The 71,163-nt window shown below is 32.0% G+C and overlaps 2 protein-coding genes and 2 long non-coding RNA genes across 4 annotated transcripts; 2 read left to right on the forward strand and 2 right to left on the reverse strand.

The window, feature by feature from the left end:
• Positions 1 to 23,154: 23,154 nt before the first annotated feature.
• On the reverse strand, positions 23,155 to 35,437 carry LOC103489773 (putative polyol transporter 2). Its single transcript, XM_051086178.1, has 3 exons — positions 35,250 to 35,437; positions 34,830 to 35,182; positions 23,155 to 26,425 (listed from the first exon to the last, which is right to left on the reverse strand). Exons 1-3 carry the CDS (start codon positions 35,413 to 35,415, stop codon positions 25,379 to 25,381), a joined length of 1,566 nt encoding a protein of 521 aa, XP_050942135.1. The 5' UTR covers positions 35,416 to 35,437; the 3' UTR covers positions 23,155 to 25,378.
• Positions 35,438 to 36,799: 1,362 nt separating this feature from the next.
• On the forward strand, positions 36,800 to 39,579 carry LOC127149870 (uncharacterized). Its single transcript, XR_007821692.1, has 3 exons — positions 36,800 to 37,056; positions 38,836 to 38,886; positions 39,353 to 39,579. It is a non-coding gene; the product is annotated as an uncharacterized LOC127149870 (long non-coding RNA).
• Positions 39,580 to 48,527: 8,948 nt separating this feature from the next.
• On the forward strand, positions 48,528 to 50,652 carry LOC127148140 (uncharacterized). The gene is made up of 2 exons (XR_007818864.1): positions 48,528 to 48,962; positions 50,440 to 50,652. It is a non-coding gene; the product is annotated as an uncharacterized LOC127148140 (long non-coding RNA).
• A 5,553-nt stretch (positions 50,653 to 56,205) lies between these two features.
• Positions 56,206 to 59,963, reverse strand: LOC103489606 (polyol transporter 5). Its single transcript, XM_008448827.3, has 3 exons — positions 59,684 to 59,963; positions 59,231 to 59,577; positions 56,206 to 57,435 (listed from the first exon to the last, which is right to left on the reverse strand). The coding sequence occupies exons 1-3, from the start codon at positions 59,799 to 59,801 to the stop codon at positions 56,350 to 56,352; spliced, it is 1,551 nt and encodes a 516-aa protein (XP_008447049.1). The 5' UTR covers positions 59,802 to 59,963; the 3' UTR covers positions 56,206 to 56,349.
• Positions 59,964 to 71,163: the final 11,200 nt, after the last annotated feature.

Below are 71,163 nucleotides of genomic sequence, written 5' to 3' on the forward strand. Positions count from 1 at the left end.
GGTTATTAGCTCATTATTTATTTCTTTATTGTTTTAATCTACACATTTAACATAATCTGCATTTTTTTTGTTGGGAAATTCATAAATTAGTTAAAATCATTCCAGCAATGCTCATAATCTAGACTTTTTTGTTTTTTCATTACTGTTTAATTATTCATTATTGTATTAATATGCAATTCATAAAAGGTTAACATACCAATACCATTTTAGTCGTTCCAGATCTTTTCTTTTTTATTATTTAAGTCCCTACACTACTTTTGTTTTTTAAAATTTATTGTTAGTTTGATTTTCTTTTTGTTAGTATAGTTTTTTCTTTAATCAAACTTCCTAAAACAATATCAAGAATTTTCATTGAAGAAGACGCACTGTGTGTTTGTTCTAAATAATTTTTAGAGGGCAAACTAAAAGTTCAAACATGTGTGGTGGTAGTTTGATCCCAACCTTTGCTCATTTTGATCCAACATAGAGGATTACAAATTGAGTTATACCGAGGTCGATCACAAGTCTTAGTTTTTCAAAGTGATCTTTAAGAGATTCTTGAGTTTTAGAAGACATGTCTTAATGTATAAATTTAACATAATATGCAACTCATAAAAACGTTTGTTTTCTCATACTTTTTCTTAGCTGTTTAAATCATTCCCATAATAGTATCTCATTGGTTGAAATAAGATCTCCTTTAGTTTTTCTAAGATATAGAAGAATACATTTAATATTATGAAATGATCATATATATCTTAATATTTGTTATGTTTTCTTTTTGGTTCTTTAATCAACTCATAGTATTTTTTTTCTTTGCCAGTTTCTGCATTGTTAGCAATTGGGTACTTTTCTCGACATACACTACATGAATTTTTTTTCTTTGTCAGTTTCTACATTGTAGTTGATTCACCATGTACACTACAATTATACACTAGAACCCACAAATGGATTTGCAGGCAATGGATAGGTGTCACAAAATAGGTCAATTGAAATCTGTACATGTTTGCAAACTTGCAACAGCTGATCAATCTATAGAGGTAGCTTGCTGATGGTCTTAATCTTTTGTGGGTATATTCATGATGGTATTTTTCCTTCGTTTGTGCCTTTTCTTTTTGTTGTTCTTGTTTATCTTTATAAAGTCCCAAGTTTTTTTGCTTGTTGGTTTAATCTATCTTGAACACTAACTTAAGCTAAAAAAGTATGATATTGCGTTATTCTTCTCTTCTTGCAAGTTTAGAATATGAATTAGTTTTAGCTTATTGGAGGCATTATTTGATTTAGACTTAAAGTTCTTAGTTTTAATGCTATTCTCATTTTGTTTGTAGATTTCAAGGAGTTAAGAATAACGATTAGTGAGACTTTAAGCTTGGAGTTATCTAATAGTGTTGTCGTGCTTGGAGGAGGGTGATGTCTCTGTTTCTTATTATTACATATACTTTGTTTTATGATTAAGAACGATGATCATAGCTCGTTTTTTAATATGAATGATGTTTCTTCTTGTTATATATACTTTGTGTTATATGCAATTTGTTAAAATATATTTAGTTAGTTGATTGAAAGTTTGGGTTGATTTCAATTTTTCAATTGATGTGTATTTGAATATTGTTGGACATCAAAACAGGTGAATGATAAAATATATGGATATTTTAAAATATATAATTTTTTATTTGAACAAACCTTATATACTTGATACCTATAAACTGTCAAGTATAATTTCACTTGACGTGTAAAACCTGTCAAAAATAAAACCTCCTTATTCTTAACACTAGATTAGTCGACGCATAAAAACTGTCAAGTATAATTATATACTTTACGCTTTTTCAATGTCAAGTATAATTATACTTGACACTTAGAAACTGTCAAGTAAACCTTTCTTATTCTTGACACTGGATTAGTTGACACATTGAAAAGCGTCAAGTAAACCAATACTTGACAGTTAAAAAGTGTCAAGTAAACACAGTTTTGTAGTAGTGATTGCCTCTTTGATTAAGATTAAGAAATTGAAGGGAGAAGAAAGATAAAAAAAAAAGATTAAGAAATTATACCAACTTACAAACACTGAAAATCCAATAATACCAACTTATAAACACTGAAAATCCAGTAAGCAAGATTAAGGAAAACCCTCAATGAAGTAAACGGCCTACCCAAATATGAGATCAATCCACTTATGCAGATGTGTTGATACATACGCTCGCTCTCAATAGCCATATGATGTTTATGAATAAAGTTAATTGGATTTTTAGCTTACTGAGGGAGTTTGACGAAATCTGGAATGTTAAATAACATCTAAATGAGAAACTTACTGGCATACGAATAATCAATAGTAAGTATATTCCTTAAGGATTACCAAGGTTTTGCCCTAATTGGGTGGTGCCAAAATCAATTGAGTTTTCATTCGTTAAGATCTCAAAAAGGTAAAAAAGCTCTAAAACCTACAAGAAATAAAGGGTATCATTTTATTAGATAACAACATCATTACTTAATCAAGTCGTCCTTGTAAATGATGAAAGTAGGTGAGTTCTTAAAACAAATTAATAACAACATAATATAAATAAAATAAAACGCTCAAAATCAACGAACTCACTAATTTCTTCAAATCACTCATATATCTTCTAAAACCCGATTCAAAGTACCAGAAATATTCAAAAACATCCAATCAGCATGATCAAATTTACCACATTGCAACTGAATTGAGAAAGTTGTGAATGGTTCAACTATAAAAAGATAATACAACACCCGAAGAAGTAATAAGAAAATTTCAGATATATATAGTATAATCCAATTGAATTGATAGAGATGTACAAATTTCAAGGTCAAGAAGGACAAAGTGATTGGCTTTGAAGTATAGCAAAAATTGAGGGGAAAAGACTTTGTACATTACCATACAAATTAACAAAATAAGAACAGAGCAGAATACCATATAATAGATTGAGTTCCCAACATAAACAAGGTTAGACATAAAATATAAATTACCACTACAAAAGGAATGAAAAGATAAAGTTATAATTGAATTACATGTTTAGAATTTCCAGAGGCAATTTTTTCTAGATCCCCCACAACTCCAACTAAATCTAAGAAACTAGGTGAAGTGATTTAATTAGATATTGAAAGTGCTTTCGAAACTACTGATTGGGACTTACACTAGTAGTAGAAACTAGATCAAAGAAAATTTCAATAAAGAAAGAAATAAAATAAAGAAAATTTCCAATTACCCAAAGTGTAGAAACTGAAAGATTCAATAATAAAAAAATGAAAACAGAAAACACTTACACCAGTAGATAACTAAGAAGAGAAAGTTGAATTCCTTGAACACATGTGGAATGTGACACACCACAAGCTACGAGTAAAAACCTTAGAAAAATTTAGGCGGAAATCATATTAAGAACAAAGAAATTAAAGAAAAATTACAAACTAATCGATTGAAACCTGGAGAAATGAAAGCCCCAAGGAGAAGAACAAGAACGTAAAAAAATGTAGAATAAACTGATCATGAAAGGACGACGGATTATCCTATCCATGGCCGTTATGCTTCCTCTCCGAGATATTGAAACCTTCCCCTCTAGGTCGAGGGGATCCATATCGGCTGCTTCCTTCAATTCCGTGAGAGGAAGACGAGGGAGATGGAGACAGAGCGATGGGGAGAGAGTCGAAGACGGCGGCAGACATATAATCGGAGGGAGTGGTGGCAGGGAGAGAGTTGGAGGGACAATAGGAATGTGAAGAATCTGGTACGCGTTTTTGGAGAGGTGAAACACAATGGTGAATGGGGACAGATGAACAATGAACACAGTAAAAGTGAGGGATCTGGTGGAACTTGTAATTTCGAAAGGGGTAAAGACACATCTAGGACTTTGAAGAAATTAACCTAATATTTTCTTTTATATATTTAATAGCACTTGGCGTTTTTAAAACATTAAGGAAAATGATCTTTCTTGACATTTAAAAAAACGTTAAAAAATTCGGAAATTGACTCCCCTCCGCCTTTTTATAAAAATTCTTAATGTTTTAAAACGTCAAGAATTTTTAAGATATTGTAACGACCCAACTCTTTATACTAAGCTGAGGTCATTACTAAAAAGAAACAATGACAAGAGACTCTTTTTGAAACGAGGGAAGAATAAATTTTCATTAAAAACGGAATATTAAAACACTGAAACATAAACGCGGAAGCAAAACTGAGTCCCCATATGGCATGTCACGGATCCTTCTCTGTTGCTCGCCAGCTTTCCTCTACCTTTACCTTCGCCTGAAATGTTAAACATAGAAAGAGTGAGTATAAACATATACTCAGTAAGGGACCTATTACTAGTCCCGCTAGGTATCTGTTAACTTCCCATTAGAGTCCTGAAAAGTGGTACCCAAGAACTGGCACGTTCCCGAACACGTGCAACATGCGCTCCCGTAGGAACGAAATCTGGTCTTCGGCGTCCCGAGGGAGCACCTAGGACATACTGGTCTGTAACGAACCCGGAGGAAACACTAAGACAATCGGGCTGCAAGGATCCCGTCGAATCACTCGAATCATATTTATATCCATGCTAGACTGGCGGTCCCGTCGGACTACGCAGTCTTAAATAGGTGGTGATCCTGAAGGACACCCATGCAGGTACGACTATAATAGACAAAGTTAACAGAACACCCTATCCATAGCATGTAGCACAACATAACATCATAACATGACATGAATATTAATCTTAATGTCCTTGATCATGTGATTAATATATCATGCATTAACAATCATCAACATCAACATCAACCAGTCATTAACATAACATCAGTCATCATCATTAATCATCCATAAAATGACAGACATTATCAATAGCATCAAGTTATGCATTTTAGCTACCATCAATGCATAATCATAAATACATGCAGTCTCTTAACTTCAGTTCGAAGGTCTAGTAGGAGAATCTCTTACCTGGAGATTTTAGCCAAACAAGGTACTCCCTTACTCCCTAGTTGACAGTAAAAATTCTCCAATTAACTTGATCCTAATCATAAAAGGAAAACTTAGTATCTTAATTAATGAAATTAGCAATTGGCTAACATCCAAAAATTCTCCCAAATTAATTAACTTCTCAAACAAAAAGGGGTTGAAACCAATTCAACCTTGATTGGGAAAAATCCAAGATTTAGATCTTAAAAAGTTTAGCCAATTGAACCTTTAAAGAAACCCAAAAAGATCCAAAATTAAATTAATAAAATATTAATTTAATTTCATTAGCTTACCAAGGTTACTCAAATGGAGGTTGGAAAATCCTCTTATACTTGATGAAAAATTCATCACTTTAAATCCTCAAGCTTCCAAAGAGACCAATCTTAATTTCAAGTGATGAGGCGGCGACTACAATAGAGGGTTATCTTAGAGAAGAAGATGAAGAACCTTTTTCTTTTTCCTTTACTTTCTAACTTAAGCATTCCAATGCTATTTATAGACCCAAATAATAACAATAATAATAATAATTATTATTATTTCCTTTTCCTTTTCTCCTTTTCCTTTTAGGATATATATATAATACCAAAAAAATATACATATATCTTTATTCCCATTATCTTTCCTAAATAAATGCCTTAATCTTAGGCATTTATAACCATTAGTAATAATAATAATACTTCTTTATTATTATTATTTTTCTCTCACCAAAATCTACAATAAATATATATTTATTTAAACCATTATTCTCTCTTATAAATAAATATATATCTTTTTCGTCCAATCAAATCAACCATCTCTCTCCTTATGGATTATTTTCTTTTCCAAACAAATATAATTACATTCCAACATATAATTAATTTCACTTTTCCAAATTAATAATTAAATATATATCCATATATATATACTCAATTAAATCCAATTCCACCAAAACCAACTTTTCCCTCCAAAATCTCAAATTAACTTAAATCCTCAATTCTTTTAATCAATCAAATCTTTTCCAATAAATCACTTATAACTTCCAACATGAATTATCTTAACCCAACCATAACAACTTCACTCTAGAATCAATATTTATCTTTCTGCAGAATAATTAATTATCATCCACAATAATTAATTATTATTTACATTTCTTCCAAAAAAAAAATAATTAATTATCTTCTACAATAATTAATTATTATTTATCTTTCTCTAAAATAATTAATTATCTTCCACAATAATTAATTATTATTTATCTTTCTCCAAAGTAATTAATTATCTTCCACAATAATTAACTATTATTTATCTTTCTCCAAAATAATTAATTATCTTCCACAATAATTAATTATTGTTTATCTTTCTCCAAAGTAATTATCCTTTTACAAATAATTGTATTTTTCCAAAATATAATTATTTTACTTTTTCTCCTTTAATAAATATTCTTTCTCCAAAATACAATTATCTTTTCCTTTAATAATTATACTTCAACAAATATAATTATCTTTTCCTTTAACATAATAATTATATATATATATTTCCACATATACATATAATTATTAAATCTCCAACAAACTTTTCATCCCACAATTTAATTAAATAACGTCCATAATTATTTAATTAAATTCAACTTCAACAACACTAAAAATCAACAACTTTACTTAATTCTCTTAACTTACCATCTAATCAAAATCTCAACAAACAACACATGCCAAAACCTCTAATTAATTAAATATTCATCCAACAAATATTTAATTAATTTCAATTCCCACATAAATCAAATAATTCTCATTAAATGGATTCAAAATAACGCCCAATAAATTATCTTAATTTTTGGGGCGTTACAGATATTCCTTGATGTTTTTAAAGTACATATTACTTGATGTTTAAAAGACGTCAAGAATGTTGAATTTATAAACATTCTTGACATTTTTAAAACGTCAAGAAAAAATACATATTACTTGACGTTTAAAAAACGTCAAGAAAGCTGAAAATTGACCTTCCATAAAAAAGTTTTATGGTTTCTCCTTCCAATCACCACTTTCTTGACGGTTTTTTCAAAAAAAACGTCAAGAAATAAAAACTACAATCGTCAAGAAAGGTTTTTTTTTCTAATATTGTGTGTAGTAGCTTCATCTATCACTTACCTTACTACATTGTAATTGATTCCACACAAGTGCAAGGTTAAAAGACGGACTTATCATTATCTCGCTTCAATAATTCTCAACGTTCAGTTCTATCACTCCCAAGATATACAATTGAAAAAGGAAAGAATGAAAGAGAAACTAGTACAAACCTCTTTGGTGAACGGTGTTTTTGATTTCAAGGTTTAGAGAAATTTAAAGAGATTAAGCAGAAGGACATGAAGAAATTATAGTAGTTCAGCTTATACAAGCCTACGTCCATTTCGAAGTGCCATGGAGCATTTCACTGATTTTCTTCAAGAATCAAGTATAGAGAGTTCATTTGTTTTCCTTCTATCTTTTTCTCGTACAGACTTCTCATCTAAGGTTCACTTTTTTAACATCTTTGCAGAGAAGTTACAAAGAGGTAAAGAAAACAACTTCTAACTAACTAACCGATTTTCTGTTTAATTTCTGTTGCAGGACCAAAAGCTAAAGACTCAGAAATCAGGGACACCAAGAGCATCGGGTACTATGTCGAGAATCAACTTTCTTTATTTGTTGAAGAATCAGAGCACCAATTTCTGTCCAGAACATTGAGAACATTGAGGTTTAACTAGAGATTTACCGAGAATCACCATTAACATTTGTTGATGAGTAATAAAATTTACTTTGTTTTAACAGTTATGCTAGAAATAATTGTGTATATCGATTTCTATTTCATGAATCAGATATTTCGGATATACATGTTAATACAATCATGATATCAAGGAATGCAACATTTTTTTAAAATGTTTTTCCACACAAAATATCTTGTGAAGCAAGGTTACGAAAATGTTCTCTTGATGGTATAACGAGTGAATCTCACAATAGATTGAATGTTGAGTTAAACAAGGACGAGGAACTTAGACAAAGTAAAAGGATGATGATCTCAAAATCATTTGGATCTGATTTTTTGACATATTTGTTAGAAAACGAAGCTCAAACATTTAAGAGGTCATGTCTTCTTCAGAAGTTCCATATTGGAAACAAGCTGTGAATAATGAAATTGAGTCCATTATACATAAACGTACTTGAAAACTAGTTGATCTTCCATTAGGGAATAAACCATTTGGTTGTAAATAGATTTTTAAACAAAAAATGAAGACCAATGGGTCAATAGATAAATATAAGGCAAGACTTGTCACAAAAGGTTACAAGCAACAAGGACATGACTATTTTGATACTTACTCACCAGTTACTTCCATTTGCATGCTCATATAGCAATATAAGCTTTGCATGGATTTTACATATATCAAATGGATGTCAAAACAACCTTTTTAAATTGTGAGTTAGATGAAGAGATCTACATGCAACAACCTGGAGGGTTTGTTTTCCCCGGTCAAGAAAAAAGTTTGCAAATTAATAGTCTCTCTATGGACTAAAACAAGCACCAAAATAATGGCATAAAAAATTCGACAGTGTAACGTTGGCAAATGGGTTTAAAGTTAATGAATGTGACAAATGTATATATCTCAAAAGTAATGAGAATAATCATGTCATTGTGTGCTTGTATGTTGATGATATGCTAGTTATAGGTAGCAACATCAACATTATTACCGCTACTAAACAAATGTTGGCCAATAAATTTGAGATGATAGACCTGAGTGTCGTAGATGTTATTCTAGGTATTAAAATTTCTAGAATCCTACAAAGATTAATGTTGTCTTAATCACAATAAGTTGATAAAATGCTTGAGAAATACAAAAAATATGACATTGTGATATCAAGGACCCCAATTGATGCAAGTGTCTATTTAGGTTAAAATAATGAAGATAGTATAACACAACTAGAATATTCTTGCATCATTGGTAGTTTAATATACATCATGAGTTGTACATGTACGTCCTGATATAGCATATGTTGCAATCAAGTTATGTCGCTATACAAGTAATTCAGGTCAAGATCATTGGAAAGCTATCTTGAGAATTTTGGGATACTTAAAGTATACTAAAAATTATGGTTTACATTATCCTCGATGTCCTATTATGTACTTGAAGGTTATAGCAATGTCAACTGGATATCAAGCACTAAAGACTCCAAATCTACAAATGGTTACATTTTTACTCTTGGAGGTGGGGCTATATCTTGGAAATTTTCTAAACAAACTTGTAAAGCACAATCCACGATGGAATTTGAATTTATAGCTTTAGATAAGGCTACAGAACAGAAGTAGAATGACTTTGAAATTTTTTGAAAGATATTTCCAATTGGTCTAAACTGGTGTCTGCAATATATAGGCATAATGATAGCCAAGCAGCTATTGGAAGGGCACAAAATATTATGTATAATGGTAAGTCTCGACATAGACGACAAAGACATAATACAATCAGACAACTACTCTAGTAGAACTATCACAATCGACTTTTATGAGGTCAAAAATAATATTGCGAATCAACTTACGAAAGGCCTAACTAAGAGGTTGGTTTAAAGTTCGTCAAAAGGAATGGGGTTAAAGCCTGTAATATGAAGTTAATCAGAAAGGTAACCCAACCTAGTTGACTGAAGATCTCAAGATCTAGGTTCAAAGGGCAAACTGATCTCTGGATAATGTCATGAGCACTGGATTGAAATTTGACTGTTTACCCATTGAAAAGATGATGAGGAAGTGCTAGTATGATTTTAGGGTAAGCATTATGCTTTTAATGATTTTTATAAGTGGTAATTATTAATGAAAAGAGCATATACATTGCTCTTTATAGGAATCATCTATGTGAGAATTTTTAGGGAAAATTCTTTAAAATACTCATGAGACCAGGAGGTATTCAAGGCCAAAACAGACACAATTATGAGTACAAACTTTGTTATAATAAGAAACTATGTGATATCTATTGATTAACCAAGTAAACTCGATTGATGCGCACTAGGGAAAGTTCAAAGTTTTTAACTATATATCTTGATGCAGGTTCTTCACTTGAAAAAACCGAATGTTTTCTTCTATCTTCCATCTTATATCTTACTTTGTCAACATACCATTTAGAGGGGGGAATTGTTGGAACAAATGGTGCCATTCATGAATGGTTGCTTCACTTCATGAGAATAACCAAATTAGAGAAACTGCACGACTATTTGAATGGTCACGAATAACTCTTTAAATGAAGTGCTCTCTTCCCATTTGATAGTAGAATTTTCTTTAGGTGTTTTATAATCCTTTTCCTTGTCCAAAAACTATATTTCTCTCTATTTTCAAAATTGTTGAGCTTCGGTACATCCACAAAGTTTTGTTCATTGATCTTTTGCAAGTGATGTTACTTCTAAAAGAAAGGTGATCAATTATATCCCAGGAGACAATTACTTTCGTGACTCTACCACTAGGGTGAGTAAATTTTCTTAAGGAGACGACGTGAATTCGTTGAACTCATATCTATAATATATGTGTGATATATATGTTTCCTGCGTTGACATGGTTGTGATTTATATAACATATTTACTTTATCCATCAAATTACAATTTTCAAATCACCTTCATTGGTGGATCATTTGTGTTTACAGGCCGACTATTAGACGACATAGGAAAGATTTTTGGTGTGAACTATCTCTTGTTCAAGCTTCTCTAAATAAAAATTGTGGCTTATAGGTGGTGACTTCAATGTTTATTGATGGGATTATGAGACGATGTCCACTCATCCATCTAAATTGTGTTTGAGAAAATTCAATAGAATCATAAATAATGCAAGTTTATATGAATCAATATAGATTAATGGTAATTATTCATGAACCAATCTCAGAAGCAGACCTGTCAGGTCCAAGCTTCATTGCTTTCTTTGTACACCAAAATGGAAAAATCTTTTTCAATCACCCAAGATTAATCACTTGGTTAGATCTACTTCCGATCATTTTCCCTTACTTATGGATTCCAAAACATTGAAGTGGGGACTTGCCTCTTTAAATTTGATAATCCCTGGATTTTGAATAAAGATTTTGCTCGATTCATTCAGCATAATCGGAATTCCATTACAAAAGATGGGCACCCTGGTTATGCCTTTATGAAAGCTCTCAAAGAATTGGTTGCACATTGTCCAACCTGTGATATATCCAAAATTTTAAAAAAGAGCCGAACAAAATGAAGGAGATCATTAAGGCAAAGTGATGCTATTGATAGTAAGGATGAGCAAGGAAACCTTTCCGATGCTGAGATCTCCCTTAGAATTTCTCTTAAAGCAGATCTTTAAAACATTCTTCTGATGGAAGTTAGAAACGAAAATGGAGTCAGGTTTGCAAATAAATTGGTTACTTTCATAAATTATGCTTGGCCCGAAGGAGATACAATCTCATTTCTAAATCCAAAACACTCATGGAATTACACAACATTCTGATTCTAACATTGAAACTGCCTTTGTTGATTTGTTTCAGGGAAATTTATAGAGATAACTATAGGAATAGAAGATTTGGAGATTGCATCTAGAAATATATAGCAAAAACCAGTTGGAATAAAAATTTTAGCAAAATGGGGGACGCGCACGTTTATAGAATTCTGTTAATCCTGAGTCTACCCTGATTTTAGGTTAATTCATAGCAAAGTACACTGTATTTTAATGGATTCATCATGGTGCAAGCTCGCACGAATTTGGAAATTACCGTATATTTTATAAACCATGTTTCAACAATATTAAATCCTAATTAAATATGAGATTTTGTTGTTGGACAAGATTGCAACAATTTCTATCTATAATAATGATATATATCTTTCAGATACTTAGTTATATCATTATATCATAAATCATTTATGAACAATTTCGGTAGTATTTAGTTAAATAATACATATATATATATTTTTAATAAGGGTTTGAAATTATATAAGTAAGTAATACATAATACGGATATTTTCATAAATATAACAAACTACTAAAATATTTACGATTCATGTAACAAAACCCATAAAGTTAGCTATTTTTTTAATATTTCAGGTTTGCCCTTCCATATTTCTTCTCTTCTTCGCTATAATTCTTTTCTATCTCTTTCCTCATTTCCTCTTTCTTTTTTTAGTTTCGTTTCTTTCCATTCGTCTTTCTTCTTTTCTTCTTTTTTTTTTTACGTCGTTTAGATTTGGGTTACCCAAATCTGATTTCTTTCTATAGTCTTTTTCTTTTTTTTCTTCTTTTTTTTTCGTTGTGATTTCTTTCCATCGTCTTTCTTCTTTTCCTTCTATTTATTTACGTCGTTTAGATTAGGGTAACCAAATCTAAAAGACCATGTATAAAGAATCTTGAAAGAAAATCATTTTGATTGGAGTAGTCAAATCTAAACGATTGTCTAAAAAAAAATGATCATGTACCAAAAAAATTAAAGAAATCCTTTAGCTACTAAACGATCGTATACCAAAGAATCTTGAAAAAATAAACGATCATGTAAATAAATCTAAATGATCGTGTACCAAAAGAATCTTGAAAAAAATTCATTTAGCCAAATCTAAACGATTGTGTACCAAATTTTGAAAAAAAAAATCATTTAGATTTGGGGTAGCAAATCTAAACAACGAAATCTAAACGATACAACGAAATCTAAACGATTATGTAACCAAATCTAACTAATCATGTAACCAAATTAAACGATAGAATAGAAAAAATAAATCATTTAGATTTGGCTATCCAAATCTAAACGACCAAATCTAAACGATCGTATACCAAACAATAGCTAAATCTAAACGATCATATACCAAATATATTACATGCATTGTTGATGACGTGGTTGATGGGGCATTTTTGGTATTTTCAATCGTAGACCTGTGGACTTTTTTCGTTTTCGAAATTGTTCTATACAATGTAAATATTTTACCACTTTTTTATATTTTTTAAAAGACCCCTATATAATATCTATTTTAATTAGATTCCGAATACAAGACAAAATTGATATGCAAAAGATACGTAGTTCTAATAAGTGTTCAAAATACATTTATTTATATTTTTTCTTTTTATTATTTTAAACTGTATTTTTATATGATTATTTTCTACATGTCCATAATCTATATTTAATATATTCTATTAATATAGGGAAAAGTTGAAACATTCTTATATGTTTAGATTCTGAAAATACAAGGCATTTCTTGAATTTTTTAAATATGTGGTTCAAAGAATTTTTAAATTGCAACTTTTCTTTATATTTTTTTTTCTTATTATTATTTAAAACTGTATATTTATATTTTTAGTTCTTGAACTATGTTCTTCACGATCCATTATTTCATCTTCTCCTTCTTGTTGTTGGTCTTCTTCTTCTCGTTTATCATATTCACTTTCAATCCTCTCTTGTTCATTAAGATTCGATAATTAATGTTTCTATTATTAATAACAAATACAATATACTTTATTACCTTTATTAATTGCAGTACAACAATGTAGACACTATACCTTCTAATCTTTTTGTGGTTCTTTCTCTTGTTCTTCATTCGTTGGTTTCAGAACTTTCCTTTTGCTAGCCTACACATGTTCGTTTCAATTTTCAATTACAATGTATTGCTTAAAAAAAAAGTTAAAAAATATGGATTACTAAGCTTTTCATCCTTGGTTTTTTTTACACAACACTCTTCTTTTGGAGGTTCATTCCTTCCCCTCTTCTTTAAAATTTTAGACTACCCCTGATTCTAGGATAATTCGTAGATTTAAAGTACAATGAATTTTAATGGATCCACAATAGGGCAAGCTCGTGTAGATAGGGAAAATACAATGTATTTTACAAACCATGTATCAACACTACTAAATCGTAACTAAATCTAGGATTTTATTGCTAGATGAGATTGCAGCAACTTCCCTCTATAATAATGGAATATATATCTTTCAAATGCTTAGTTAGTTATTGTGTAACAATCCAACTCTTTATACTAAGCTGAGGTCATTACTACTTAAAGGAAAAAAAAATTCTTAAATTAAATTGGCAAGTAAAACAAAAGTTCATGATCAAAACTTTAAATACTCATTTAAAATCATAAATAAATAGAAATAAATCTTCAAGTAACAAAATCCTAGTTCGGGCCCTATCTAGTTTTAAAGAGTAATAATAGAAGTACCAGAAATACTAAAATCAAACTAAAATCATAATGACGGAAGCAAAACGTTCCCTATGGCATGCCACGGTCATTTCTTGTCATTCGCCAGCTTTCCTCTACTCTTACTTCTACCCCTGCCTGAAAAATAAAACATAAGAGAGTAAGTATAAAAATATACTCAGTAAGAGATCTACTACTAGTCTTGCTAGGTGGCTGTTAACTTCCTATTAAAGTCCTGTAAAGTGGTATCCCTAATTGGCACGTTCCCAAACACGTGCAATCTGTGATCCCGTAGGAACATCTCTAATCTTCGATGAACCCAAGGGAACACCTAGGACAAAACTAGTCTTTAGTGAATCTCGAAAGAAACACTAAGACAATCGAGCTACGATTGACCCCGTTGAGCCACTCGTAAACATATCATCTCATATTGGACTGGTGATCCCATCGGACTACACAGTCATAAAAAGATGGTGATCCTAAGGGAAACCCATGTGGGTTCGACTCAAATAGAAAAAGCTAATAGTACACCCTATCCATTACATGTAGCATAGTATACCATCATCATAAACATGGCATAAGTATTAATCGAAACATTCTTAATATGAGATTAGTACTTCAAGCATAAGCATCAACATCATCGAATATCATCATCATAAACATAAATCAGTCAGATCTATCAATCATCGTAACTTAGGCTAGTCATTACTAGCAATCATCATAAACATAAACACATTATGCGTATTAGCTACATCAGTGCATAATGGAAAAATTACATGCAAGCTCTGAATTTAATTCTTGGATCTAGTAGGAGAATCTCTTACCTGGAGATTAACTCAATTCACAAAAATACCCTCCTAACAGCAAAGTCAAGCTTTCCATGAAAAATCCTAAACATTAAGGGTAAAATACTAAGAAAATAAATTTAATTGTTGCTTAAAGACCCAAAAGTTCAAGTATTTCAACTTACCTAAAGTTGAGGTCGAATCCGACTTATCCTTGGTTGGAAAAAACCACAGCTCAAACTTCTAGATAGAATCTAGCTAAATAATCCAAAATTAAATTAATTAGGGTCCAAAATTAATCTTTGTTGGCATTAACCAAAACTCAATCAACTTACCAAAACTTACCAAAATAGGTAGGTAAAAGGGCCAAAAATAAGCTTGGTGGCTCAAAATGGCTTGACTAGGGGGAAATTGGCTAGGCGGCTCAGCTAAAGGAGGGAATTGGCTCGGGTAGGGCACTGCTCAGCTCGGTGTAAAGAATGGCTCGGCACGAAGAATGGCTAGGGTTGGCTTTTACGAGGCTCACTCAGACACGGCTCGTTTGATCGACGACGGTTGGAAGGCGAGGCTTGATGACACGCTTGATGCAACCGGTCAACACGGGCGTGAGATGGCTCAGGCGATTGCGAATCCGACAACCCGCGACTGGCGAAGCTTGTCGACGACTGTTGGATGGAGCGACGCGGCAGAAGGCAAAGAAGTCACAGAGGAGAGCACGGCTGAAAGATGGCTGTCGGCTTGGTTCACGCAGACGAAGGATGAAACACGATGGACATGCTGACGGCAGACGACTCGGCTACAAACGGCTCAGGTGAACGGCTGATAAAGAGGAATCGGCGGAAGGGAGGTGGCGGCGACGAAGGCGACTAAAGTGGCTAGGGTTATTTTCTGATTAAAGTGGCTAGGGTTATTTTCTTTCTTTGTGATATTAGGGTTTGTGTAGAAGATGATGAATATCCACGCATCCCAAGGCCCCAAAATAAAGAAAATTAATAATAATATAAAATTATTATTATTTTCTTTTTTTTTTTCCTTTATTCTTTTTCCAAAAAAAATCTCATACTCTCTCTCTTCATTAAAAACCCATCAAATCTACTTTTTAAACTCAAGTCTCTATCTCTCTCCAATCAATTCACTTTTATCTCTCCCAAAATAAATATCCTTACATAACTATATTATACATAATATAATTATTTCAACTTCAAATTTAATTAATTACATGATCACATATAATTAATCAAATTTCTCTCAAATGTAAATCTCTTAAAACAAACAAGCTTTAATCAAAATTCCAACTTTAAATAATTAGATATTTTTCAAAATATCTAATAAATTCCAATCTCCACAAATCAAATATTTCAACAATTGAAAGAAATGTACACCCAAAATTTTCAAAATTAAACTTAAGATAATTAAAAATAAATTACCTTAATTTGGGGCGTTACATATTGCTTGTTATATAATCTATGCATAAGTTTCTTTCATGAATTAATCATGTTAGACTCTAAGTGAGTGATAGTTAGGCGAATGAATGAGGTTATGCGTTAAAGGCGCATTCCTATTCAAACGTTGCTAGCTTTCTAAAGATATGCATGTCGTGCAAGCTTTCCTCTTTATCATCCAAGTGTAAATGAAGAGCGGTTTCCTGATAAGTCCAGGGACACAGGGAATTTAATCTTCTAATTATCTTATCGCGTCATTAAGTCATGCGGTATAACTATATAGTAAAGATTATGTACAACATGTTTTTACTCTAACTATTTACACTAAGGTGCTTTCTGGTGCAAGGTGGTCATGGTAAGATGGTGAAAATAGAAGTTGAGCTTATCTCTAGGCATGACGATGAAGGAACAGTTCAATTATCTAATCACATTTATTTGTGCTTTAATATTTCAAGGAAATTGAAAGCATATATTAACTTCGAATTAAGGTGAGCGACCTCTCGGTATGTTTGCCATACTTGCTCGCCTTTTGGGATCCAAATACATAAAGTTAAGCTATGATATATATCTAATCATCTTGAATGTATTATTGGTAACTTATCCTTAATTAACGTGGGCAATCTCTTGGTGCTATCGCCACACACATTGGCCTCTCAGTAATGTATGCAAAGGATGAATTTGGCAATAAAATTGTGTCACTACAATTTTCTTGGCACTTAATTTGGCGATAAAATCGTGAATGTATGTTAGGTGATTAGATAACCGTGTTGTTGGCACTCAATCTTCTTGGCACTCAATCTACATCATTGTTGTTCTCTCGAACGTGCAATGCTTAGATAACCGTGTTTAGCTCAGCAAAACCCATAACACATACATTCTGATTCTCTAAAAAACACATTTCATTCTGATTCTCTAAACCCTAAATCTTCTTGGCACTCAATCTACATCATTGTTGTTCTCTCGAACATGCAATGCTTAGATAACCGTGTTTAGCTCAGCAAAACTCATAACACATACATTCTGATTCTCTAAAAAACGCATTTCATTGCTTGCAAGTTAATGAAACAGATTGAACATGGCAAGTAAAAGGAATATGGAAAAATGAAAAAAGAAATGTATTGCATTCATACAAATAAATTTATGCCTCTAGGCCATGATGAACAAACATCTTACAAAACAATACAATAGAAATATCAAATGCAATAAAAAAGAAGGTGTTACGCCGCGTAGCATGATTCCTCAAACTCTTTGACTATGATTTTTGGCTATTGATGAAGGGGAAGATGAAGGGGATAAACTCTCTCTCTCTCTCTCTTCTGTCCTAAGCTCTCACCTAAAACTCAAGGGAAGGGACAAGACAGACGATGTATGAACTTGCTTTCTGGCCAATTGTGCACACTTTTCTTTAAAGTGAGATGCTCAATTTATAGGTGAGGTTTGATGTTGACAAGACATTCCACGCGTCATTTATGGCTCTAAAAAGCTGCATCAACACTGTGCAAACGTCCTTTTGTCATTTCTCTAACATTTGCGCCAACCAAATTTGTCTGCTAGTGCTTGTATTTCTATAAGTCATTAGTTACTTATATTTCTACAAGTTATCAGTTATATCATTATATCATAAATGATTTACTAACAACCTCGATAGTATGTAGTTAAATAATACATTATATATATATTTAATAAGAGTTTGGAATTATATAATTAAGTAATACATAATATCTATTTTTAATTAGATTCTAAATATAGGGCGAATGTGATATGCATAAGATATGTAGTTCTAATAAGTGTTGAAAATACGTTTATTTATATTTTTTCTTTTTATTATTTTAAATTGTATCTTTATATGTTTATGTTATACATGTCCATAATCAATATTTAATATATTCCATTAATATATTGCAGTCATCACTAATGCTCGCCGAACATTTGTTTGAAGGAAAGAAAAAGACAGACTATTAATAATCTTTCGTCGAACGTTTGTTTGAAAGAAGAAGAAGATGCTCTTTCGCTAATGCTTGTTGATGCTCTCCGAACGTTTGTTTGAAGGAACATTTGTTTTCAGTCACCACTAATGCTCGTTGAACGTTTAAAGGGTTTGAAGAAGGTTTCGAATGATTTGAAGCACGTTGTATGTTTCACCGTACATTCAAATCGTTAATGCTCGCTGATGCAAAAACTTAAAGAAGACGATTATTTTGTCTTACTTATGCTCCATGAAGTATAAATAACCATATATTGAATATTCATCTATAAAATAGATGAAGTATTCAAAACCTTCTCTAGCTTTTACATTCATTGGATCATAGAAGTCTGAATGTATAAGTTCATTGGCTCTATAACCTTTTCTAGTAAAAGGTTTTTTAGCCATCTTTCCTTCAAGACAAGATTCACATGGAGGTAATGAATCTCCCAATCTGATCGAGATTAACGTGACCTAATCTTAAATGCCAAAGATAAGTATTGTTATCTGGAGAAATTATTTGCCTTTTATTGAGTGTTAGCAGTTTTAAACATCTCATGATTTAAAATTACTTTTGCTTCATTAGATCTTCATACATATAAGTTGTTTGCAAGCTTAGCCGAACAAATATGTACACCATTCTTAGAAATGAACGGCTCATTCATAGATAACTTAATTGAGTATATAATTTCAATGAGGCAAGAAACGGAAATTTAAGTTCCTCTTGAATTTAGGAACTATGTACAAGTTTTCCAAAAATATGAATCTATTTTCAAAAAATAACTTAGCGTCTCCCACTGCGCGAGCTGAAATGACATCTCCTGTTCCAACCTTGAGCATCATCTCACTATCCTCAAGCTGCATCAAGGAACTATTTTTCTGTAAAGAAGAACAAACATGGTTAGTGGCTCCTAAATCAAGTATCTAGACATTTTGGTAATTTTCCACTAAACATGTTTCTCAAACAAGTAATCATATTTACCGTCCTTTTCTTTCTTCTTAGCAAAGTACATAGGATAATTTCTTTTCTAATGTTCATCCATATTGCAATAGAAAATCAATAACATTTATTGAAATTATAATAATAACACTTTATTAATAACGGTCAAGGGATTATATTTACTATCTACGAGTTTTAGGACATAAAACCCAACATTCCACACCTGCGGAGAACCATCCTAATTTACTTTGCTTCAACGCCTGACAACCTAGGGAGAGGAAACTTAAAACATAAGTCAAAAGGAATTAATGAGTGATAGATTTGAGAAAAACCTTTTTGGGGAATACAACAAATTTAGATAATAATAGAGACAAGTTCAGATCACAAACATATGATTCTCATTGTATCAGACCCTAATCAAACCATCATCACGACAAGCACAATAAGTTCCACGTGCTTAAGTCATCATGCATTCCTAACTCATTATCAGGACATAGGATTCTTCCCTTGCTTGGATTTAGGATTCACATTCAACCAGCGTCACATGAATTACCTGAAGTTTTCACCAGCATCTCGCCACATTCAATCTTTTCCTATGACCTGGAATTCACATTCAACCAGCATCTCATACATTATTCCTCGCCTAGATTTGGGATTCACATTCACTAGCATCCAACGTCAAGATTTCATCACAACTCGCCCCAACCTGGAATTCTCCCCTCGCTTAGACCTGGGATTCACATTCAACCAACATTTTACTAGTTACGTAGGATTTTCACCAGCGTCTTGCGATAGATCATACCACACCATAATGCACAATCCACACGATTAATAACAAAGGAGTATTAGCTCACTGTTTACTCCTAACACAGATTATCACAGAAAAAACCACGTCATGCAATAAGCATAAACATGAGGACACGAAAGAATGCTTGTAACACAACATTTATAAAACATTTATTTATGATACGAAGATCATAAATACAAATGTTTTCGTTATAAACAACCATTCATTCACACAGAAATACTTGTTTTACTTTATGAAGCATCATTCACAAGCATTTATTGATTTATAAGGATCACTCACAAAAATACTTAGCCTCAACTCCTTTCTTCTCTGCTTTCGACTTTCTCTTCTTGTCTAGCAGTTCTCTTAATCGAACACTTAAAACTTTCTTTTGTTGACTTTCTCTTCTTGTGCTCCTTTTTCCTTTGTCCTTTGGCCCTATTTATAGTGACCTTTCACATCCAATGGTTACTTTCATTCTTTATACGTGTCACCTCACCAATTCGCCATCCCATGCTACCAACCCAAACTTGACACATAGGCTAAATGTCAGGGGCGATTGGATGTTCCCTTGAGACGCCAATCTTATCTCCTTGGAAAGCTAAACTCTTTAATCGCATGATTCTCTCTATCTTCTCAAGAAGCAATAAACATTTATTTTCCTCAAAGGATCGTCTAGTCATTTCAACATGACACCTACTTCTTCGCCACACTCCCTTATGCGTAGGTACTTCTCTCTACATAACTATGTTAAATGTCTAGCTCTTGGCATCCAACGAATGCTTCTATTTTGCAAGCTATTCTTATCGCATCGCTTACCTAATAGGATAGAACTTAGACTCAAACATTTCTCTTAGACCACAGTAAGAGATAGCCGATTGCCCCAATTTTTGTTTTGAAATTGGGTATGGAGATGAAATTGTGCTTTTGGGGGGAAATTGGGGTTTAATTTTGATGGGTTTTAATTCATTTTATTGTTTTGGTAAGGAAAAATTAGGAGGATAGTTGTAATCATTGTTTTTTGGGGAGATTGAGTCAATTATGGGGTATTTGGAGTTTTGGAATAAATTTATTTGGGATGTTAGTTTATTCACTAGAATATAGACATTTAAGACATTTATGCAGCAGTGTTTTTTTTTTCCATTTTTTACGATTTTGCTATTTCACCAATTTAAATTAAAGTTTGCTATTTATCCAAAATAAACTTTCAATTTGTTATTTTTTTGTCAGCCTAAATTTATATTGACAAGGAAGACGATCCTTGATTGATCAACAATCTCAATTGAAGGCCTATTAGCGATGATATGGCCATCAACCTTACTAAGCCTCTTGAGGAACAGAAAATCTTTCATTGGATTAAATTTATATGGAAAAAAAAGCGTTGGGCCCTCACGGATTCATTATTGAATTCTTCAAACAATTTTGGAACATTTCCAAGGCAGATATTATGAATTTGTTCCAAAATTTTTTCCACAATACAGTAATCAACAGAGTTGTGAATGCTATACACACATTGCATTAATCCCTAAGAAAGATCACCCTTCAAATAGTGTTTGATTTTCATCCCATTAGCCTCACAAGTATATATAAAATCGTTGCTAAGGTTTTTATACTGAGCGACTTAAACATGTTCTACCTTTACAATTGTTGTCTACCACTCTTCTTTTTTAAAAGACCAACAATTATTGATCCCATTCTAATAGCGAATGAAATTGTGATCATTGGAGATGCAACTGAAAGGAAAGATATATCATAAAACTCGATATTGAAAAAGCCTTTGAAAAAAATTAGTTGGAAATTCTTGATTGATATGCTTAGATTAAAAGGTCTCAATGAAAAATGGATAAATTGGATTTTTGTGTGTATTTCTTCGATTGGATATTTCATAAATATCAACGACAAACCTTGTGGATACATTCAAGCAAACCGACATATTAGGTAAGGTGACCTACTCTCCCCCTAATTTGTTAATGCAATGGATTACCTCTCAAGTTTAATTGATGATGCTCAATCAAAAGGCTTCCTTGTTAATGGACAACAAATATGCAGATTTCCCACCTTCTTTTCGGGGATGATATCATATTATTCTCCTTGGGGAATCTACAACATCTTTGAAATCCCAAATTTATCTTGTTGGCCTTCCAAAAGGCATCTAGTCTAACGATAAATTTGATAAAATCTTCTTTAGTTGGCATTAATGTGGGTCATGATAATCTTGACTCAACTCATTCTATATGGGGGTTGTCCATCGATCTCCCTTCCTCTTGAGTACCTAGCTTTGCCACTCGGAGGAAATCTCAAATCCACGAACTTTTGGTAAACTATCATTGAAAGAATTGATCGAAATTTTTCAGGCCAGAAACACTCTTATATTTCCAAGGGGAGAAGGCTTACTCTCATCCAATTTGTTTTTAGCAATTTACCAACTTACTACCCCTCAATTTTTAAGGGATTGAGGAAAATAGAGGCTCTCACCTCATTCGCTCGGGCATTGTTACCATGCCTAAAGAATCTTGTGGTCTTGGAATTGACAAAGTGAAGGTGAAAACCAAAGCTTTAATGGGAAAATGAATTTGTAGATACTTAAACAAACCAACACAACTTTGGAAGATTTTCATTGATTGCAAATATGGTATTTCCACTCATAGCAAAATCCCACACAAATTCAAGCCGTATAGCACTCGTGCTCCTTAGTTCCAAATTTGCAAATTAGGGCCCTTAAATACTTTTAAATGTTAAATGGAACATCTCTAATGGCGCCAATGCACTTTTTTGGTTTAATATTTAGACCTTTGATGGTATTTGAAAACAAAAAGTCACTCATTTTTATGTTATATCTGACAAGAAGATATCACAGTACAAAAGACGTGAAATACCCATTTATTGAGGTGGCTCTCAAACTTTAGAAGGCAAGTGCACTAGAACTCCATTTATGATGCCTGGCCAACACCTATTGAATGGAATTGTTCGATATTCTTACCTGGTCCTCGACATCAAATGGTGCTTTTTCTATTAGCTCGCTCTTTAAATGCTATTGTCACACCCCATCCTAGAGCCCATTCTCACTAAGCCCGAGACGACGATTCAAGCCAACCGACATCTTTCTCCTTTTAACGATACCTATCGATCCTGCTTAACCTGAACTCAAATTATTTCCTTTTTAAACGAGAACATACATACTGCGGAAAACATCGAAAACTTGGTAAATATATAGAACCTCATCTTCATATTCATCCAACCTATGGGAAACCTGTTTAAACAAGCCTTACATAAAACAACTCAAAAGTACTTTACTAGTCTATTACAAACACATCAACTAATCTTTTACTAACTCAATTACAAACTAAAAATCCATGATTAGAATGAGTACTAAAAAATATTAAATCAAACTTCTAGCAGATTAGGTGAAACTTCTATTAGCCGTCGGTACTGCGATCTTTACCTGTAAAAAAAATAAAACATTGAAGGGTGAGTTATAAAGCCCGTGAGTACTAGCTTTTAAAAATAAAACATTCTTAGTAAAACAAGTATGCAAACATTTAGCAAGAAATCTCTACATAACATTTTCTCTAGGCAAGTATTTCTAGCAAACAACTTATGGCTTATGATGGGCATGTTCGACACTCACGACAGCATCATTATCACGAAGTACACTCAACGTCAACAACGAAATATAACATGTGTGCACGCAGTATCCTTTAGCCTCAGGCTCAATATCACAGTCATGTAGCTAGTACAATCTTAGAAATATCATAACATTAAATCATGCATTGCTTTCGACTATACTTGCTTAAATCTCAACTTAGCTTAACTTGTATTTAGCTACTAGAGCCCTTTAACACGATGCTACTCTTGGTATCATGCTTGCTTAAACATATCTTTAACTTAGATATTTTCATAAACTGAGCATTAAAATACTTTGCTTAGAAATCTCATGTTCAAGGGAATATATTCAACTTGAATGCTTTAAAATTTAAATCATGCATACTCACTCATAAATCTCATCCAACTATTTCTAAACTTGAAACTCATGATTTATAAATCATTCATAACTCAAGTATAATTCAAATATTTTAACTCAAAGCATGCTATAAATATAACTTAATAAAACAAGCTTAGAAGTTCATTTGAAACTCATTTTTATCACTGACAAACTTTCGATTAGTTCCTCAGTCTATAGAGTTGCCCTATTTCTTCTCGACCTTGTTTTCTTTGGAGTCTCGATAGCCTAAGCTTACTCAAACCACTTCTACAATGCTTGTCGTAGCCCCAAAGAGCTCTTGAATCCAACTTCAAAGTTTTAACTCTTCTCTTCAGCCCAAACTCATTGAACCCTTACTTGTCTAGATGCTTCTTGACAGGAAACCCCAAACTGAAGCTTGATCGGGCAACCCTCTTGCTTTGGAGACACTCTCAAGAAATCTTGACTCCAATTAGACTCTTCTTTTTACTTTTCTCTTAAAGTGAAATGGTGTAAAATCACAGAAATGATCCCTAAATAAACTTATAACAATACTTCGAGTTAGACCAACGCGAAGACCATCAGGTGACAAATTTTTGGAAACTTTTTTCGACATGCATCTTTTAATGATCTCGATTAAAACTAGCTTAAGATATGCCTAAAATATGCTCGAGAACCCTTTAATTTCATTCTTTGCTTCTAGTCTCGGTAGGAAACGACCTTGAGATGACCCGAGAATCTATCTTCCAAACCTTTATGTCTTTCATCTTGGCCTTGCACCAAGATGCTCGTGCTTTAGCTTCAGGATTTACCTTCTATCTTAAATTAATCTCGCTCGAGATCTCCTCAGACTTTCCAAGATTTCTTTTACCAAAACTCTCTGTCTTTTCTCTAGGCTTAATAGGACCAAGTTCTTGAGCCTCTTTCCCGAGATTACATTTCCAAGGCACTTACTTGCTTCATTAAACTTTGAGATGTCATTCCCAGTTGGTTGACTTTGCCCGAAACTCTTTAAGTGAACTGTTAACCTTTCTCAACACTTAGCAAGAAAAATGATCGTACTTTAAAAAATGGTGGAAAGTCTTCCAGTCACATTTGGGAAGATATTCTTAATCTTGTTGCTCTTTGGTACTCTTAAAATTTCATTTTTTGTAATTATAGCATTACTTCAATATCGGTTAACTGGCATGAATTCTTGTAATTTATTCACAACTTTTCGAGCTTCTCCCTAGCTCATTTTGTAAATTTTCATCGATTAATGACATCACTTTTGGTCTTAGGGCAGGATGAGGGTGCTATAGAGGTGTCAACCTAATTGAGATGTCTTGGTGTACACTGGATCCCACTTAGCTTGCGAATTTTTTTAAAAAAAGAACATGAAATTTAAGGGTAAGAATGTAATATTTAATACATAAAAACCAAAACAGAAAATTAAACACATAATTGGGAGTAAAGGTGTAGCATTTTAAAAATTAAAGCATAAATTGAAAATTAGACCAAAAAATTAAGAAAAATGAAGTACCAAAAAGCCCCTCTATGTTCTCTAAATTTCTTCCTTGTGTCTCTGGTAACAAGACATAGAAGAACAGCCAAGCCATTGCTGCAATACCTGCATATAAGAAAAACACCCCACCGATAGTAATCGCTTTGGACAAGGAAATAAATGTCATTGTGACCACACCAGCCGTAACTCTATTTACTATCACTCCTGCACTCAATCCCTGTGCACGTAGCTTTGTTGGCAAAATTTCTGAGCCATACACCCACGTTATGGGCCCAATTCCAATGAAGAAAAATGCCACATCTATTAATATGGATGTAATACATAAACCCATATCCCATTTATTTGAATGGTGGTTCATTTTTGTGACCCCAAATCCCAAGACCATAAGAGAAATCATCTTTCCAGCGACGCTAATTAGAAGCAATGGTCGTCGTCCAATTCGATCTAGCAAGAATGTTGGCACTAAGCTGAAAATTGTCTTTATGAATCCAACGATGACTACGAACACAAGTAGCTTGTTATTCTTAGATTTGATCCCCACCCTCTTAAAGAATTCGGGGATAAACAAAAAAACGACATTCATCCCAGAAGCTTGGCGGAAGAAATGAAGTCCAATAATGACTATCAATATGTGACGGTTGGCTGGTGTTGGGTGGAGGAACATCTCTTTCCAAATGTTTATAGTTAGGTTGTCAAGTGTTGAGACTCGAAGGGGAATGATCTCATATGAGGAGTGGCCAGAGGGTATTCCGTTAGCTTCTTTGATATCTGCCAGTCTTCCTTCAGCCTCTTCTATGGAGTCTAAGGTTTTGTCAAGGACCCATTTGGCTTTTCCTATTTGGCCTTGCATCACAAGCCAACGTGGTGACTCTGGAATCATCAAAGCCACAATAATAAAAAGCATCGACGGGAAAATACTAAACCCAGCCATGAATCGCCAACCCAAATGAATTGGAAGCTTAGAGAAGAGGAGCTTGGAGAAATATCCCAACATTATGCCTAAGTTTATGAATACCTGCATATATACAAATTTAACGTTATATACCCAAATAAACAAAAATACATATGCATGAAAATAGGTACACAATTTGGGATGCATTCATGTATTTCTCTTTAAGGTGTTGGTCTCTTTGAAGTTCATTTTCTAGTTCGAGCCTCTCCTTTGATTCTTATATTTGAATTGGGCATGAAATCTGTTAACTTATATAAAATATAATGAAGAAAAAGTAATTGAAAAGGAAATTTTTTATTGGACATATAGACTTCCTATTTAATAGACAGATCAGCGACGGATCAAATCCAATTTAATCTCGGTGCTTTCTATAAGAGAGACCTAATCGGTTTGGATGAGCTTGAGGAAAAAAATGTTTTTTAAAAAATCTCATTTTTATCTAAACTTATTTTTTACTAATACCCTTTAAAATATACTATACTTAATTAATCGAAAGTTATTTGAATAGTTGTTAATCACTTTGGTTTTTTTCAAAACGACTTACTTCTTAAACTAGAGATTTAACGATATACCATGTCTTTCGCTTATGTTCCAATATGATAATGATGGTAATGGTTATACAAAAATTTCAAAAAAAATTATCATTCAAATCATTTTTTAGTTATAAAAGTTTGTGTCTAAAAAGTAGACAATATCATACATACCCTTAATTAAAATATCTTTAAAATATAAAGATAAGTGGAGGTCTGGGAAGAAATCGATTTATAAGACACTAGAAAACAAAGTCAAATAATAGTTGGTACCTTGAATTCTACAATTATTATCGTAGTCATGGTTGAAATTTTGATGTTGGTAGGAAATCAATTGTGTGACACCTTTTGGGTGATTTTACTAAAGCAAAATTATCATAGTTTATACCTTATCCGTACCATAAACTGTGTATGCAGGAGGGATTGATTATATGAGGCATATTGGGTAATTTCAAAAACAAAGTCACACGACTAAATAGCATTGTGAATTCAATATCTTACTACTATGAAGATGTGGCATTTTGCCTAAATCATCTAAGTAAAATTAAACTTTTTAAAACTTGTAATTACATGGAATGGTTTTGGTTGTGAAATGGTCAGAATCACGTGCAGTACATTTAAAATTCTAGATTATTTCTTTGTATATTTTCACGTACCTTTATGATCGAAGACCCACCAACAAAATGATGTATGAAATCTAACTTTTTGCTTTCGTTAGAACACACTACCATATTTTATAACACATCACATTAAAGATGACTATTCTATATCGTAGCTCTAGTATGATGACCATCTCTATATTGTTGTCTTCATTTTTCTCATAATTCGTCGTGGCTTTTCTATGAATATTGGGTGAGAAAAAATGAAAAAAAAAATGAAGATCATGATGGAGATAGCCTATAAAACATTTGTGATCCATCGTAGATAGTTGATGCCAATGATAAGGTAGGACACATAGTAGTTAGGCGTCCAAGAAGGAACTTTGGATGCATAGAGGAGTCAGACGTCTAACAGTTGTAAATATATTTTGGTTAAGTAAGAGCCAGTAAGGAAGTTGACAATGAAGTTTTTGAAAGTTAAGTTTTGGCGGCGAGAACCTTGAAGCATACTTTGGTGAAGTATGTGTCGAAATTAGGTTTGGTGTTCAAATGAAATTCTGAAAACAAAAGTGTGCATTGAGTTCTTGAGTCGACAAAACAATTAAGAAAAATATGGTTGCATGGTATCGTAGATTGTTAGTGGGGCGCATGTCATGAGGATGATTAAGTGGGCTTTAAAGTGTGGTGTAATTTAGGTTGAGTTTGATTAAATAAAGTTAGGTGAAGACATGTGTAAGGTTAAGTAGAAGGTGGACAATTTTGGAGAATTTAGTAGCTTACTAATTCTGAAAAACGTATAAACAGAGAAAGAGCCCTCATAAATCAGAATATAAGTACTTTACATTAGTTCAAGCTTAAAGGTTAAGCAAGAAAGTTAAACTCTTGAGAATCGAGGATGCATAGGAGAGATGTTGGCGTTGTTGATTTGCTAAAGTGTTGGGGAGGTGTTGGTAAGCTGTGAAAAAGGAGAATAAGAGCTAGAAGTAGGCTGCAAAGCTATGAGTGACCCTTCAAAAGAGATATTATGGTTTTTGAAAAGCTATTCTTTCTACTCATTATTTATAAGGTGTTCTAATGGATGTTTAGGTATTAAAAGGTTTTCTTGATAATTAAAATTAAATGATGTTTTTGTCGGAAACGTAATAGACCCTTACAATACAAATCAAGAAACACGAGAAGAACATTGTTCTCTTATTCACACAATTGAGAAGAAAGAAATTGAATAATATTTCTCAAACTTGAATTTCTTACTTTCTTTCTTGCATACAAAGGAGAAACCTTACACATATTTATACGAGTAGAGAAAAGTATATTAAAAGTCATCAACAATAAATATCAATACATGTGACTCTTCATATATCAATGTATTTAGTGATTAACTATTCCGTGTATCTCAACTATTCATGCATATTTAATAATGCAAATCCATGTATTATAGATTAATTTAATTTCAACATCCTCCCTTAATCTAGACTTGAGTAACTCCAAGTTTTCCTCTGAATTTAACAAATAAGTCAAACTTGAGCACCTTTGTAAAAATATCTACCACTTGATCTTGAGTCTTGCAATATTTTACTATCACTTCTCCATCTTTAACCAAGTCTCCGATAAAATGATATTTGATTCTAATATGCTTGCTTCTTCCATGGAAAACTGGATTCTTTGATAATGCTATGGCAGATCCATTATCACAAAATAAAACAATTTCACTTATTTGAGTACACTTCAATTCTTTTAACATCCACGAAGCCATAACGCTTGATATCCAGTTGCAGCTAACGAAATATATTCTGCTTCGGTTGTAGAAAGGGCAACAACAGATTGTTTCTTTGATGTCCATGAAAAAACACCTGAACTCATACTAAAAACATAACCAGATGTACTTTTATGATCATCCACATTACCACCCCAGTCATTATCACAAAAACCAAACAACACTGATTCTGAAACTTTCTTGTAATAAATTCCAAAATTAATGGTGCCAAGAATGTAACGAATAACTCTTTTACCTGCTTCCCAATGACTTCTTTTCGGGTTTGTCATAAATCTGCTTAACATACTTACAGCAAATAAAATATCAGGTCTTGTTGCTGTCAAGTACATTAAGCTTCAATACAAACTTGGATCGACTACTTCTCCAATATCATCTTTGCACAATTTGAAATTTGCATCCATGGGAGTGTTGCAAGGTGAAGCATTTTCCATCCATAATTTTTTTAGTAAATCATTAGCATACTTTTGTTGTGAAATGAAATTTTCTCCTTCATTTTGATTAACTTCAATTCCGAGAAAGTAGTGGATGAAACTCATATCACTCATCTGAAATTCCTTTTTCATGGAATTCTTAAAATCATAAAAAATTTATCATTTCCAGTAAAAAGTAAATCATCAACGTAAAGAGAAACAATGAGAAATTTGCCATACTTGTCTTCTTTGACATATAGTGCATGGTCATATGGACACCTTCGAAATCCTGTCTTTAGAAAAATACCGCCGATACAACTGTACCAAGCTCGCAGAGCTTGTTTCAATCCATATAAGGCTTTTACCAACTTGTACACTTTTTCTTCTTCTCCCGTTTTCACATAACCCAAAGGTTGTGCAACAAATATCTTTTCCTTTAAGCGTCCATTCAAAAAAACAGATTTTACATCCATTTGATAAACTTTCCATCCATTTTGAGCAGCTAATGACAAAATCAATCGAATGGTCTCAATTCTTGTCACAAGGGCAAATATTTCTTCATAATCCATACCATATTCCTACTTGTAACCTTTTACAACAAGTCTTGCCTTGTATTTTTCAACATTACCATCTGACTTCAACTTTGTTCTGTACACCCATTTTACTCCAAGAACTTGTTTGTTTGTCGGAAGCTCCATCAACTCCTATGTTTCATTTCTTCTTATCGCATCAATTTCTTGATCCATTCCAATCTTCCATTTCTCATCTTGGATGGCTTCATCCAAAGTTACAAGATCAACACCAGCAAACAATGCAAAATTAGCAAAAATGATCATCATTAATTTTGTTAGTAGAATTATAAATTTCTTGAATGCTCCTCATTCTCCTTGGTGAGATTTCATCATCACTTGTGGAAGATGGTGTTGAAGATGAAGATGACTCCACCGCTTGAATCTCTGCTTGCTCTAATTCTTGAGCAACTTTATTTTCATCTATATTAACATAAAATGGACTTAGCTTCATCAACATCGTTACTCTAATCCCATGATTCATCTTAATTGAAAATCAATTCTCTGCTGATAATAATTTTTCTTGACATAGGATTATACAATCAATAAGCTTTAGAATTTTCACTATAACCTACCATAATACATTTTTCAGATTTATCATCAAGCTTACCTCTTAGCTGATTTGGAATATGAGAATAAGCTAGACTCCCAAACACTCTCAAATGACTAACAGATGGTTTCTCACAACACCATGCTTCATAAGGAGTCATACCTGGAATACTCTTTGTTGGAGCTCGATTCAGAATGTAAACAGTACATGCAACAGCATCTCCCCAAAACTTGTTTGGTAGATTTTTTGCTTTTAACATACTTCTCGCCATTTTCGTGATTGTTCTATTTTTTCTTTCTACTACTCCATTTTGTTGTGGAGTCATTCAAGCTGTCATTTGATGATGAATTCCTTGCTCCTTGAAAAAATTACCAAAAGCTATATATTCTCCACCACGGTCAGATCTCAAAGTTTTTATCTTGTGACCACTTTGATTTTCAGCAAAAGCTTTTAAGGATTTAAAACATACAAGTGCTTCACTATTTTCTTTCAAAAAAAAAAAATCCACAACGTTCTACTGAAATCATCGATGAAGGTTATGAAATATCGATTACCTCCATTTGTTGTTGTTCTCATAGGACCACACAAATCTGTATGAATCAACTCAAGAGGTTTAGAGGCTCTCCAAGCTTTCCCTGTTGGAAATGAATCTCGATGATATTTTGCAAGAAGACACACTTCAGAAATATCTATCTCATGGTTGATATTTTGTATGCCTCTCACCATATGATTTTTGCACAAATAAGATAGTGATCTGAAGTTTAAGTGGCCATATTGAAAATGCCAAAGCCAGGATGGATATTTCAATATGTTGTGCTAAAGCAAGATATTTGACCAAATGTAAAGTTAAGAGGAAACATCTTATTAGCAGTCATTTTTACCTTGACAATAAGAACATCAGTCTGATCTTTGATTGCACATATGTCACCTTCAAATGAAACTTTTAAACCTCGCTGAAGCAGTTGGCCAATACTCAAAAGATTATGCTTTAGACCTGGAACATAGAACACATTTGTAACTCGTTTTGTGTCTTTCTTTGTCTTCACAAGAATATCACATTGGCCTTTGACTTGTAGTCTGGTATTATCACCAGTCTTCACTTCACTTTGGAAAGATTCATCCAAAGTAACAAATATACTTCTATTTCCTGTCATGTGGTTACTACAACCACTATCAAGATACCATGTAGGCTCTACAATATCGTCTTGAACACTACATGCGAGGAATAGAATGCTTTCATCATTTTTCTTCTGTTCTTTATGCATATTCATAGGGGTATTTCCATCTCCATTTTTTAGTGCCCAACAATCTGCTTGGAAATGACCATACTTTCTACAATTAAAGCATTAAATGTGAGAGAAATGACCATGATCACCTCCTTGGTTTCTGCTAAAGCCTCTTCCTCGAGATAAAGAAGAGCTTTCTTGTGAATTTTCAGAATTTGCACCGCTTCTATTATCATAGTTTCTTCCACCTCCTCATCTTCCACGACCACCACGTCTTCCACGTGAACTACGTCTCTTAATGAAGTTTGCATTTGAAAAGCTTCCTCATGGTTAACATCAAATTGTTTTAGTCTTAGCTCATGGGATTGAAGAGAACTCATCAAGTTATTTATAGACAACGTAGATAAGTCTTTTGATTCTTAAATTGCAAAGACGATATGCTCAAATTTTCTTGGCATATTTCTAAGAATCTTTTCAACAACTCTTTAATCGCCTACTTCTTCACCATTTGATCTTAAACTATTGACAATTTCAAGAATACGATTGAAAAATTCTTCAATAGTTTCAGTTTCTTTCATTTTAATGCAATCAAATTCGGATATGAGAGCTTGTAACCTTACCATGTTTACTTTATCTTCTCCTTGACAGGTAGATTGTAGAATATCCCAAGCCGCCTTTGCATAGAAGTAGCTATTGAAATTCTCTCGAAAATAAATTCATCAACAGCTTGATAAATGAAGAATAAAGCCTTCTTGTCTTTCTTACGATTTTCTCTTAACTCAACAAGTTGTTGATTTGTGAGCTCACTCTGATTCTTAACTTTAGTGTATCCTCTTTCAACAATATTCCCCAATTATTGAAAGCCATATAACACTTTCATTTGAATACTCCATTGATTAAAATTCTTCCCGCTGAACCTTGGAAGTTGGGGTTGCAACATGTTACCATTTGAAGCCATATCTAACTGGAGCTTTGATACCACTTGTTGGAAACGTAATAGACCCTCACAATACAAATCAAGAAACAAGAGAAGAAGATTGTTCTCTTATTCACACAATTGAGAAGAAATAAATTGAATAATATTTCTTAAACTTGAATTTCTTACTTTCTTTCTTGCATACAAATGAGAAACCTTACACATATTTGTACTAGTAGAAAAATATATTAAAAGTTATCAACAATAAATATCAATATATGTGACTCTTCATATATCAATGTATTTAGTGATTAACTATTCCATGTATCTCAACTATTCATCAATATTTAATAATGCAAATTCATGTATTAAGGATTAATTTAATTTCAACAGTTTTAAGTAAATGTTTTCAAACAATTAGTGCTAATTCAATTCTAGGAAGCTAACTTTACATGGATATGTGAGTGTAAGACAAGCTAGGCATCAAAAAGTGTATGTTTATCTATGCTAAAACCTTTGGTCTGAAATGTGCTCATCAGAGTGTTGCAGTCAGATATATGAGTTTGTCCACATTCAACTTGGAAGTCAAGCAACTAAATGTTGAGTGTTGTCCACTTAAGCGTTCAAGTGTGAGTCTGCCCACATTAGTAGCTGAGTGGGTTGAGTATACGTCCGTTCCAAGGGTTTCAAACGGGTTCATGCTGATGAGGATTTAGCACATGAACTCTCTAGTGAGAGTTATTGCCAGATAAGTGCCTAAGAGAGAAAATGGATCTCGAAATCTGGCTTTTGTGCATTGAAAATAATTTATTTTCAAAATGTTTTTCAATATTTGTCAACTGACTAACCATTTAGTTTACATTTCCATTTGGTTTACATTTCAAAATCTTTCCGCCCAGGTAACAAAGAATTCCAGGCGTCTCGCGAGGCTACTGTGCTCTTGCCGCATAGAGTTTTTAGTTTCGTCTCAATGAATTACTTAGTTTTTTAGAGTTTGCAATGTTTTAGCTTAATTTGTCTAAGACTTTAGTATGCGTTGAAAAGAAAGCTGTTAAGGAATAAAATCGGATTTGTCTGTCATTATATTGTGTTTTTGACGCATAACATCTATATGATTTAGTTAAGATGCGTTAAAAGTTTAACCTTGTATGCATAGCAAAGTATTGAGTTGTTAAAGTTCTTTCTAGGTGTTGGATGTCACCCTAACTCGAGATGTCGGCATTTCTCTCTCATAAGTCACATCTTCTTACGGGTTTGTCAATGTAACTTTGGGAGGGGGTGTGACATAGTCATCACATCTTAGGCTAAGATATGGATATCTTGAATGTAATAAGTAAAAAAATGAAGATTGTGACAGAGATGTGGATCGTCGTGTTTATTATAGAAATTGATATAAATAATTAAATCTTATTTAATGATTTTGATTTAATTTTAGTTTTTTTTATTCAATTTGATCCTTTTTATGACTGTTAGGTATAGGGGTAATTTTGTCATTTTCCCTTCTGGATTGATCAATCTATTTGTAGAATTGTTTGAATCTTGAGGTAAAAATATATATTTTTTTTTCAAAGGTCAATAATTTTAAGGCAATTTGTACCTAACCCAATCTTTAGGGTTGAAATTAACTTGATTTGGGAATTATAGTGATTTGAAATTAGGGGTATTCTCGTATTCAAAGGGTTTTTATTCTAATTACACAGCTAGGGATTTCATATAAGAGATGGTTATCACTAACATTATACGTTACTAAATGCAGTAATGTGTCATGATATAAGCAAAATGTTAAATTTCATAGGTTTGTTGGGTGGTTAATCGAGGAAATGTCAAAACCTTACATAAAAATTAAATTGAAAGCTAAACAAAAAACTATAGAAACTAGTTTAGTAAACCAACCTCTGACAAGGAAGTGAAGAAGCCACGACACGACGAGGGGGAGACCTCAGCAATGTAGATGGGGGATACAACTAAAGCATATCCGGTGCCGAGCCCAGTGATGAATCGGCCCAGCATGAGGGAGACATAGTTGGTGGCAAAGGACCTTAGAAAAGCTCCAAAGAAGAAGATGAAACCCGCAAGAACCATGGTGTAACGGCGGCCAATGTAGTCGGAGGTTCTACCAGCGAAAACAACGCCAATGGTGGCGTAGATATAGGCCATACCCAAGAGAATTTCCTCCTCCTTATCAGAGACTTCGAATCGTTCCTTGATGAATATTATTGTTCCACCTCCATTCATTACACTTTCCTCTATTCAAGAACAGAGTTACTAATTTTCTTTTTGTAGAAAACGAAAACAAAGTAAGTTAAATCTTACCGTAACCCAGTAAGATAGAAGCCATGGAAGCAAAAACGGCACACATAAAAGCATATCTGTTTCTCTTCCTCTTCTTCTTGGGCACGGCAGATACGGATTCGGATGGAATTTGCCGAACAAAGTCGCTGGATATTGCAGTCGGGTTGCCCATATTTTGCATGGCCATAATATCTTATTTTCTTTGGACAAATGGTAGATACTATTTTAAGTTTTCTGAAAATAACTAACTTATATCCATTGGGACTTTGTCGTAATTTTCACTCACAATTTATTTCTTCCTACAAAAATCTTTATAACCACATTTTCTTTTTAAAGAATTTTTATAAAGTTATTAATTTCAAGAACAAAATCCTTTTAGAGGACACATTTAAAAACCCAATACCTTTTACCTATTTCATAAAACTCAAAATTTATAAGTAGTTTTGATATTTTGTTTTTCCTTTTGTTAATCGAATTCATAAGAGAGGGAAACTGACCATATTAAGGAGTGATAGAGGCGAGTACTAAAAGACTAAACTTGCAAGATAGTTTTCATATTTTGTTTTTCTTTTTGTTAATCGAATTCATAAGAGAACAAAATTAACCATATTTAAGAGTGATAGATGCGAGGATTAAAAGACTAAACTTGCAAGATAGTTTTCCTATTTTGTTTTTCTTTTTGTTAATCGAATTCATAAGAGAACAAAATTAACCATATCTAGGAGTGATAGAGGCAAATATTAAAAGACTAAACTTGCAAGATGTTTTTTAAAGTTTAATGGAAAAATCAAACACTTATCTATCTTTAAATTGCAGTTCAAAATGTTTAAGGATAAAATTGAATTATTTTTTCTTTCTCAGCAGATTAGAAAAAGTGGTTTTAGAATATTGTAAATGAAAAAATCTGACTAAAACATACATGAATATATTCTTAATTGAGATTGGAAAACATCCATTTTTTAAAGGGATGTATTACATTAGATCATTAAAAAAATAGAACATCTCTTTTTTTTATATTGTAAATATAATAAATATGATAAGTAATTAGATATATCAAACGTCTAACAAATGGCTATTAAAAGGACAATCAAAGGTCTATCCACTTTTAAATTTGTTACTTTTTTAATTTAGAAAATGTAATGACATGAGTTCCATTATCATAAAAAAATTTGCTATGTTTGCAAACGCCTCTTTTTTAAATTTGAATGATGGTAGCTAATATGAATCTAGCTCAATTAATATAAATTATGAACTTTCGATTAAAAGATTGGAAGACTTTGATTCTTCAACTATAAATACACTACAACAAATCTGGCCTTTAATGTCGGGTGGAAAAAATGAAAAATGGGCTTTAATGTCGGTTTTCAAAAGGCGGATGTTTAATGTCGGTTTTAAACCGACATTAAAGAAGGAGCTTTAATGTCGGTTTAAAACCGACATTAAACATCAGCCCCTTTGTAATTTTTTTTTTAATTTTTTTAATTTGGTAAAAAATCAAGTTTTTCTCTCTCTTACTTTACCTTTTCTTTTTCCTTAAAATTTCTATATAAATTCTCCTCCTCTCTTCTTCCTCCTCCTCTCTTCTTTAACTTTGAAATCTTCTAACCCTAAATTCTGCAGCCACCAATCAAATTTTCTTGCTTTCATTTCCTATCCTCGTAGATTATTTTTTCCATCGACGATTTGAAGATTTACTATGGCCGGTAAAGGAGAAGGTCCGGCGATCGGAATCGATCTTGGAACCAAGTACTCTTGCGGAATGGAAATGGCCGAAATGGAAATGGAAATGGAGGAACGCTCCTTTGTTGTCTCTTCAGACCCTCACCAGGTTCATCCTCTTTCTCTCTTATCTCTTCATATTTTCACAATCACTCCTATTTGTTGGTCAGTTAGTTGTGGATTTTTCTTTCACTTCTTCGTTATCCTTTACCATGATTTCGGTGTTTCGCGTTTTCTTTTTCGAATTGTAAACATAATCTACAATACTGGAGATATTGATTCATTGATGTTTGGATTGGATTCATTTCTGCAGCTGCAAATTTGTCAACTACTCGCGTTTCGCGTTTTCTTTCGGTGTTTCGCGTTTTCTTTTTCGCGTGTTGGATTCTTGTACTCACTGTCTGATTTTGTTTGGTTTTCAAATCCTTTATTATTATTTGTTTAGATTGATTGACTCGGTATGGCTACACTGTATTTCTAGTGAGGAATTGAACATGGGTCAACTTTTGATGTTGCTATAATTGGCCGGTAAAGGAGAAGATTTAACAATTTCCATTATCCTTAGTGTTGTTGTTTCTTGCTTTTTCCCTCCTGTCTTTAGTAATGGTAAAATGCTTCACAATCCCATTAAAAGAAAAAAGGTGTGTATTTAGGGTTTAGGGTTAGGGTTTTAGGGTTAAGGGAGTGAGCCGGCCTAATGTTGAAGGGTAGGTTTGAGAAATTTTTTAAAGAGAAAGTTAATAGGGCTTTCTTTTTCTTTTTCTTATTATAAGGGCATTTATATGAATGGTCAATTTTCAACAACATAGCAGCTTTATTTGCACGCAAATACACAAATAACCATTTCTCTGTATATATTATATTGGTAGCTATCTATGTATAGTGCAATCAACACAAGCCACAGCCAGCCAGCCATAATATACCAAATTCCAAGGCTCACGTTTAGTACTGCTACTAACTTTCTCTTCTCAATTCTTTAAATTTTTCTTACTTTTACTTATTATTTGGAGACTTTTTAAGTTATTTATTTGTCGGTTTGTGAGATATTGATAAATTTTGTAAAACTTTGTACTAATAAGTTTTTTATTCTCTTCTCAATTCAATAATAAAATTTATGATAATAAAACTTTGTAAAATTTATTATTAATAAATTTTGTTATATATATATAATTATTTAAATATGTTATTGGGCATACATTTTAGTGAATATGTGTTAACAATTACCCTTAAGTAAATGTTCTTGAAATTGCTATTTAGACTAAATTTAATTGTTTGAGTTCTTTAAATAATGAATTCAACCTAGTCCAATAATGAAATATTTGAGTTGCATTAATTTGTGACACTCAGATTCATTTCTTTATATTCTTGCTTTTAAAAATGAGTAAATAATACTACGATTATTTTAATACATTGAATTAAAATTAGCATCTCAATTTAAATTAGCACTATAAATTTTCTATAATTTCCAAGCGTGTTAAAAATGTTGTTAAGAATTATTGGAGAATAAATGATCTAACAAATCATGAAATAAAACACACGATGTCTCAAACTGAAGTCGGCTGAAACTGGTCTAGAGGAAGGAGAAGGTTCCATGATTTCAATTTTCAAAGTTTCTTTGCTCAGCTTTGCCTTTTAACCGTTTATGTTAGAATAAAGATATGAGGAATTTTATTTGTGATGCACAATGAACATGTTTAAGGTGCATAAATGTTTTGTTTGGCATTGAGAAAGATGGGGAAAGAGATTCTCAAGGGTGTTAATCTTGTTGTTTACGAAGGAGAGGTTAGCTCAATATTAATCTTTACTATTGTTTTAGGAGCGGATTCTCACATTTTGAATTTTTCATTGATTTTTTGTTCATTTGGAATTATTTTTCTGACCCTAGTAGGTTCACGCCATCATGGGAAAGAATGGTTCTGGAAAATGCACATTTGCAAAGGTCAGTATTGTTTGTGTTCTTTTCTCTAATTCTCATTAAACAGAAAAATGATTTATGACGTTCTTTATCAGTAATGAACTTTGAGCTTAGAAGTTTGTTAGTTTCCTTTGCTTCACATACTATTTTATTAACTCTTGAGTGAAAATTTGGCAAATATTCTCTAGAAGCAAATAATATATCTATAATGCTTGCGTCCTTAAAAGCCATTTCAAGTTGTTTCATGCTTACAGTCTCATTGATTGCTTTACTTGGGAAAAGGATTGTATATGATTGCATCTATGGAATATTTCTAATAATAGATTGAAGAGATTTAGGAAAGCCTGATGGCTGAGGTAGACTAAAGAGAGTTATGTGGATTGGGGTGTGGATATAAAATCTTAAAAACTTTTCATCCTTCTCTGCAATTTTAGTACTTCAAACAGCTTTGTTATTCTATATAAATGGTTTATTTGGATATTGTTTATAGATAATTGAAGTCATATCGGGTTGAAAGCTAAGCGATTGTGCAGAGATTGCCAAGCGACCGTTGAAAATTGAAGACTGAGAAGGCATTTAGGATTTTTAATTATTTAATTCTTGTATTAGAATATTTTTTCATGTACTATTGTAGAATGTATATACATAATATTAAGATTTTATTTTGTGTATAAAAGACAAATATTATAGTTTCTAACATAATATGAATTTCATTGATTTGTTGGCGTGTGAAAAACATATTTATCTACATTGATCCAATGTCGGTCTATAGGACAATAATGTGACAATTAAATAAAAATAAATTTGTAAAAATGAATCCAAAAACTAGGCTTTAATGTCAGTTTTAAACCGACATCAAAGTTCAACCGACATTAAAGGGCTTCAATAACACTATCAAAGATGTCGGTTGAAAACTGACAAACCGACATTAAAGAGGCCTTTAATGTCGTTTTTAAACCGACATTAAAGCCCAACCGACATTAAAGGGCATCAATAACACCATCAAAGATGTCGGTTGAAAACTGACATTAAAGGCCTTTAATGTCGTTTTTAACCTGACATTAAAGAGGCCTTTAATGTCGTTTTTAAACCGACATTAAAGCCCAACCGACATTAAAGGCCTTTAATAACGCTCACAAAGATGTCGGTTGCCAAGTGACATTAAAGGCCTTTAATGTCGGTTTTAAACCGACATTAAAGGCCAAAATTCTTCTAGTGATAGTTTATCTAACTGAGTTTTTTTTGTTGTGGGAACTTTTTTTTTTCCTATAGCCTTTAAGATAGAAAGAGATAGAGGGAGATTAGTTTATTTTGATGAGAAGTAGGTATGTATTGTAGCTTTTTTATTCCAAAGATGCTCATATATAGATATTCCAAAGATGTTCATATGTAGATATTGCTTGAATTTTCTTTTCCTTTTTTTTTTCTTTAAAGAATATTGCTTTGACATAGGTTCAAAAGTGACAAAAGACTTTCATTTACAAGTCTTTGTTTTAGCATTATTTCGAATTTAAAATTAAAAAATGGCAGTTTGTAACCTTTCATTGGTATATGTATATGTATGTATTGTTTTTCTTCTTTAACAAAGACCACTCTTTTTCACGTGTTTCATATATCCAAATAATTAAACTAATGTTCTATATGATTTTCATAAAATATTACAACTGCATTTTATCTTACACTTACTATACAACTTTAAACAAACCATCAATTCCAACCACCATTTCAATGATGACCCAAAATCCGAATAATACTATTAAATTAATTTGTAATTTAGAAAAGAACATGATCTATAAAATTTGGAGGTCCGATGACCTCGACCTCATCCTTGGTCCATCATTTTGTGGTATAGGATCAATTTTTAATAAATATATGCTATACCCTTATCTTTTATATATTATATTTGTAGTTTTTCATCAAATTAATCCTCGTAGTTTTTCATAATGATGTATTTTTTTGCTATGTCTATAAATAGTTTGATATTTTTGTCATCCGTACAAATTTCTCTACTATCAACCAATTTCTAAATTAAAAATAATTTTATTTGTGTACTCTCTTTTTAATTCTTTTCCTTTCTTTATTTTAATTTCTAATTGTAATATTCTATAATAAATACAATAATAAAAACAAAAAATTTTGTATGTTGGTCTTTTTTCTTGATAAAGAATAAGTCAAGTTCAAAAGTATAATCGCCTTCCTCCTCAAAATGAAAATGAAATATTTTCATTATTCATAAAGAAAATATTAATGAAAATATTTTATGAAAGTCGAGGACTAAAAAGTAAAACGTTAATTTGACAACACCTTTTTTTTTTTCTTCTTTGTATCACCTGCTAACACAAATCCATATTGGGATAAACCTTAATTTTCATCACACACTTTTGATTACTACCTATAACCTTAATTCTTCCCCTCACCAAAAGTATACATGAAGTTTAAAACTATAATTATATGTTATATTAAATTAAAGTTTTGTGCACTAAAAATGTAAGCGTAGTGATAATTGTCCTCAACTATTCAATATTTAACGTTCAAATTAGTATAAATTTCAAAATTACTCTCAATCGTACGTTCTTGTATTTTATTGAAGCTTAATTTATACTTTGAAAACTACGATTTTCTTGTGATCAACCAGATTCTTATTTTGGCTATGCAAAAGCTATTTTGTAGAATAAATTGTAAATTGGGTCATATGTTTCGCAGAAAGTTAAAATTTAGTACATATAGTTTATAATAATAAATCATGAGCTATAATTTGACAAATGTCAAAATTTTTAAAATCATATGAACTAAGTTCTAACCTACTTTTTTTTTTCAAAATCATAAGAATCAAATTTGTAATTTAATTTTATTTTAACTTGAAAAATATATATCTTAGGTATCGTATTTATTTGATTCATATGTTTCAAAATGTTATATTTTTATCGCAAGTTTCATAATGATGATTTAATCTGTGATATTATCTTTTTAAATGAGTTGTTTTAAAATAATTATATAACAAAATTTTATAACAACTAATTTTAATAGTAACAAATAATTAATAAAAATTAATTAACTATAACTTGATACAATCTTTTGAATTAATCAATATACATCGATAATAAGTGTCAAAAGTGTATTTATTTTTAAAAACGAAACTTAAAAATTAAATGTGAACAGAAAAAATGAAATAATAAAAACTAAAGTCAAAATTCAACGAAACAAACACATAGGGATGCAATCACTCTCTCGTATATGGGTGTTTTAATTCAATTTTGGACTTTCTTTGCATTCATCTTTTCTATTTTGAATCTATATGTGACAAGAAATTTGAACAATGACATGTGTGTGGTCAAATATAGCTGACCACCTTTCTTTCCTTCCTTTCTCACACTCTTTTCTTTTTTGGACTCGTTTACTTAAAGTCTTCGCCGTTGAAAATTAATTTTAATAGAATGACTATGTCCCCTTTTTTTAACGCGTTTTATGATTACATATTGACGTTTAAATTATTTATTATAAATATTAATATGGTATATAAAGACTTATTATCCATTGGTGAACTAGGTTAGTGGCTATATAGTACATGTTAACTCATTAGCCATCCAACATTCATGCGCCAGCCATATGTCTATCAAATATTCAATCTTAGTGACTATATAACCCACATCATTCTTACCAAATTGCTTATAAATAGAGGCTTTTGGTGGGGGTAAGACACCCATTAAGATTGGTGGGAAACCCAAATAAATGGGAGAAAGAAAGTGGAGAAATTTGAGATTTTGATTTTTCTAATTACTTTCTTAATTTTCAATTTTCTTATTTAATTTTTAAATTTTCTTATTTTTTTATCTTTTTATTTATTTATAAATTATATTATATTATTTTAATATTATATTTTCTCGATTTTCGTATTTCAGTTGTGTCTTGTTTTTACAATATGTTATCAGCACGAGCTTCAGTTGCCTCTTCCGTCAAAGGTAGGTCCTAAAGGTATGTCATTTTTACAACACGTTATCACCAGTTAAAGTGGGAATCAAATCACCTACACTTTTTAAGCGAATTCATGGGGATATTTGTGGACCGGTTAGTCCACCAAGTGGACCATTTAAGTATTTTATAGTCTTAATAGACACATCCAGCAGATGGTCACATGTGTGCTTATTATCAAGTTGAAATCTTGCATTTACAAAATTACTTACTCAAATAATTAAGTTAAGAGCACAGTTTTCTGATTATACAATAAATAAATTGGAAAAACAAATTACATGGAATGTATCATTATTATCTCTCATTTAGATCCTCGTATAAATCAATGTGAACATGAAGTTCATAAAATAATTCATTTGCAAACTATAGCAAATCAGTTACCAAATACATTTGTAGATGCAAAGAAAGTAACTAAGTCACATATAGCAGCTGCAAATGTCCCATCAAAGATTGATATCCCTACATATCATGTTGTCATTAATGAATCTGAATCGCACCAGATGCGTGTTAGACCAGTTGGTTCCAAAGATAAAAATCCTCGAAAAAGGAATCACATTAATAACTCGATTAAAGATGTGGATGTTCCAGAAGAAATCCAAATTTTGACTTCTGACAAAAATGTTGAAGAAGATAAAACAACTAAGGATAATAATGAGATCTCAATAAACTATGTCATGACAATAAAAAGATGGAACCGAACTAATGATATTGTTAGAATTTATGTCATAAAACTGGTAGTTTGTAGTTAAAATTATATTCAATTCAATAAAGTGGTTATTAAAGACTTATTAGTGAAAATAGAATATTATAATCTTAAGTCCAATTATCTAAGGTCTCGTGGCTATCTAATGTATACTTGAACTTTATATAGAGACATAAACATGGGATTAAGTTTGAGTTTATAGCCCAAACGGTCTATAGTGTATGAATAAGATTGGGCGCGTTATTTCGAGAACACTATGGATACGACCCGCTCTGTAGTTGATACAAATGATGTGATCCTGAATCGTTCATGTAGAACATAGGAGTTGGGGCATCCTATGTGAAGAGTTTGCATAAGACTGAAACCATAAAATAGTCACTTTTAAGTTATAACACCGTTGACTATATAAACTGACTATTTCGATTATGATAACCTAATTAACTTAATCTTAATCCTAAGCTAACTATGAATTTCTATTCAAATGGTATTATCCTTAGATCTGCATAGGTGAGGGCAGCTCAACGATGCTGACCCAATAAGTCTCCTATTTTAGGGGTAAGATCGAGTGAATGGTTAGGAACATAGAATGCAAGACGAAATTCACTCCTACCCGTTTTAAGGTTAGTAGATAGATTGTTCCCCTAATGACTGAATCCAAGTCTTGAGCAAGGGATCCCGCCCTCTCATTAAGTCAAGAGGAATTCGGTTTATAGATTGGACCTTAAACCAATTGTTCAACAGTAAATCAGTGGAACTTAAGAAACAAGATTTAGTCTCGAGGTAAAATGGTATTTTGACCCAGATGAGGTTACGAACAGCCTGTGACGGATTAACAGATCATGGTTATATCAGATGAACACAAATATATTTATAGTGAGGGGAGTGCAACTACGGGACCTTAGTGGAATAACCCGTTAATCAACGAATGTTGATTAACTCGATCTAAAAGGGTTTAGCCAATTAATCTCAAATAGTTGGAGCCCATGATCTATAGGTCCATTAGGTTCCCTTGCTAGCTCAAAGGGAATTAACTTAGAACAATATATTGGAATAATTTGAATTGTTTGAATTAGCTAGGTAGAGACAGAAAAATCGATGAATATATGTGATATAGCCGTTTGTTATAGAGCTTTATATTTAAATATGATTTAAATATTAAAAATATGAACATGGATTCATATTTGGAAGCTCGGAATTGATGGAAATGGACAAAGTTGTGAAAAGTAAAAAAGTTAACATTTTTACTTTGAAAAGTCAAACTTTGACCGGCTTTATATTCAAATGTGATTTGAATTTCAAAAAAACGAATGCGAATTCATGCTCGAGAGGTTGGAATTAGTTAAGACGGATAAAATGGTATAAAGTCAAATTTTGACTTTGACTTAGTTTGTCAAAGGACCATATTGCCCTTGGACTAAAGTTAGTGGGAAAATCCAACATTTTGTTGGATAATCCCACCAACACTTATTGGGACAAGGGTTTACATGTGATGTAAACAACAAGTCCACTAAGATGAAATAGAAAATGAGATGTTGATATTTTGTAAACTTTTTTCATGAATTTTGTATGTAAATCTTATATAAAATATGTTTTGAAAATAATTTTTTAGACTTTTGGAAAATTTTAGAATTTATTCAAAATATTTCTCACCTTTCTCACATAACCAATTGTTGGTTTCCTTTCTCTTAATTCTATCTTCCTCACTCTTTATTTTTTTTAACTTAACGGGTCCCATAACTTGGTTTTAAGTCCAAAGAATAGCATGTCAACACTAGCGATGGTCCCGATTCGTGATTGTGAGGAGATTTCGAGAAGTTGGGAAAAGCTTCAAAGGTAAGTATTTTTCTTAACCCTAATTTGTTTTAATTAGGGCTTTTTAAGCATGTTAACTTCTAAATTAGTTTAGATGCATTTAGAGTAATTCTCGATCTGTCCTTCCACTATGCATGTTTCGTTTTTCTACCAAATATTATATCCAAAAATGAGGATTTTGAACCAAAATCTGTTGAAGAATGTCTATAGAGAAAAGGTTGGTTTTTGTGGAAAGAAGCAATTGAGGCAGAATTAAATTCACTTTCCGAATGTCAAGTTTTTTGACCAATAGTCCAAACACCAGAAGGTGTCAAACCTATGGGATATAAATGAGTATTTGTGAGAAAAAGAAGCAAAAGTAATGAGATCATAAGATATAAAGCAAAATTAGTTGTACATAAAGTTTTTCACAAAGACCTGGTATTGATTATGAGGAGACATATTCTCCAATGATGAATGCAATCACATTAAGATTTTTAATTGGCCTAACTGTGTATGAAAATTTGGACATGCATCTTATGGATGTAATCATAACATATTTAGATGGATCTCTTGATAATGATATTTACATGAAAGTCCCAGAAGCATTTAAGATACCTAAAATATATAAATCAAGTTTCCAAGAACTATATTTAATAAAGTTATAGAGATCATTATATGCATTGAAACAATCAGGACAAATGTGGTACAATTGCCTGAGTGAATATTTGTTGTAAGAAGGATGTCAAAGTAATCCAATATGTCCATGAGTTTTTATAAAGAAATCACAGTTAAGATTTGCTATTATAACTGTATATGTTGATGATTTAAATATAATTGGAACTCCTAAAGAGCTTTCAAAGGCAATATAATATATTAAGAAAGAATTCTAGATAAAAGATCTCGGAAAAATAAAATTTTTCCTTGGTTTACAAATTGAATATCTAGCAAATTGGATATTTGTTTATTAGTAAACTTATACAAAAAAAGTTTTGAAATGATTTTATATGGATTAAAGCACATCCATTGAACATTTCAATGCAAGTTCATTTACTATGTGTGAAGAAAGATATATTTTGACCTCGAGATAATAATGAAGAACTCCTTGGTCTAGAAATACCATTTCTTAGTGCAATTGGTCTTATGTATTATTCTAATAATACAAGATCAGATATTGCATTTTCAAGAAATTTATTACCTAGATACAGTTCCTCTCCAACAAAAAGGCATAGGAATGGAATTAAACATATACTTCGTTATCTCCGAGGATCAATTGATAAGGGATTATTTTATTCAAATAAATCAAATTTTAACCTAGTTGGTTTTGCAAATTATGTATATTTATCTGATCCACACAAAGCTAAATCTTGAACATGTCATTTATTCACATATGGAGGAACTACTATATCCTATCGATTAGTGAAGCAAACCATAACAGACACTTCTTTAAATCATGCCAAAATTCTTGCAATTCATGAGGCTAGCCGAGAATGTTTATGGTTATGATCGATAACTCAATACATTCAGGAATCATGTGGTTTAGTAAACTCCTTTCAACAATACTATACAAACACAATACAACATGTATAACTCAAATAAAAATGAGATTATATTAAAGGTGATAAAACAAAGCACACCTCACCGAAGCTTTTCTATACTCATGATCTTGAAGAGAAGGATGACATCACAGTACTTTGACCTAAGAGTAAAACGGTAATTTGACCTACTGGTGCTACGAACACTTGTGAAAGAGTAACTTATTGGTACTGGTCTATATCTGTGGACACATAAATATATCTACAGTGAGAAGAGTTCGGCTGCGAGTCTTTAATGAAGTGTACACACACTTAATAAATATTGATTAATGTGGTTAATGAGTTTAACCAATTAATCTCATATCGTTGTAGCTTCTGATCTATAAGTCAATTATATTAGTCTCCTTCCTAGCTCGTAAAGAGTAATGAGATTTAATTGTATTAGTTGTAATTTGAAATGTTCAAATCTACTTTGGAAATTAATAGAATGTATGATGATACATTATAATATAAAGTTTATATTTTAATTAAACTTTATTATATAAATTTAATTTTGGATATGATTCAAAATATATTTATGAGAGAATAAAATATTTGAATGAGTTCAAATATTAATTTAATGTGAATGAGATTCATATTAAAACTATAGATTAAAATTTAATGTTTATATCATACACATTAAAACTATAGGTTATGAGAGAAATTTATATTTGAATATGATTCAAATTTGGATTAAATTAAATATAATATATTTAATTTAACAATTAATTAATTAGAGAATTAATTAATAGTTTAGTTTAATTTAAATTTGATTTAATTAAATTGATTAAATTAAAACTATAGTTATGTGAGAGATATTCAATTAAATATGATTTAAATGAAATATTAATTAAATATGATTTAAATGAAATATTAATTAAATATGATTAATTAATTATTGACTTAATTATTTATTTAATTAATTAATTATCTTAATATTAATATTTATTTAATATTTATTTATTAAATTAATAGGGATCGTGGGTTTCCCACGTTCCCAATTTTTCTCTCAACTTCCCACTTCTTTTGTCAGAAGAAAAGGAAAATTTCTACGTAACAAAACAGAAATATAGCTTTGTGATTTTGTAGACACTCCAATTCTTTCTGAAAGAAACTTTTCTCTCAACATTCTCTTCTCTTCGCCAATGTGCTAGTATTTTTAGGTTCCAATTAAAATTGGGTAATGGTTATGTAATTCTTCTGTTGTGCAAGGGTTTTCATCCCTTTAGTTGTAAGACACACCAATAGTAGAGAGAAATCCAAATAAGTGAGAGAAAGTGGAGAAATTTGAAATTTTAATTTTCCTAATTATTTTCTTAATTTTAAATTTTTTTATTTATATATATATTATTTTAATATTATTTTAATATTATATTTTTTCGGTTTTCGTATTCCAGTTGTGCCTCATTTTCTCAACATTTTTTAATATCTTCTTTTTAATTATAAAAAAATGAATTTTCAAATATAGTAAAATATTAGTGATAGACATTGATAGACACTAAGGCTATGTTTGGGGTAAGGATAATGAGGGATTAGGATTGGGACTAAAGCCCAATCCCCATTTGGGCCTGTTTTGCATAAACAGGGATTAGGGGTTCCATAACTCTTCTGATATCCTTACCGTCATCCTCTATAACCCTTCATATAACCTTCTTCAATTCTAGTAAAATACGGTCGTAATCCTCCCCTATTCTTCTGTAATTTGTCCAATTTTCCTTCTCTTTTCTTTGTATTATTCCTCAATTTTCATTCTATTTTCGTTTCCCTCTCGAAACGAATCTCTTTCTCTCCCCGATTGGTTTCATGATCGATTGCCACTTATGTGTGTTGCCTCTAAAACTTCTCGCCTTCCTCCATATCTTTCCATTCATGGCTTTGCTATAACATTCGGTGCGTCGATGTACCCTTGTCGCTCCAACATAGCCTTGCCGCTTTAATTTGGGCTTTGCGTCACTTTTGTTTCGACCCAAAGCCACATTAAGTGCCAGATGCTACACCAAGTTGAATGGCAGACGAGTAGGGCCTCAGCAAAGCACGGCAGGGGTTGTCAGTTAACATCGAAGGTTTGTGTAGTCCATGATGAGTCCGTTGTTGGTGGACACTCTCTGATTCATTTTTCACATTATCAAAAAATTTTGCTTGTTCGTTGTTTTCGGTCTATTGGCATACTTTTTTTTTTTTTTGCCTAACTCCTTTGTTTCTTGCTTCATTCTATATTGTATTCAATTTTGTTTGCTTTTTCCTTTCAATATAACTCATTCATGTTTGAACCCCACCCCCCACCACTTTAATTTTTTTCCTGTCCACATGTATGCCTTCCGCTTTGGTATTAATTGTTGTGACTGTAATTTTTTTCCATCCGCATTTCTTTCGATCTTGTTTAGGGCCTATTGGTTTTAATATTTTCTTTGTTACTTTTTTCATTGTCTGATACTTGTTTATAGATGAAATGTCTTGTATTATGTTTTCAACAAGTTCTATGTTTCATCAATGAATTCCTTTCTGTTTCAACACTCCCTAAATTATCTATGTTGTCCTAATCTAATGTATGGTTTGGGATCGAATCAATTGGTTTCACTGCCTTTTTTTCTTATTGTTCCAATTTGATTTGCTTACTGCTTGTTGGTTCTTCACAACTTTGTCAATTCCACTGCTCATCTCTGCTTATGCCAATATTATCATGCCTATTGTGTACTGTGCACTTATGCTGCTATAGTTTTGTATACCTAACTTCCTAAATTCTTTAGTTTAGGTCTTCAAGTTTGACTATCATTTTTCATTGTCACATTCAATTGTCATTCCCCTATTTTCTGGGATACTTGTTGGTTCTTTAATGTTTTATGTCCTATTTATTACCATTTTTTCTTAACTATACATATGGCATTTGGTTCCCATTCCATTGCATCCCTGTGTTATATATTTTTACTATTTTCTCCCTCTTTGGTATGTTTAAATAAAAATATGCTTTCATTGTTTAGCACACATTAACCTCTCTAGGATCTCCCTTTTTGTTTTGTGCCTTTGTTTGGGGTCTTTTTTTTTTTTCCTTTGTTAAGTGTGTTGAGTATGTTTACCATGCTTCATTATAATGTTAGCTTGAATTATTAGGTACTGTTATTTTAAGTTCTTTATCTGTCAGTGTCGTCCCTATGGTTCATCCCTCTATTGTAGTTTTAAAGCACGAAAACTGTCGGAAAAAAACTGTATACACACGCTTCTTGTCATTGCTAGCTTTACATTTACTTATGATGTCATTATGTCTAGCATATAAAATTCTACCGCAATTTCTTTCTTCTTGAATGACTTTGTGTGAATTTCTTCACTCTGAGGCTACTTCCTTTCCCTTACATTATTTACTAATGCTTCTGTATTTTATTATACCGTTGTATGGATTTGTAAGGGCAAATTTTAGTTAAGGTATTTTCTCACAGCTTTTTTTTATTTTCCCATTATGTAATCTATAACGATCAGCTTAGATATGTTTTGTAATCTTTGGTTTCGTATTAGATATGTTTTGTAATCTTTGGTTTCTTAATTCAGGTTGTAGCAGTTTAACACTTCATTTACGAGGTACTGCAGTTATAACTATGTACTTTTTGAAGTTCCATCTACTCACATTTTGTTAATGGAATGCTGTAATAATTCCCTTTATTTTGTTCATAGTTTTTAACGATTTGTTCTCTCATGTAAGAGACATTTGCTTACTGCCTTCATTTTGTAATATTATGCAAACATTGTTTGATTCATTGTTCACTTTGCATATTGCCATAAAATTTGCGACCATCTACCACTATGTTTACTTCGTTATTATTGATCAAAAAAATTCTTGTTTACAAGTTGTTGTGTTTAGATTTTTAAAAATATATACATAAATATACTTTTTTTTTATGTTCATGTCGTATTATAGTGATTTTAAAAAGTTATTAAGGAAATATATATATATATATATATATATATATATATATATATATATATACCATTGTATTTCTCCAACATCCTATGGTGTCATTATTTTTTTTCCAATAAATAAATCACACTTGATCTACATGTTCATGTATCTTACGTATGACGAATTTCAATAATGTAAATATAATACAACATACACATAGAAATTTCAATGTAGTCGTTTTAGAGAATTATTGTAACTCGCACTCATTTGAAATTCATTTTGATAAAATTTGAACCTATTTTAAAATTATGGATTTTCTTAAACTTAGATCAAACGCTTAAATTATTTTGCAAGTTTATTCCTTGAAATTTGATTTACTTCCTACATTTATTTATTTTCTACCAAGTCAAATCCATAACTCTTTTTAATTTCTCATAAGTTGAGTGCATTCGCATTTACTTAAAACTATTAATAAAAAAAAAATTCTCTCAATTTTGACTACAATTATAGGAAAAACAATATGTACAAACATACTACATCTACTACTGTTTTTCGTAAAAGTACGGTATAAAATGCATCTCAAAATATATTACACTTTCTAAAAAAAAACTAATTCGTTTTTAAAAAAACTGTGGACATTTGGAAAACATAGGAATTTTTTATCTTTTTTAATCAAATAGTTGCGATGAGGCTTTGAATATATTTTCAATTTAAAACTACATTTCAACATATTTCCTAAATCTCTAAACGCAACCCAAATTCATAGTATGTGATTAGGTTAGCCTTAGTCGTTTTTAACGTGTTGTTAAGGTTCTTTTCCAATAGAATGTCGATCTTTAATTTATAATTGATGAACACAAGTTTGCGTTTCTGCTCAATGCGTTCATAACATCTCAACGTCAGTTACTACTGATGTTGGATTTGTTACATAACCACAGAAAGAGAATACCCCACATCCCGCAGGACATTAGGCATAGGATTAGACAGTTAACCTATTTTCGCATGATTCATGCATCAGACCTAGTGTGTCGGTAAAGTACGAAAATAGACCGAAGATGTTTCAGCATTTTGTGCCTTCTACTTAGGACCATTACTGATCTAACATCGACGAAAGTCGTTGATGTTGAGGAGATGGTCGCAATGTTCCTCCACCTACTCGCACACAATGTGAAAAATTGTGTCATTCAACGGGAATGCATACGGTTGGATGAGACAATTTCCCGTGATTTCAACATGGTGTTGTTGGCAGTAATTTAACTACATGACGAGCTCCTGAGAAAACCACAACCAGTATCGAGCAATTGCACAGACCAAAGATGGAGGTGGTTTGAGGTTCATCTCTATCTCAAACTACGTACTTCCAACCATTCGACTTAAGATCTTCTTAGTAATCATCAGTTATGCATTGTAGAATTTTCTTGATGCATTAGATGACACGTATATCAAAGTAAACATTCCAGAAAGTGAGCGGCCTAGTTATTGAACACGCAAGGGGAAGGTGGTCACAAATGTCCTTGATGTGTGTGACACGCAAGGAGATTTCGTTTACGTACTTGCCGGTTGGGAAGGATCAGTTGCGGACTCACGCATCCTTCGTGATGCCATTTCAAGACCTAATGTTCTGAAGGTGCCTAAGAGTAACTACCTACGGTATTGTATGTATAAATGCAATTTAGCAATTAACAGCTGCGGTATTTTAATCGTGCAATGTGATCACAGACTATTACTACCTAGTTGATGTCGGGTACCCAATTGTAGAGGGTTTTTTGGCACACTAAATAGGCCAACGCTACCACTTGCAGGAATGGTGTGGCACTAAATGCACCTTCAATGTCAAAATAATTCTTCAATATGAATCATTCGTCTGCGCGTAATGTAATTGAAAGAGCATTCAGTGTCTTGAAGAGTCGATAGGCAATAGTGCGGGAAAAGTCATACTACCCTATAGAAGTCCAATGTCGCACAATACTCGCTTGTTGTCTGCTTCACAACCTTATCAATAGAAAGATGACAAACTTTGATATAGAAGATGACATAGATGAAGTTGATTCCACCCACGCGACTACTGCCGGCGATGACATACATTACATAGAGACGTCCAATGAGTGGACTCAATGGAGGGACGAGCTTGCAAAAGAAATGTTTAGTGACTGGGAGTTGTATAACCAGTAGAACAATTGAATGTGCAACATTCATTTTCATACTTAAGTAGCGATTGCACTAGGTCTTATTTTGTCATAGTTTTTGGAATATATTTGTTTTGAATGTATTGATTACGCAAGTAAATTAATGACAAACAGTTTTTCAGTAGGAGTTGAATGTACAATGTATTTGTGTTCTAATCGTTGGGAAATTAAGGACACTAATATGTTTGCGTTTGATTTCTAGAATGACAAGCACATTGAGACTACCTAAACACAGTTGGACGAAAGAGGAAGAGGCAGGCCTCGTCGAGTTAGTAAATGCTGGTGGATGGAGGTCCGACAATGGGACCTTTTGCCCTGGTACCTAAATCAATTGGCGAGAATGATGGCCTTCAAGATCCCAGGTTGTAATGTCTATGCTTCAATGATCGATAGCCGAATAAAATTGTTGAAAAGAATGTTCCATGCACAAGCGGAGATGCGTTGCCCAACCTGCAGTGGTTTGGGTGGAATGATGAACAAAAGTGCATCGTCGTAGAGAAAGAAGTATTCGACGATTGGGTCAAGGTGGATTACTAGTCATTTCAACAATTACTGTAGTATATTTTAAAAAAAGACTAACCATTTATTATTGCACTTGTACAAAGTCATCCGATGGCCAAGAGCCTCTTTAATAAGTCATTTCCCCACTATGATGAACTGTAGTATGTGTTTGGTAAAGATCATGCGATGGGAGCCCAGGCCGAGACTTTTGTAGACGTTGGGTCAAACGATCCTACTGGGCACAAGGCATTTGTCGTTGACGTTGTGCCGGATATAGACTTCTAGATAATGTACAATCAGGGATTGAACACGTCACTTGATGAATTGATGGGAACAAGAACCACTCGAGTAAGTGAGGGTAGGTACGTTTTGAGCGGGTCTAAGCGGAAACGTCGAGGACAGGCCACAGATAGTGGGGAAGTAATTCGCACTGCGATTGAGTACGGAAATGAACAACTTAACCGCATTGCTGAATGACCTGTTCTACAACGTCAAGACGCAAGCCAAACACGCCAAGAGGTCTTCCGATAGTTGGAGACCATCCCTGAGCTAAGATTGATGGATAGGTGTCGCTTAATGCATATACTAATTCGTAACGTGGACGACATGAAAGCTTTCCTTGACGTTTTCGACAATGTGATATACTTGTACTGCAGCATCATTCTTGAAGAAAATTGATGACCAGTTTGTTTGTTGTATTTGTATTAGTTGCTTTTCTGACTTCGACTATATGTTCTTCTTATTACGTGTTTTGTCTTATTACCTCACGAACTTTTCTTTGTGTTCAAGCTTTATGGTCTGTATTTTCATTTCGCTTTCCTATGTAATGGTATCATATTGTTGTACTATCGTATAAATGTACTTTTTTTTTTAAGTTCTACTAAAAGAATATTTCTCAATTGCGTACACATGGAAATAATTTGTTTAAATGCGATAATAGAATTACATATTTACGTGTTAATTTTGCACGACAGAACATAAGAGAAAAAAAATTATTAAATGGGACTCATGATAATGATTTAGATCGAAAACAAATATTTTGTTAAAAAATATTTCAAAACGTATATAAAAAATATTTTGGGTTATTCTAATTACATAAATGAATATTGATAATTTACAAAAAAAAATAAATTATATATTTTTTAATTCTTATATTAATATTTCTTACTAAAAAAATATTATAAATCCAATTAACGTAATTTTTGCCCCAAACAAGTATTATGATAATACTACACTCATAACTCTTCCTCCAAACACATGTTATAATAATACTACAATAATAATTCTTCTCCCAAACACATATTATAATAATACTACAAGAATAATATTTCCCCAAACACATATTATTATGACACTACTATAATAATCTCTCCCTCGAACACATACTATCATAACACTATCTTTCATATTCCTTCTCCCAAATACATATTACAATAACATTACCAATAATAATTCTTCTCCCAAACACATATTATCATAACATTAGGATTATCATAATCCTTTTCTCCTATAACTCTTTCCCTCCCTGAAACACACCCTAATAGATAAATATTAATATTTATTGTTGATATATTATAATATTTTACTATATTTGTAAAGATTCTAACAATTTTATCATTTAAAATAATTATCCAATAAAAGAACTATGGGTGTCTTTAGTTTCATGGTTAAAGAGTTTTAATAAAGAAATACTCTTGCTATTATATGAACAAAAATCATTGATAATGTCTTCCCACTTTGTTTTCCATCCCTTTCTCCCCTCCCTTCTTCAATACTCAACTTCTCTTTCTTTTTTTTTTTTTTTTTGGTATTTGACAGTTATTTTTGTAGAATAAATAAATAAGTAAAAATGCACGTTTATGAATTATAATAATAAAAAAAAATAATAAATATAAAACACTAAATGATTTTATGATTTAAATATTTTAACAAAAATTGTACATTAATAGTTAAATTTAGTCAAATACTATTTATTGTCTTGATATATGTTTCAAGAGGAAATTTTGATTTTGAAATTTTGTAAAATTTTGTGTGATTTATATTTAACCTAAAATTTTGGTTTTTATATTGATTGTTTGAAAATTTGATATGAATTAAGAATGGAAGAAATGAAAAAAAAAAAACATGAGAGTATCTACGTGAAAAAGAAAAAAGATTTCTATATAATTTGTTTTAAAGTTCGTTCTCATCGAACTAAAAAAAACTTTAAGCAAAGTGATCACCATGTTAACAAATGATGGAAATATTTTTTAATTATTTTTTAAAGTCTTTTTTATCTTAAAGAATTGACGGTTTTTGTTTGGTAGAAGCATTTTTTTTTTTAATTTTGTTAAGTGAAGGGTATTTTGGAAATATCGAAAGTTCGATGTATTTTTTAAGCATAGCTTTAACAATTTCTATTCAAAACTAAAAGTAAATATATTTTTTGACCTCTTTTTGAAAATGGTATTTTAAAATTAAGGAGTCAAAAGTTCTAAATTTTACTTTACTAATGGAAGAGAAAACATCAAACAATTAAATATTAGAGATTGTAGTCACACTACACTATATTAAAATCAATAAAAAGTTCAAGCTGGATGAATCAAAATTTTTCTAGAAATCTCGTGGGAATAGTAAGTTCTAATAATCCACAAGACTTAAATTCTTGCAAGGCCTAACATTTCAATTGTTCTACTAAATTATATAATATTACAAAGCAATAATTATAAAATATTAAACATAAAACAAAAATGAAAAGCAACTGAAGCTTCATTTAATTAATTCCTTGTTTTCAAACTTTTCTTTTTTTAAAGATTTATGTACTAAACAGAGTGTTGAATAGTTTTTCCAATTACATTTCTGTTGGATATTTTTATTTTATATTAGTAAAATAATTTAGGCATTTGTATGTAGTTGAAGCTGACGAGTAACTCCGACGTCGTTTTTGTCAATTTTCCCGTCTTTAGAAAACTTCCATAGCAAACTACCAAAAAGCCCCTCCATGTCTTCCAAGGTCTTCCCTTGGGTCTCGGGAAAAACAACGTAGAAAAACAGCCAAGAAATGGCAGCAATTCCAGCATAAAGGAAAAAGGCTCCACCGATAGTAATAGCCTTGGTGAGGGACAAAAACGTCATCGTGATAACCCCACTCGTAACTCTGTTCACAATCACTCCCACACTCGCCCCCTGAGCCCGTAGCTTCAAAGGAAATATCTCCGAACTATAAACCCACGCGATGGGTCCCATTCCAATAGAAAAAAACGCCACGTCACACAACACCATTGCAATACACAACCCAACCGCCCACCTCAGCTTCACCTCCTCATTTTGTTGAATTACCGTTAACCCGAATCCCAACGTCACAAGCGATACCATCTTCCCGGCTACACTTGTGAGGAGCAACGGCCGCCGTCCCACTCGGTCCAGCAGGAAAGTCGCTACTAGGATGAAGACGGTTTTTGAGAATCCAACGGCCACCGTCGCCAGTAGTTTTTCCGAATCTGATTTGATTCCGGCATTTTCGAAGATTCTTGGGCTGTAGAGAACGACGGAGTCGATGCCGGAGGCTTGTTGGAAGAAATGGAGTCCGACGGCTGCGATTAAGACGTGGCGGACGGAGGGGGTTGGGTGGAGGAAGAGGTCTTTCCAAACGCCTTTCCCGTGGGTGGTCTGTTTTGGGATGGGAACGATGTCGGCGGTGGAATCGAGGGGGATTTTGGCGGCGGATTTGATGTCGGCGAGTCTTTGTTGAGATTCTTGGATGGAATCGGAGGTTTTGTCGAGTACTTTTTTAGCTTTTCCGACTTGGCCTTGCATGACAAGCCAACGTGGGGATTCTGGCATCACTAAAACCACGACGGCCAGGAATATTGAAGGGAATACGCCGATTCCGAGCATAAATCGCCAGCCCAGATGAAGTGGAAGTTTTGAGAAGGCGAAATTTGAAATGTATCCCAACATTACTCCGAAATTTATGAATACCTGAGAAGAATGGGAAGAAGATTGATTATTAGAAATGGTTAACTAATGAATCACTCCTTTGCATGACTTTATTACTTTTACTCAAGATTACATATATATTATTTTTAACCCTAGTTTTTGTTTTGCTATTTAAGTTTGAAAATGTGTTGATAGTTTAATTTTAGTCTTCATACTTTCCGATATAATTAATTAATGTTACAATTTTACTTTTGATTTAGATATTTAAGTTTTGTTTTTAATTTGGGTTTTAGATTTATCTTTCTAACCTTCGTTTTTCTAACAGACAAACAAAGGAACGGACTAAGAAGACCTGTCGACTGTCGTGCATGCTACAACCACCGAACGGAACATTTCCAAAAACAACAACCGAACAATGCTAAGTCGGAAAAATCAGAGAACAAAAATAAATACACTGGTCGAATGCTTCCCTTAGCCCAATAAATACGTTTTTGAATTGCCATGCATCATGAGGTGTTTAGTTTTTGAATTGCCATCCACAACCCACCAATCTCTCGAGACCCCTGCAAGACCCAACTCCTCGCCCTAGAAAAAACTCCCCTACCTAATTACCCAATTCACAGGTGTTTCACCCCTAAACTCCCCACACACACCTTACCACGCAAAGTAAATACTCAATTTTACGTTATGCTGATGTCTTTTAATTTTAAGATGATTATATATGAAATAAGATGTTAATTAAAGTAAATTTAATAGTTACAAGGAAATAATTAATGAAGCTTAATTAGTTATAATTCTTTTTTAGTTATGTTTTAGTATGACATTAACACTAAAGACATTAACAGAAAAGACAAAAAATAATAATGACATTAACACTACAGACAAAGAAAATGAGTGTCACAAAAGAAAATCATAGTTAAAAATATAAATATTGAAATTTATACCTCAAAAATCCAAAAATTAAAAATAATAATAATAATAAAAAAGAATCGTAACATTTTCATTTTTAAAATTAAAAATTCAAATCAAACTTTAAATTAAAAGTGTCACTTTACATATCCTAAGAACTCAATGAAATTTGTTCAAAAGGTTATTTTCCCTAAAATTTATATTGGGATTCTCCCCATTTCTGTTAAACATGGTTAAACATCATAACAACCTTTTTAAACCCTATTTGTTAAGATGAAGTTTGGTAATCATTGTCGATCAAGTTTGATAATCAGTTTAATTTTTTTAAAATTAAGTATATTTCTTTCTCATGTCTTACCATGATTTATTTATTTTTTAAATACAATGACTGAATTCTTAGTTAATTTTAAAAACAAAATCAATTTTTTTATTTTTCTTTTTGTTTGTAAATTTTGGTTTGATTTTTTAAACCATAAATAGAATGTACATATAACCAAAAAAGAAATTGAAGAAACAAAATGATTATCAAACGGAACTTAGGGTATGGTTTTTTTTTTTAAACTTTTAAATATTAAACATATGAATATTCATCCCACCCTCGAATTGTTTGGTGGTTTACATTTTACCAATATTTAAAAAAGTCTGTTCGTAATTTAACAAAAATTCAACTTCTATACTTGTGGAATATGTAGACTTGGGTAAGAAATTAAAAAAGATATAGAGACTCGATTTCTATAGATAGCCTACAAATCGTAATGTTTAGTTTTGGTAAAAATTGAATAGAAAAGGGAATGAATTTTGTTATATTTATAAATAAATGGATTGATTTGGATGTTAGTTTTTATAAATTTAATTATTAAAAAAATAAAATTGAAAAAAGAAAGAAGTAAAATCTCTCTCAAAATCCGCAAAGACACTGAGAACCAACCTCAGGAAATGAGGTGAGAAAGCCGCGAGAGGAGGCCGGAGAGACCTCGGCCGTGTACACAGGGGAGATCATGAGGGCATATCCAACGCCGATGCCAGCCACAAAACGGCCAAACATTAGGAACCCATAGTTGGTAGCGAACCCCATCAGAACAGCTCCGAGGAAAAAGATAACACCAGCGAGCACCATAGTATAACGACGCCCAATCCAGTCGGAGGTTCTTCCAGCAGCGGCGGCGCCTATAAGAGCATATAGATTGATGACGCCGATCATAACTTCCTCCTGAACATCGGTGATTTCAAAATCTTTTTTGATGTAAATTGCAGCTCCACTCATTACTCCAACATCTATATAGAATTGAACAAACTCAAAAAAAAAAAAAAAAAAAAAAAAAGGAAAACAGAGTGAAAGAATGAAAAAAGAAAAGGGGGGATTGGAAAATGGGGATGTTACCGTAGCCGAGTAAAATGGAGGCCATGGAAGCTAAAATTGCACACATGAAAGCGTATTTGTTTCTTTTGGGTTTTTTTGGAGTTGGTGGAGGAGCTTCTTCATCTCTGTTGTAAGTCATGGTTTTGGGAGATTGAGACAAATAATGAAGAGACGGTGTGAGAGGAAGGAGAAGGAGAAGGGGAAGGGGAAGAGGATGAAAATTATTGTTTTAATGTCACATTCTATTATATGGAGAAAAATAGATGACAATGGAATTCAATTATTGGTCATGTTTTAACCTTGTTTGAATTCTTTTAATGCAAAACGTTTGAATTCTTTTAATACGCTACAATAGGAACAAGGACGATTCAATTTTGAAACTTTGTTAAGTTAAAACTTACTTTAGTGATAAATAATATATGAATTCTACGCCAGATTTATAAATAAATAAAAAACCAAAATTTAAAAACTATTTTTTAAATAACGGTTTAATAACTATTTTTCTAATCATTTTATTTTCGTTTTTTATTTTTGAAAATTACATTTTTTTTTTTTATCATTTACTTATAATGGTTTGCCTTTCTTATTTTATAAGAGTTGAGTTCTTGCCGAGTTTTAAAAAACAAGAACAAATTTTTAGAAAAGTTATTCTTTTTAGACCTTATTGAGAACGTTCCGTTCTCTTTTTCTTATTCTTGTTTTTCATTTTTAAGAAACAGATACGTTTGATAACTATATTCCTGTTTTTTTGTTCCCATACTTGAAGTATCATATTATAGTTTCTTCTGCTTCGTTTTCATTTTATTCAATGTAAAGTAGAACAAAATGTAGATTTGGTTGGTAAATAAGCATAGCAATAACACATCTCTAACTTTATGATTTTGAAATCAAATCACACTATTATTATTATTTTCAATACTTTTAACAGTTTTATCGTTTAAAATAATTTTTCATTTTCAATATGTATATATATTTTTAAATTCTGCAATATGCACTTTTATATATTTTTAAATTTTGTTGTTTTTATTTTCAAATGTATTGTTTTTATTTCTCTTTTCACTATTTTGCAATAGACAAAACCCATTAGAATTTTACAAAATATAAATTTTGTTTATTGTGATAGTCATTTAGGTTTATTTTAATATTCTTATTACCATGACATTTACATAATGGTATAATTGAGTTAGATTTGAGTTTACATCATTTAAAATTTAAAACAAGTGAGTTGAGTTTGTAAATCAAATTTTAGCAACATGTGAATGATACTAAGTCTACATCGAAAACTTATGAGTATTTGATAATTATTTTTTATATATTAATGGATGCTAACTTTTTTTATTTTATATAATTAGATTATATTTAAACTATAAAATATGAAGAGAAAAAATGTAAGAGAAAAATTACAATAAACGTGAAACAAGAAATGGTTGTCAAACAAGTTGTTCCAGAAAACATCAAATATATTCATATTTCTTATTCTAAAAAAGAGAAACAGGAAACAAGGAATAGAAAACAGAAAATAGGAAACAAGAATGTTATCAGACGAACCTTTTAGATTTCATTATTTTGCTCGGTTTTTCAAAAAGTTAGTTAAAAAACACTAAATTTAAGTGATAAACAAGTTTTTATCAATTTAATTTTCATACGAGACTTTGGTTTTTAGTTTTTGAAAAATAAATTATCATAATTTGCATTTTACTTAGTAATAATTCTTAGCAAAAATTTTTTTTTAAAAAAAAAGTGTTTAAAAATTACTTTTTCAGTTTTTAGTTTTCAAAACTTGACTTGAATTTTAAAAACATCGATAATAATTAGAGAACAAAAAAGAAATTTAGAGTAAAAGAGGTTTTTATAAAATTTATTTAAAAAAACTAAAAAAAATGGATGAGAGGTTTAATTCTATTGTTTTAAGAATTTGTCTTAAAAAATATATTTTTTTAGAAATATAAAAATTATTGAGTAAAAATAAAACATGAATTTCAAAAATAGAAAATAAGAAATAAAATCGTTATCAAATAGTAGTTTGAGTTTGCCTTTTTTTTTTTGCAATGGATAGGATGATTAATTTGTGGCTATGATTTTGTGGAATTGGAATGGTGGAATTATAGGTTTGGTTTTGAGTGGAAGTGAAAGAGAGAAAACATGATTAATAGCAAGTATGTCGGATCCTCCTTGAGGCTTGAGAGGGTGGGATAAGAAGAAAGGACAATGAAATCTTGTACGTACCACATTCATCACTACACACTCTTTTATTGTATGGTTATTACTTAATAGTTTAGTGAAAAAAATGTGATTCAATTTATATCTTAATCAACTAAGTTATGTACAAGTTGTTAAAATTAATTATTAATATATTATGTGCTTTTATTCGCTCAATTTTAGGTAAAGTACACATGTTTTTTCATTATAAATCTGGCCCAACTCAAAACAATAAAAAAAAAACTCAAAGGGATGATTATCAAATATATACAGATAGATATAATATGTATGTATCTTTATATACATACATACATACATACATACATACATATATATACATACATACATACATACATACATACATACATATACATACTTAGTATGTATATATCGCATAGAGATAGTATGTGTGTATAGATATAGTAAGTATAAATAGTATGTATATATGCTATACATATACATATAGTATGTAAATAAATTCATGTTGGCACTCACTGACCTTAGGTACACTCAACTACCAATGATTACATTGTATTTAGTGATTATGGGTTAAATAAAAAATAAAAAATAAGTTTGTTGATGTTTCAGTAAAATCTAAGTTTGGAGATTTGAACCTCTATATAATCTCTAAAAGAGCTTATATAATTTAATTTAATTGATTATCAAAACCTAGATATGATTATAAATATGGTGAGATTAGTAAGATTAGAGCGAAAAGAGAGTGAGGAAGATGAAAATTTTTGAGCAAAAAGTAACATTTCAACAATTGTGTAAACAACCAAAACTTGCAATATTACTATTAAATTTTTATAAATGTTTCAAGCTATATACTCTTAAAGCAGAAATCTTTTAGAATTTCGAATAGAAATCAAAACTTGAGTGGTGTAGTAATGACTTAAAATTATGCTATGATTAAAATTTTTATTAGAGGTCGTAGTTGTACCATTTTATTTTTCAAATTTTCATCCAAAATTCTTAAGAATATCTACTCCAATGGTGTTTTTGAAATACACTTTGAAAGTTTAGAGATAATATTAGAACTTTTGAACTAGGGATAACATTAGAATCTTTAAGATCGATAGATGTATGTTTTTAACCAAAGGAAAAAATTTAAGGTTATTTTTATAATTTAACATTTTCTTAAAGAAAGCATTTTTGTAGTTTCAATTTTTTAGATTATTAAATTTTATTAAACATTACCTAATATTTTGATATTACTAAATGTACGACACACTCTTATTACAATTGAAACAAGCATAAGGAGTTCCTCCCAACTAAAAAACTAGTTGGTGAGAAAGAGTTCTCCCACCCATTTTTACAAGTCCCCTTTGATGTATTACTAAACCATAAATACCTTCTAACGGGTTTGAATAGAAATGAGTAACTAGTCACAAAAAATTTGACTTTATTTGCTAAGCTAACCACATCAAAGAGAATGATGAGTTACCACTTTTAGAGGCAAGTGATTAATTCTTAATAGAAACTGAAACTTCATGAAGCTAAAATGAGAAGCCATTTAGTTCTTCACATGTGTTTAAAGTAATCAGAGTTCATAACAACATATTAGATACCACAACTAGAGCTTTAACTAATGGTCCAACGTATGCAACAACAGTTTTTTAGTATTGAGGATCCCGTCCAACTGTATAGATCACCTGGATATATGTGAACCAGAAAAAAGAAAAAAAAAACAAATAAGGTAGTTGAGCAAGTCATAATGTCATCATTTTCTTTATAAATCAAGAAAAGGAGTTGTAATCAAATAATATCTCACCAGCTTGTCTTTGATGAAGAAGTGAAACCATGAAAAATAATTTATAACCATCAGTTATTTTAGGAGATAAAGATACGATAAAAGTATTGTTTTTTTTATGTATTAAATAGTTTTTAGAAAGGAATACGATAAAAAAATATTAATAGCTATTCATCACAAGATTTCTAAAAAAACTTGGTTCGTAGAGTTTAACTTGTATTTATGTTGATTTGATACGACGTGATTCAAATTTTAGTACTTAATCCTCTAATTGTCTCTCAATGTCTATGCATAATGTATGTGAAATTGAACCAAATGTAGTTCAACTTCGAGAGCTAGGGCACACTACTAGAAAATGGGGATCTCTCGACACACAAAAGGGTCGGGAGATATATGAAAAAGCATTGGGAAAGGATTTCCTTATGCATAAATTTGCATTGGGATTAAAGTTAGGAGAGGATCTCCCCGACGCACAAAATGTAGTGTCATGAGATCCTCGACATCTCTTGGTGCTTTATTTAAGCATTGAGAGATGTCAAGGATCTCCTAATGCTACATTTTGTGCGTCGAAATATTCTCTATTTTTTTCTTAAAGAAAAATACTGCAACCCATAAGAAACCTATAATGGAAAACAAATGAAAAATTAGAAGAAAGCGAAGGGAAAAATAGCAAAATTAGAAGAAACCCAATAGAGATCTAATGATAAAAAAGACTAACACACATATTTAATATTTTTTCTCAATCTCAACAAAATTAAAAACAAAGACTTACCGGTAAGGGGCAGACGGTGGCAACGGTGGAAGGGCGTGACAAGCGACGACGATAAGGAGAAAGCACACAAGAGAAGGCTTTGACAATCACAAAAACATACCTATTTAGTTCTTTTTTGTCAAACTCAAACCAAAATAGAGAGAAAAAATGAAAAACAAACACTTACCAGCGAGGGGCAGACGACGACTTATAAGCGTTGATGGAACTATAAGCAATAGACGATGAACAACGAGCGACGATGAACCGTTCTGTAACGACCCAACTTTTCGGACTAAGTTGTGGTCACTACTCAGTACTAAGACTCGACCATAAAACACACAAGCTCATAAAGGACTGGTTATGATTCATTAAAAACGTTTTAAAATATCACAAAAGCAGTTTTGAGCCCTATTTAAAATCACATTCACGAGAGTTCCAAAATACAGTACTCAAATCATCAAACACAAAACCACAAACCAAATATTCTAACCATGACTCGATCTGACAGTGAAAATAACGAGTAACAAAATACATCAACGGAAGCATAAAGAAAACCAGACGCGTCCATATGGCCTTCACGCATCCTTCTTGCCTCTCGTCGGTCTGCCCCTCGATGTACCCTTACCTGAAAAGTTAAAGAGAAAAAAGGGTGAGTATAAGATATACCCAGTAAGGGACCCACTACTGGGCCCGTTAGGGAATAACAGTTAACTTCCTATTCAGGGGTACCCTACTTAAACAGTCTAGTGGTTCCGTAGAACGCACACATCAGTCTCGTGATCCCGAAGGATGCACGTATCAGTCTAGTGATCCCGAAGGACACACATATCAGTCAAGTGATCCCGAAGGATACACATATCAGTAAGGTACACTACCTCATAGATGAAGCTAACCATTACCCCACAGCCTATACAAAACCATCTACAACATTCACATCCTAATAGCGTCAAACTAATAGTTCAGTCATAGGCTTAGCCAGTCAGACAATACAGTTTTAAACAACTATCTTCTCAGTTACTATATGCATATCCAATTCACACATCATTGTGACATTTATTTAAATCCAGTCCATCAGTCAAATCTTCACTTTTAAAGTTATTTGACGATATTTCGACCCAGTTCAAACTCTAGTGTATCCCCAGGTAATCTACGCTATGCGTAATGCCCACATTATATCTGACAATCATAATCAGTTCATAGCACGGTTCAACGACGTATACTCAATGTACACATGAGGTTCTCAGACTCTTAGTTCTTCCACGACATAACTTCATAAGCAATATCCGGACAACAGACTTCCACATACCTAACATTAAGACTTTATAGTCCATCGACATACAATTCCAGTTCACAACGTAGCCTACCAACATAACTACAATACACAGAACATCCGGGCATCGATGTCTATCCGTAAGCAACTCATTACATATGATAGCACATAAGCTACAACCAACGGTAACACTACCTTTAATCAGTCAAGAGCATATAAGTGATATGTATTAGTTAAACATGCGTCAATTCATTCAATACAGCTACTCGCATATAATCCCCTGTGGGTTACTACGTTCCCAGCCTCGATCCGAGGTCCAGTAGTAAAAATCCCTTACCTGAAACTTGGCTATGCCCCTTGATCGAGTCCACGCCCAATGAATCCACCTAAACGAAATCATAAGGGTTTAAACGATAACACTAGTAAAAGTCACCTTTTTAAATTGTTCAAACAACATTCGTCGGCTTACTCGAGTAAAGAGAGCTATCTCCAAATAAGCCTACCGCGAAACCCGAGAACTTGAGCGTCAACGCCCTAATACCTTCAAGAAATGAAAGGTAGGACCATGTCTTACTCCAATATCTAAACTCGAATCGATTATAGCAACATTGGGAAACTCGCCAAAATAATCTTTACCGAAGACTCACCGTGACCCAAAGTGGAGGGAAGAAGGCTTAGGTGGTTCGGTGAACAGGGAGCTCAGCTTAGATTGGTCAGTTCGCGGCTCGGCTCGGCTTAGATCATCTTGCGACTCGGCTTGGATCGCAGCTCGGCTCAGCTTGCGGCTTGCGGCTCGGCTCGACTTGGCTCGGCTCAACTCGCGGCTCGCGGCTCAGCTCGGTTTTCGGCTCAGGTACGGATGACGGCTCGACTAGCTCGGCTCGGTCCTTGAAAGAAAGGGTGGCTCGGGTCGGGTGTGCAGCACGAACCGGTTTGAAAGTGGCAGAAGAAGAACCGACATCGACGACGACTGGGCGTACGCGGCCGGTCGATGGTCGGGGATGAGGAGTCAACGGCCTGCTCGGATGCACGAGATGAAAAGAGGGAGCGTCAGAGATGGCGGGCTTGCGAATGGTCGGATGATCAATTTGAAGGACCGTCGGCGGCTGGCCGTTCGTAGGCGGAAGACGAGGACGTGCGGACGGTGAAGAACGATCGAGCTGGAGATGGAGAAGTCGATGGTGATGCAAAATGATGAAGAAGAAGGGATAGAGGTAGTGGACGACAGCGTCGGGTGAAGGACGGAGGAAGAAGAAGAAGTCGGGGGGGGGGGGCAGTTGCTAGGGTTTTCCCTTTTTCTTTTCTTAAATATATATATATATATATATATATATATATAATATAATATAATTTATATTATATTATTATTATTATTATATTAATCTATACCATATTATATTATTAAAAATTCATACCCTTCCTTTTCTTTTTCTTTTCTCTTCAAAACCAATCAAAAATAAACACCAAAATTTTTAAATTCTCGAAAATTAACATAAAAACGGTAAGATTTACCTCGAAATTTTGGGTGTTACACATTCATTCATTTCCCTCATTTTCAGTCTCTCTTTCCCTCATTTTTCGGCTAACACAGATCTGTTTTACAGATCTAATAATGGTATTTGAAGGGGAACGCTCGACGCATGACTAAACACATCAGGAATGGGTTGGGCATTCCCACTGTCAGTATGCATAACGTTAAAAAAAGCTAAATATATTAAAAAAATTATAAACTTCTTCGACGTCATGCATAACAGCGTCGAGAGAAGTTAAATATATTAAAAAATTATAAGCTTTTCCCGACGCCATGCATAATGACATCATGAGAAGTTTATAATTTTTTTATTAAATTACCTTATACTAACGTCACCTTTTGTTGCGTCAGGATTGCCAACCTTTTCTGATGGAGCTTCTATGACGTCGAGAGAAGCTTTTTCTTTCGACGTCACTTATCCCGGTGTCCGTGTTGTGCATCAGAAAATACACATTTTCTTTTAGTGGCAAAAAATTAAAGAATCCTTTTTCCAAAAACCTAAGGATACTCTATAAGGTCCTGTAATGCTACCTAAGTATCAATTTGACTCTCAAAGCATATTGAAAATTTTGAAATACTCATTTTGTAATTTATAAAGTTTCTTAAATGTTTGAAAGTGTTACTTTAACATAAATACTGACCTAAGGTACATTAATAGTGCTTAAAAACATTGGAGCACCATTGTCTATTATGTTGGGGTTTTGTAATTTGTAATTGTATTATATGGATATTTTATTTATCTAATAAAATAAAGTGTTTTATTTTATTTGACATTTAGTTGCATTAACCTATAAAACCAATAAACTAGCATCCAAGGTTATCTTCTATAATCTAATTATGTATATGGAGACATATAAGTGGATCATGTTTAAGTGATAACCTAAATGGTTTGTAGTAGATGGATAAGGTTGGATACCTTATTCTGGTGACACTACGAATACGACTTGCTTTGTAGTTGTTACGATTGTTATAAAGTGCTACAAATGGATCCTAATCATTCATGTCGAGAGATTAAAGTAGAGGGTATTCTATACAAAGAGTTTGTATAAGATCGGACCATGAAATGAATAATTTCTCTTATTAACACTGTTACTAGTTGAGACCACATTTCACCAGGATGACCATAGGTTACTTGACCTGAATCTAGAGTGAGTTGTGAACTTTTACTTATGAAGGCGATTCTTTGATTTGCATGAGTGAGAGTGGCCTATGTCGCCGACAAAATATGCCTACCATTTGGGGGATTTGTCTAATTGGGAAGTTAGGAACATAACCACACAAGAAGGAATTCATTCATTCTCTATAGATAGAGTAAGTAGAGAAATTACTCTCTTAAGGGTTGATTCCAGAGCTTGAACAATGTGGCGCTACACCCTCTCTTGGCCTAAGAGGAGTTCAATTATAGTTGAACTATAATTATTTTTCATTAGAGGAATTAATAGTACTTAAGGAGTTAGATGTAACTACAGAGGTAAAAGGGTAATTTTGGCTTAACTGTACTTACAAGCAATTTGTGAAGGGTTATTGCACTATTGATTGGTTATATCTAGTGGACACAAAAAAAATACTTATAGTAAGAAGAATGTAACTGTTAGTCTTTAGTGGAATGACTAATAACTGAATAGAGATTAATTTAATTAAAGAATTTAATTAATTAAACTTTTATCATTGGAGCTTCAATCTATAGATCCATAAGGTCCTCTTGTTAGTTCAATAAAGATAAATGAGAATCAAATTTATTTTGGTTCAATTTGAATTGTTCAAATTGATTAAAGGGAATAAATTGTATATGATACAATTAATATAATGTATCTAAGACATTATAATATAAAGTTTTTATGATAGAAGTTAATATTTGAATGTGATTCAAATAATAATAATAACATGAATAAGATTCATAAATAAACTATAGGTTAAAATTAATATGGATTCGATTCATATTAGAACTATAGATCATATGAGAGACATAAACTTACATTATATATATATATATATATATATATATATATATATGATATAATATAAAGTTTATATTATATGAGATAAAATATGAATTAAATTTATATTAACTTAATTTATTAATATATATTTAATTAATATAATAACTCCCACGTGAGAGAGGAAGTTATTTGATAACTTCCCTCTCCATCTCTCTTAAAAATGGTTAAGATTACATTGATCTAAAAGCTCTCTACTCTCTAATTTTGACAATCTCTCTATTCTAAAAAGAAAAAGAGATCTCTCTAAAAAATTTTCTCTTACCAAATCACAGAAACTCACAACTTTGTTGATTCTCGCCTTCAGAATAACGAGGAAGATTTCATGGTGTTCTTTGGGAAATTCAAGGAGATTTTACAAAGGTTAGTTTTTTTTTTTCCTTTTCTTCCTTAGAAGTATGTTTAGGCTTTACTATTATTTTCTCTGAATTCTTTTTTTCCTTTTTCTGTGTGTGTTTCAAATTGAATTCCATTTACAGGACGTTCATACGCTTCTGCTATGGAAATTTCATTCCTTCATATTGTACATATTTATAATTAGAAATAGGGGTCCTTTTAAAAATATAACAAAGCGGCAAAATATCTACACTGTATAGAATAATTCCGATAACAATTGTTAGATTTGACTATTATTTGGTACATGATCGTTTAGATTTGGTCGTTTAGATTTGGCTACAACTTATTTTTTCAATTCTATCGTTTAATTTTGTTACGTGATCGGTTAATTTGGTTATACGATCGTTTAAATTTCGCTCAAAATTTGGTACACAATCGTTTAGATTTGGCTAATAGATTTTTTTTTTAATTCTTTTGGTACACGATCGTTTAGATTTGTCTACACGATGATTTATTTTGTTTACACGATCATTTACTTTTTTTACACAATCATTTACATTTGGCTACTCCAATCTAAATGATTTTTTTTCAACATTCTTTATACACGATCTTTTAAATTTTGCTATTTTTTGTACACAGTCATTTAGATTTGGTTACTCAAATTTAAACGACGTAAAAAAAGAAGAGGAAAAGAAGATTATTTATACACAATCTTTTAAATTTTGCTATTTTTTGTACATGGTCGTTTAGATTTGGTTACCCAAATTTAAATGATGTAAAAACAAAAGAAGAAAAGAAGAAAGACATGGAAAGAAATCGCAGTGAAAAAAAAGAAGAAGGAGGAAGACATGGAAAGAAGTCGCAGCGAGAAGGAGAAGAAAGACAAAAGAGCAAATTTGAAATATTTAAAAAATGGCTAACTTCATGGGCTTTGTTACACGGACCGTAAATAGTTTGCCGCTTTGTTACATTTATGAAAATTCCCCTTATAAATAAAAAAAAAATAATTGCTTTTTATGAAGTAAACTTAAATTTCTTAATCTACTAAGTGTCATCTTAATGGTCAAATTCCTATATTCCCTCTTTTAAACAACCTTATTCATCTAACCACCTAGTCTTCCATAACATAGATATACAAGCATCTTACAGAAAGATTAATTCCTAAAGCACATAACATATCCTTGAAGAGCATTCACTTGTCACAAGAAACCATAACCAACTCTCTAGATCAAAGAGGAATGTCACAAAAAAAAAATTAACTTGCTACACAAAATAATTAGCTTTGTTCTTCCGAGAATAATAAATGTAAATCAACAAAAAAAAAAGGTTATTAGGTTAACCAAATCATTAAACTTACGAATAGCAAGAAGCATTCAAGAGTATCCAACCATATCGAAATGATGTAAATAAATCACGAAATATGCTAGCATACACACAATCATTTAGACCAAACAGGAAGAATATATTCTACTTACCTAAGCGTTTTAAAACTCTTTTCAAACTAATCAAAGGGCTTAAAACTATTAAAGTAAGATTCAAAGGTTATAACTTCATTCGAAACCTTATTCAAAGGCTTAAAACTATTCAGAACGAGTAATCATACCTATGATAAGGTTTTAAGTCTTATTCCAAACAGTTCAACCCAAGTTTAAATTACCAATTAG

Source organism: Cucumis melo, chromosome 1, assembly GCF_025177605.1.
Source record: "Cucumis melo cultivar AY chromosome 1, USDA_Cmelo_AY_1.0, whole genome shotgun sequence".
Taxonomy (NCBI): domain Eukaryota; kingdom Viridiplantae; phylum Streptophyta; class Magnoliopsida; order Cucurbitales; family Cucurbitaceae; genus Cucumis; species Cucumis melo.

Bases quoted from the DNA above. Each gene is read 5' to 3' on its own strand.
- LOC103489606 (XM_008448827.3), bottom strand. From the start codon at position 59,801: ATGACTTACAACAGAGATGAAGAAGCTCCTCCACCAACTCCAAAAAAA. The intron at 59,578-59,683 runs GTAACATCCCCA...AATTCTATATAG, and splicing joins CTCCATTTTACTCGGCTACG to ATGTTGGAGTAATGAGTGGA. The intron at 57,436-59,230 runs GTTGGTTCTCAG...CATTCTTCTCAG, and splicing joins TTCTCACCTCATTTCCTGAG to GTATTCATAAATTTCGGAGT.
- LOC103489773 (XM_051086178.1), bottom strand. From the start codon at position 35,415: ATGGCCATGCAAAATATGGGCAACCCGACTGCAATATCCAGCGACTTT. The intron at 35,183-35,249 runs GTAAGATTTAAC...GTTCTTGAATAG, and splicing joins TTCTATCTTACTGGGTTACG to AGGAAAGTGTAATGAATGGA. The intron at 26,426-34,829 runs GTTGGTTTACTA...GTATATATGCAG, and splicing joins TCTTCACTTCCTTGTCAGAG to GTATTCATAAACTTAGGCAT.